This window comes from Dipteris shenzhenensis, chromosome 16 (genome assembly GCF_047967505.1).
Source record: "Dipteris shenzhenensis isolate YYH24624 ecotype China chromosome 16, Dip_SZ_1.0, whole genome shotgun sequence".
Classification (NCBI taxonomy): domain Eukaryota; kingdom Viridiplantae; phylum Streptophyta; class Polypodiopsida; order Gleicheniales; family Dipteridaceae; genus Dipteris; species Dipteris shenzhenensis.
The window spans coordinates 26,841,861-26,910,219 of NC_141611.1; the positions used below are offsets into that span (position 1 = coordinate 26,841,861).

At 40.8% G+C, this 68,359-nt stretch overlaps 1 protein-coding gene and 1 pseudogene across 1 annotated transcript; both read right to left on the reverse strand.

Annotated features, from left to right (window-relative positions):
* Nucleotides 1–44,526: 44,526 nt before the first annotated feature.
* On the reverse strand, nt 44,527–52,322 carry LOC147892761 (uncharacterized; annotated as a pseudogene).
* Nucleotides 52,323–52,395: 73 nt separating this feature from the next.
* LOC147892762 (uncharacterized) lies at nt 52,396–54,060 on the reverse strand. Its single transcript, XM_087386784.1, has one exon. It carries the CDS (start codon nt 54,058–54,060, stop codon nt 52,396–52,398), a length of 1,665 nt encoding a protein of 554 aa, XP_087242910.1.
* Nucleotides 54,061–68,359: the final 14,299 nt, after the last annotated feature.

Genomic DNA, 68,359 nt, shown 5'->3' on the forward strand with positions numbered 1-68,359 from the left:
GTGTGGTTGAGGAGGATTTTAGGGGACATGGGTGCAGTGCAGAACAAGCCTACGCAGTTATCATGTGACAATCAGAGTTGCATGGCGATTGCAAAGAACCCGATGTTCCACGCTCGCACAAAACACATTGAGATTCAATACCACTTTGTATGCGAGCTCATCATGGATGGAGAGGTTGACTTGGTGTACTGTCTGACTACAGAGAATGCTGCAGACATCTTCACGAAGGCTCTTCGAAGAGACTTGCTAGAGAGGCATCTTCATCGACTTGGCATTGGACCAAAAAAGTAAGTTCACTTGCGAGTGGACATTAAGGGGGGGTGCTAGATATCAATGCTCCACTCTCATGTAACTACGCGGGAACCAGCTAACTCTACTTGTAAGCCCCCCATATGAGGAGAAGGCATTTGAGTAGCTCGCTTATCCGGTAGGTCCTGGTTTGGACACCAGATGGGGGCCATGTGTGGCCTGATGGCTGAACGGTCAGATAGAGTTGGCACACCGCCAACTAGGCTACATGCAAGTACGAGAAGGCATCCCTTGATTGACTGCATTGGGGTAGACAGAGCATTTCCCAAGGCAGCCCACTCTCGGGTTGCGGGGCCCGTTTGGAGCCTCAGATGATCCCAGATGGCTGTGGTGCACACCAGTTCTATCATATGGTCAGTGGCCTATTTCAGAATCCACCCCCAGTCAACCGTTTTGGGCGGACTAGGTCGGCCACCCAATTGAGCCTAACCGACTATGACTGGTGGCTATATAAGAGCAAGCTCGTGAAGCCCATTTCATCACTGGCTACAGCAACCCTGATTCCTTACCATCCAGCCTCCGTCTTCAACTATTTCCGGCACGCCATCGAAGCTTCTTTCACAGGAGTGCACAGTTGGGAGGCAGCACCATCTATTGTATCAATTCTACAGTAATCAAATTTTTGATTCTCCATACTATTGTGTTTTCTCTCTTGCATACGAGATCTTGTTATCTGTTGAGCACAGACGTATTATTTTCTTACAATTAATTAATTCCTTAATTATTAATTTTGATTTTTCTTTGATTCATTCTTATTAATTTCTATTAACCAATCCTTTTTTATTACTAAATAACTTTTTATTTACTCTTTAGTTATTAATTTCTTTTATTATTAACTAGTTGTTTGATTAATTAATAAATAATTTATTTATTATTTTATTATTAATAGATATAATTCAAGTATGTTTGATATCAACATAGAGGTGGTGTACAGATAAATCATCTCATAAAATGATGTATAAGATCACTGAGAGGGGGATGCCACATCATTACATATCTTGTCTTATGTTTTGGAATCTCTTTCTTAGTCATTAAACTCTATTACTACATATTGAGGCAGATCAAGTCTACTCAAATGGTATTTGACATGTGCGGGGCTGCTCTCATGGATGGGGATAATTTCTTCCACATCGTACCCATGCTCCTTTTTAGGGTTTTGAGTCCTTGATTTCCAGCATTGGATGATGCTACTCACTTCCACTTCAACCAATTCCTCTTTATTTGGAACCCATTCCCATTTCTTTTCCAAACAACCCTCATAAAGCTGTTTCATTATATATTTTTTTGGGAGGTTTGTTAATGGATTGGGTTCATACCATAACATTGTGAATGTGCTAGGGATGCATTTCATCCCTTTCTATCCGAGCTACCTTTTTGACCCAAATTGGTCCAGTTTGGTCATCCAACTATAATTCTGGATCCGCTACACAAACGGTAACAAAATACCCTCTTGGATTTAATACCATGGTAGAAACTATAGTGATGGCCTATTGCCCTTCCTACCACAAAATTTATGAGGAAAAAGGCATTGCTCAACTTCTTCCATATCTTCATCTATAGTGGACCCTCTAGTAAATTCAAAATCTTCTCTTAACACAATTTTTTATTGCCAAAATAGATTTCGGTATTCTATGCTCATTAAATTTTCTTCTTCTTTTAGATATTTAACAAGGGATTCATTTTCCATAAGAAATACATATTTTTCTCAGATTGCTCTAGGTATTTTTGCATCATTCTCCTAACATGAGAAATGGCGCACTCCATAAGTTATCTAAATCCACTGAGTAGTGCTTCCATTTCATCACACTAGAGTTTTGTCATGCATGCTAAACCAAAAGTAGTGTGGATTTGTGTGTCCTTTTAGTCCATCATCTCCTTGTTAAAAATGTGGCTCTATTGATGCTCTCCAATATACCATCCTCTACAAGATAGCCAATTCTAGCTCTTCCGTTTGAGATCCTCAATTTTTTTCCGATTTGACATTTCATGTCATCCATTGTCAAAACATCCCTTGACTTAGACTCTCCAAAGATAGCACTAGATATTTAATGGACCATCTCTTCGTGTGTATGGCCGAAAATAAGAAAACCATCTCTTCGTGTTCAAATATTGTCAAACCAACCAACATAGATCACAAACTGAAAATATATATATTCTCAATTATCAACCTGTATAAGTAAGATGTGAGGTAAACATTTACATGCATCCTTGACCTTTTGTATTGATTTCATGATGGATGTTTCCACTTGATTACTATCATGTTCATCCAAGCTATCAATCCATAGATCACAAAAGAGTCCATATCCATGTACGAATACTCTATATTAGTATATTTTTTGTCCATGTTTACCCTCCAACAGAGGTGTTGTGCGGTTGAATCTAGGCAAAGTTGTTGTATTCTAATTATCCATGCCATCAATGGTAATGTACATAAGCTTCTTGATATCTAAAATAGCTTCCTCACTTCAAGAAGCATATAACATTTTAGCATCTTTCACATGATGTAAATGGATAGCTTTCATTTATTTTTGTCGAAGTTGCTCACACATACTTTGTTTAATGGAATTTTTTCATTCATCACATGTCTTTCATTTTGACATTCTTTGCTTTGATGAGATTTTCACATTGCAAAATTTTCCATGCCAAATTCTGTAAAAAGTAGCTTTAGAAATGTCTCTATCTTCTCTATCTTGTAATGTTCTGCTCATAGACTCTAGCAGAACCTTCTTTGTCACTCCTAGAGGAAGATGGTATTGGCACACGATACTTCCATTTGGCATTGTTTGTTGAAGATGAGGTTGTGGCAATGCATTTTCTTCAAATATTTGCTTAAATTAAGTTATGGCTACATTCAAGGTGCTTCTTTTTCCTTTTAACTTTCATATATTTCCATTATCTATATGAAGCATTTATCATTTGTGATGCATTTGTTGTGAGGGTATGCAATATGCAAGAGAGTAAGATGCAAACAAATGTATCCAACCAGCTAGAGGGAATTAATAGTATGAAGAGAAGAATTCTCAAGGATGCTAAGAGGACTTTTCGATCCGAAGGCAATGAGAATCTTGTCAACTTGGTGCAATCAGAGAGCAATGGAATGATTTGGGTTGACCATTTCATAAGAAATGTAGAGACTTGCTTAGGGAAGCATGTAATGTGGATCCCACCCTTGCCCAAGAGTGTAACATATTAAGGTTGACACAATTCACTGGTGTGTGGGATCAATACAAGCATAAGGTGCATGCACCAGATTGACGAGTGATGGTGGCTATGAGCTATAAGAAGTCTGCATTTGCTATGGTTAATCCATGTCCCTAGCTAAAGGTGAAGAGTATGCAATTTCTTGACCCTCATAGCCATTGTAGAGGGGAAATTGATTTGTAATTACGAATTGGAATTTACCAAAAACTATTCCTCTTCCTTGTTAATTCATTGCATGTGCATTGTGCATAGTGCATGTATGATATAACAACTTGCATCTTAATTAGTATATGTAACATCTCTCATCTTGCATCAACCATACTAGATGTAGCATTTGCATCGAGCATCCATGCATAGTGCATGTATGATATAACAACTTGCATCTTAATTAGTATATGTAACATATCTCATCTTGCATCAACCATACTACATGCAATATTTGCATCGAGCATTGACCATCACATGTGGGGATCTCATGAACACTAAATTTGATGCATGCAGGACTTGCATTCCACTAGGTCATGAAGCATCCAATCATGATATCACTAGAATGTTACAAGGAGAGGTATCTCGTCCCCTACCTTAGGAACCAAAAGCTTCTAGAATAGCAGGTAAGCATCCCTTGATATTGGAGGAGGCCGAAGAGGAGCCCCAATGTGCCAAGCAACAATGTGTGCATTTTTAACAACTACGTAGAGTAGCAAGTATAGCACCCAAACATGTTCCATAGATGATTGCACACACATCAAGAAAGAGGCCAAAGAGGAGCAACAATGTGCCAAGCAACAATGTGTGCACTTTGAGCGACTATGTAGAGTAGCAAGTACATCACCCAAACATGTACCACAGATGATTGCATGCACATCAAGATATGCCGATCCTGAAGTTATGGATGTTAATATTTTTGCACCTAATTTATTATTTTTGTTGGTCATTCCTAAGTAATTATCATCTATGAACTAGTAATCAACACAATATGCACTACATTTATAGGTTTGCAATGGAAGGAGGTGAATAAAGTCATCTCAAAATAAGAACTATTAGAGATCATTCCCTTAGAGGTCGATGAAGGTGAATCTAGTAGCAATCAAGCTAGGAGATGAAAAAGAACAATGGGGGAAGGTGAGACCGCCTTTACCTTGTTGTTTACTTTTATTTTATAAATTATCATAACACTTGGAGAAATTGCTAACTAAATGCAAATTAGAAATTGAAATTAAATCCTAAACATAATTCAAATTAAATTCAAAATAGACCATTTGCATCCCATCATAGTACTTAAAATGTAAACCCATGCATCAATTCGAATTTAAAACACTATCAAAACCCTAAATCCATCACATTAAATACTTAAACATGATGCAACCATTAACCCAAAATCCTAAACATTAAAAATTGAAATTAGATTTTAAAATAATACAAATTAAATTCAAGTGCACCATTTGCATCCCATCCTAATACTTAAAACCTAAACCCATGCATCAATTGGAATTTAAAACACTATGAAATACCCTAAATCCATCACATTAAATCCTAAACATTAGGGTTCCATAAAGCCTAAACATTAGGATTCCCTAAGGCCTAAACATTAGAAATTGAAATTAAACCCTAAACATTAAAAAATGAAATTAAATCCTAAACATTGGAATGAAAAGTGTTGGCATTGTGAAGGACCTGTTTCCTCATCACGGGGACGAGCATTTTCCGAGCGAAATCTTCCGAGCGTCCGAGCGAAGGAAAAAAAAAGCTTCCAACTATGCAAAAATATGATAAAAATGGATCAGAAGAAAACATAGTTTCACTTAGAAATATGAAAAGTATTATAGGAATGCCTATTTTATACACAAATATTTATGTGAATCTTTGGGAATGGTGAGAACATAATGGAATGGCTTTTGAAGAAACCCACATGTAGAGTAGACTTTTCTATGAAAATTCCCTTATGATCCTTCTTACAACTTTTTACTTAATAGGGGGTGACATTGAAAAACCTCTCTCAACCTATCTTCATGAAAAGGTTTCTCCAAAGAAAACTCATTAAAGCAAGCCATCAAGGTAGTTTCCTTGTGAAAGCCCTTTGGACAAGGTCTTTCAAGGTAGTTTCGGTGGCAAAACTACCTTGGACAGCACTTTTAAAAGTGACATAACTTTCACATCCAATGTCCAAATATAGTCATTCAGCCACTCAAATTGATTGGAAAACCCCATTTGAGCACATCCATGGGGTTATATTTTGGAAAACCTTGCATATATAGTATTAAATATTACATGTATTTTATGAGAGTGATATATGAGCCCAAGTTAATACTTATTTACAGTAATTTAAACTTCTGTGGAAACATGTCCATAAATATCTTGTTATTAATACTATAAAAACACTTGAAAGATATTGCCATATGATATTTTTAATAAGTAATTATTTATGTATAATATTATTATATTGAGAGTGATTATGAGGGACGTTTTTTAAATGAATTATTTTTCAATACTTTTTTAAGGTAATAACAACGGTACAAAGGGATGTCTATGAATAAGAACATTTATGTTATGTAAAAATGAATGAGTGACTAGTCTGTATAATTTTATGATAAAGGGATCTAGTTCTAATGAAAATAAAAGTGTAAAAACCATGTTTCCTAAAGAAATACTATTTTTAAAATCTCTTGAAAAACACGCTCGTATAAACCTGCTCATAGGTTTTTGCTCGTAAAATTGACGCATCCCCTCATCACCATTGAATATGCCTCACACAAATCCATAAAGATCCCATTGATCATCATCTTTCATTTGATATCAGCACCTTCATCAGTCTAAACCCTAGTGCACGATGAGAAAACACCATGCTACCAACCATTGGTAGCATGGTGTTGTTTGCTCGTGATGCATGTGTGTTGTGCTTGACATGGTGCTAAGAGCAAGGAGAAGGTGATGGTGCTCCAAAATTTGCTAATCTTAATTCAAAATTCTCATCCTACACTAAGCGTGCAACCCTAAATCAAAAAACAACAAGACATTCAGAATGAAATGAGACATTCAAAATCCATTATCATCATCATTTGCCATCATCAAGTTTTGATATCCTAAAGCCACAATTCATGAGTCACTATCCTCATCATATTCATCATCAATATCATTTCCTTCCTCTTCATCCCATTTCATCCTCCTGATCACTATCCTTCTCAGATGTCGCACCATGAGTCCCCTCCTCATCCTCTTCTTGAGGTTATAGGATTTGCAATGATGGGATTTCTTCAAGTTGGATAACATTAGGTGGGATATTATAGGCCCATTTTGGAACTTTCTCCTCATATCCAACATCTCCTAATGTTTCCAACATTTTGTGATTCAATTTGTCCTAGATGTACACTAACTTCTTAGCCCAATCCTTTAGAAGTCTATTTTATAAAGTACTATGAATGTACTTATAATGACTCCAGTTTCTTTTTGAGACGGACGAGTTTGAGCATGTCTAAGAAACCATAATTGCAATCGAGCATAGAATCTCACATGTGCCACCATTCATCATCCACCATTTCTAAGTAGATGTAGTTTTTGCCAAGGCCTAAATATTGCTTGATGCAACCAACCCCTACTTACATCGATACTTAGCTAACTCATTATTACAACACTTACAAACTCATGGTTTTGGGGATAACATTGTCACACAACCTTATGGAAGTCATGTTGAGATATCGTGCTCCCCACTCGCGATATGCCAAGATGACCGTTGTGCATTTATGTCACCGACTTGTTAGCTGCAGATGCGGTTGGTACACCACCCATGAATAATAGCTGGATGACAGCTATCCTTATGTACTCTAGTTCGTGGCTCAGTTAGTATGCCACCTTAGTTAGCTGAGTTTGGTTTGAGACCCACATATAGGGTTCTCCTATTTCTTTGTACTAGAGTTCTTTTGGTTTTCACAACTAAGAAGAGGAAAACTGTTTTCAGCCCCCACCTTTGTGTGTATTCCCCCATTGTGTATGTGAGAAAGCCGCAAGTGAGACTCCTTCCTTCTCTCCCACTATCTTCACATGGTATCAGAGCCTGGTTCACGGTAAGGAGCTCAAGAAAGAAAACCAAGTTCGTGGTGTCCTGGTAAGAGGACCAATGTTGCTTTCCTTTTTCAAGTTTGGGAGCAAATCTCTGCAGGTAGCACAGCCAGAAAGTGCAAGAGTGCATTGTCTCAGATTGAGAGCCCTTCGTGGTGTGGCAAGAGGGCAATATATGCTACGGGTGAGGGAAAAGGCCACAATGACTTTATTTTTCTGATTTGAGGTCATTTTGGGGCCTATTTTGGAGGCGGAAGTTCTCCACAAGCACTGAGAAAAAGGCCCTGTTTTTTGTTGTGCGACCACTGCTCTACAGGTCGGTGAAAAGTTGCCACAGAAATTGCATCATATGCCTGTGCACAGAGATACTGGGAGTTACAGAATCATCCTTGTTGCTTGTTGATGCAAAATCGTCACTAGAAGTGACTGTGTGGTCAAATACCACTTTCATCAATTTTGCAGATTTGCCCGTGTGAGGCAAAAGCTGTGTTTTTTTTGTAGTGACAGAATATTTTGCAGTGTTCTGTAATGGCGTCTGATTCTCTTTCACAAATTGTCACTAAAAAGCTTGACAAGAACAACTTCCAAGCATGGAAGTTTAGAATGACGAATTTCCTTATGGGAAAAGGCTATTGGGGGTTCATTACAGGAAATGAAGAAGAACCAGTTCTTCCTAATGTTCCCAATCAACAGGAAATGCAAGCATTTAAAGGATGGTATGAGAGAGCCAAAAAAGTTATGTACTGGCTGTCTATCAGTATTTTGAACTCTATGATTGTGCATATTCAGGATGCAAGTACGCCAAAGGAGGCATGGGATACTTTGGCAAAAATGTACAGCACAAATATGCAAGCCAGGAAAATGCAGCTCAAGCAGGAGTTGCACAATGTGTAGAGAGAAAATATGAGCATCAATGACTACCACATGAAGGTGAAGAAAATTGTAGATGCTTTTGCTTCCATTGGGTCACCAATGGAAGATGATGATTTAGTTTCTGTGACCTTGAATGGTCTAGGAAAGGATTATGCACAGTTTCAGACATCCATTACCGTCCATGAAAAATTTCCTAATTTTGAGGAGTTGTTTGCTCTTCTAATTTCTGAAGAGCAAAGAAATGGTGGTGCATCTTCTTCAGGAGGAACTTCAAAAGAAAATATCTTCTACTCAAATGCTGGAAGAGGTAGAGGCAGAGGTAGAGGAGGCCGATCTGGAGGCCATGGTAGAAATCAGAATATGCAGCAAACTCAAGAAAACTAGTCCTTTGAAGGAGGACATGGTAACTCTAGAGGCAGGGGGAACCAAAGAGGTCGTGGTGGATGGCAGAGAGGCCAAAATACAAACAGCAATGTTGAATGCTACTATTGTGGTAAAATGGGTCATATGGCTAAAGACTGCTACAAAAAGCAGAATGACATTATGAATGGAAAATTGCAGCAAGGCAATTATGCATCCTCTAGCAGATAGGGCGATGACAGAAATGAGCATTTTTTTATGGTGCAACACATGACCAATTCTGTGACAAGTGCAGAAGAAAGTAATGATGTGTGGTATGTTGACTCAAGTGTGTCAAACCACATGACAGGTCATGCAGAATGGATGCAAGATGTAAGGAAAATAGAAAGACCAGGATTTGTGGAGACTGGTGATGATACTGCACATCCTATTGTGCAAATTGGTAAAATTCCTTTGTCTATGCAGGATGGTAAAAAGAAATACCTATCTGATGTATTTCATGTCCCGAATATCACCAAGAACCTAGTTTTTGTTGGTCAAATGGTTGAGTAGGGCTTGCAGGTCAGATTTAATCCTCATGGATGCTTTGTTGAGGATATGAAAAATAACAGTCGCTTGATAGCAAAAGGAAAGAAGAAGGGCAGGATGTTTACATTGGATACGGACATGCCTGAATTGAGTGCAGTAATGTTTGCACATGGGACCGGTGTAGTTGCAGATATTGATATCTGGCGTAAACACATTGGTCATGTTAATGTATAGCGACTTAAGTCAATGCAGGCCCAAAACATTGTTGCAGGATTGCCTAAATTCAAGGTTGCAGAAATGCATAAGTTATGTGAAGCTTGTCAATTTGGAAAACAAGCAAGGAAACCATTTCCTAGACATGTTCAAGAGAGTAAGAGGCCATTGGAATTAATCCACTCTGATGTGTGGACTACTAAAGCTGTATCTATTGGAGGATGTCATTATTTTGTCACTTTTACTGATGACTACAGCAGAAAAGTTTGGGTGTATTTTATGAAAAAGAAAAGTGAAGTGTTTGGGCATTTCAAAGCTTTTAAAGCTATGGTTGAAAAAGAAACAGGCCTACAATTAAAATGCCTAAGGTCAAATGGAGGGGGAGAGTACCTCTCAAATGAGTTTGCAAGGTTCCTGCAGGAGCATGGCATAAAGTAGCAATATTCATGCAGTCATACCCCACAGCAAAATGGACTTGCAGAAAGGAAAAATAGGCATATTGGAGAGGTATCTTAGGCCATGCTAAATGAAAAAGACCTACTAGATTATTATTGGGCTGAAGTAGTTGCTACAGTAGCTTACATAATGAACAGGACTCCCACTGTAGCAATACATGGCATGATGTCAGAGGAGATGTATACTGGTAGGAAACCAGATATTTCTCATTTGAAAATTTTTGGTTGCATTGCCTATGTTCATGTGCCAGATCAGTTGAGGTCCAAGTTGGATCCAAAAGCTGAGAACCCGGGGGATTCAGAAGGGGAACCTTACGATATCACGTGAGTGTACACTAGGGGGGTTTTTTGCAGATGATGCATAAGCTTATACATTAGGGGTGGGGGCCCTTTTATGTTTTGGCTAATCTTAAATTTAAGTTAGGGGGGTGGGAGGGGGGGGAGGGAACTAATCTTTACCCTAGATGTAGACCCAATGTAGAAATGACACACAAATACTCATTTGATAAGTCAGTCACTGGGTGTTCATGAACTAAGCCCAAAACTAACACTAGGTCTCCTTCATTGATGGTGATTCTTATTGTTAATTATGGTAATCAAAGAACTAATCATGGCTAATTAAAGGGGCTAATGTTTAGAGAAAATAAGAGAAAAGGCTATGGAAAAAGGTGTAAGAAATGTTCCATAGTAATGCATTCCTACAAGCAAATTAAGCATAACATGACCACATGAACACCACCACACCCACACCTATACCATCTCACTCTTTCACTCTTTGATTTTGACCAAAGCTGGTTCTCCTAAGTTGTCCTTATTCTCTTTTGGCATTTGTAAATATTCACTCTATCTTTCTAGTACACTTTGCTTTGCACACTTTGCAAAATTACCCAATCACCCAAAGACAAAGAGACTATCTATCAGAGGATTAAATAAAAAATGGAGTCATGGAAGGCTACATGGAGTGGGCATGGAGTCCCAATGTTGTAGATCCAAGAAATGGGCTTTAAGGGTGATTCAAATCAAGGAACTTGAGATCCAACCTTGTAAGTCATGATATAAACAGTCTTTCATAATATAAAACAAATATATCATTAAATCATTCTCTCTTTAATATAGGTTTACTATTTTATTCTAGTGTCTATAGTAGTGTAATATACATGTGCCTTTTCAATATTACGACTGTGTGACCACTATTTGAATAGTGAATTTCCTACCCTTCATTCAGAATTTGTGATAGGAAGGAAGTCATGTGACTGCTATGTGTAAGTCTTGCGACAATCTATGAGAGACGATGACCCTAGAACTATCAAAGCAAAGATGGGCATTGAAGGACACCATTACAAATGCCTTAATACACAATGGATCAGTGGCGGTGAACCTAATAACTAAGGAAACCATGATAGATTTGGGCTTGGAAAAGATGTTATAAAGTAATTAGGTTAGTTGGCTTGCCAACAAAAGTAGAAATTAATTGCCCTCCCAAGTATGTGTACGTCACCTAATTATAGTATGGAGATGAAAACTCAAGCAATCTGAGATTTTGGAGATGGAGACTGAAGATGATGGAGACAGTGCGAACAGAGGCCATTAGGGTGATGCTAGATCCCTCTGTCCATATGCCTCCACTCCCATAAACCCTCTCAACATCGCTTTTGACTTACCTCATCAACCTTTTGAGTCTGATTTCTCAGACGTCGACACCGCTTACCTCAATTGCCGGAACACTTCAACTTAGCTGATGATACCTGCTTCCCTGCTCTTGTATTCAAACAGATGCCAGAATGTGAAATGCCATCTATGAGACAGGGATCTCGCTTAGCTTCCCATGGCAAAAGAGGAGTACGAGGAGGAGCTATGCACCCCTCTTATGCACATGCAGCTCAGAAGCCACAGGGTGGCTTCTTCAGCCTCCCCTCAAGAACGCGTACTTCTGCTAGCCCTTCCAGTGCAGATGGGTCTATGGTGGCCAGAGGCTTACACAACGAGCATCTCATGCAGTCCCTCTAGTGAGGAGAAGCTAGTGACAATAGTGAAGGAGGAGCTGCAGGCACCGGTGCCAACTCTCCCTCCAAGCTTTCACGTGAAGGTGGAACCATGCGCAATGATAAAACAGGAGACCATGGACCTCGACCAAGGACAACAGACAGAACTCCCTCATTCAGTGGAGACTCCTCAAGCAAGGACCCAAGAGGAGATAGAGAGGATATTAGACAGATTACGGGAGACAAGAGGCCACCCTCAATCGATGTGAAAGAAATTAAAGACCACCCGCCATCGGGCATCTTAGAACCCCGACATGCTTCACAACTAGATGAGAACGGAGCACAACATGCTAATGGAGAGGATCCAACAGATGGAGAAGGTAAGTCAATAAATGCTTTCTTGGATGACAATCTTCTTCAAGACTCTCTAGTCTGGCTTAGGACTCATGTTTTAGTAGGCTTTCTGCCTCGAGTAAGACCTCTCTCACTTTCATTGAGTCCTAGATCAACAAGATGAGCTGGATTAGGAAAGGTATAAGTGTCTTAAATGTAAGATTTATTAAGAAAGGCTTTTTTGTCTTTCTTTTTGAGAAACCAGAAATGGCTTCCAGAGCCATCCAAAATAGTCTCTAGACTATTAGGAATCAGCCCTTATATCTTGAGTGGTGGTCCAAAGATTTTTCTCTTGATTCTCCAAGACCAACTAAGATTCTTGTATGAGTAGAACTCCCAAACTTACCTTTGTACTTATGTAACCAGCTTCCCTTCTTATGTAGTGGGCTAGGAGAAGTTGCGCCCAAGACAATAGTAACCAATTCCAACACCCCCTTATGCTCCAGTTGTGGCATAGACCATCTATACAACGATTGTCCCCCCTGATTGAATCTTGACACAAAGGCCCACATTAACTCAATGAGTATTGAGAGAGGCCGGGTGTCCTTAGTATCATTGAATGTGATCATGAGGGCCAATCTAAGGCCATGAGTAAGTAGCTCCATAAACAAGTTAATAGGGAAAGAGAAACCACCACTAAGTCTAAGGGTAGAGGCTAGGTGAATGCAGTTAAAGGGCTTATATTGACTCATCATCTAGGCAGTTATAGCTCCAAAGGGCAACAGACCTATCACAGCTACATTGAGCACACAAAAAGGCAAGAACTTCTATTGGCTTCCCAAGGATACAATCCTGGCATCAACCTCTAAGACTATGCCAAGTTCAAGTACCAATGCAGCTTTGCCTCTCCACTCCCATGCTAGATCCACGAAGGTTAAAGTTGCAAGACCAAAGAAAGTCAATTCTCAAAGATGCAAGCTGGCAAAAGGTTAGCGTAATCACCACTACAAAAGGATACCCAAGTGATTGTTGGAGGATCAAGGATTTTACCATGGTCACAACCTCATATGGGTGCTTAAGGCACACAGGTCCCCTATTGGTGCCACTCAACCCCCTATATTGTCTACAGAAAAGGCAATTATAGTAGTACCACAAGAACCTACCTCTAAAGATGAGGTAGACAATAAGAACTCACTGCTGGAATCTCATAGGCAATTATGGCCAAAATATGATCAGTGGAAACTCCCTTGTACCCTTGTGTGATCATGCTACCGGAATCAAATACACGATCAGTTGCATCAATTACACAAGAACATATCCCTAAAAAGAGGGCAACACAAGGACCTGCTGTGCTCAAAGGGAAGAGTGAGACCTACTAGATTTTGAAGTATGCTCCCTCCAACTCTGCCTCGACTTCTTCTTTGGCATTGGCAATAAACACGGTAGACCCACAAGAACCTATCCCTAAAAAAGGGATAGACCTACAAGAACTTACCATTGACACTATGCCACAAACATCAAAGAAAGTGCCAACCCCCTCACAAGGCCCTTAGGGACTTGATGGATTCCACAAGTTTATGCTAAGCTTCAGGAAGTTCTTCTGTTGGTTTTGAGGAGGGTGCTCAATTGAAGCAATATGATACCACAACGAACTTACGACACCATTTATGCATGCTTCAAGGATGCTCTGTACAAGTGCATTGAGCAAGAACGCTACTTGGAGAGATGCTCGGTACTATGATTCTTAAGGTTTTTAGTCCATCATCCATGCACTTGGTCTAGGTGAGAATAGGGAGATGACATCGTAAGTGTGAATTGGGTATTGTGACATGAAGTTGGGGGTAATGAAACTTCACACACCTCTTAGCTTCTTGCTCTTCCCAATCTTAATAATAGAGACCCTTATCACTTGCAAAGAGAGATGAAGAAAATATTTTTATGCAAAGAAAACCACAAGATATATCTTAACATAGAAGAAAACAATACCACTACCAAATAACAAATATCAATTTTTGGCGTCAAATCTTTCCCCCCCTAGCAGATCCTCTCTAGTGACAAAGAGGATCTGCTGGCCCTCAAGGTGGTCAAGCATAAAAGAATTTAAGGTGATACTCATTGGTGCGTCCGGGTATCACCATGCCATCAACATCCTCAAGCTGATAGGTTCCATTCATGAACTGCTTTTTGACTCGATGTGTTCCCTTCCATCGGCTGATAAACCTTTTGTCTAGCCGCTTGTCCAGACGGCTATCAAATCTCATGACCAAATCTCCTTCTGCAATATTTTTCTTCTTCCGTAATTTGGTCTCAAAATGGGCCTTGTGCCTTTTTTGAGAAGCTTCCAAGTTTTATAAGGCCTATAATCTGCATTCATCCGAGGCTTCTACCTATACCAAGCATTGAGCATAGGCATCCTCCTGTCCTTCTTTTCTTGCAACAGTAGTGCGAAGACTATGTATCTCCAATTCAATGTGCAAAATGGCTTCTATTCCATACACTAGTTGGAATGGTGTAAACCCAATAGCTAGCTTGTGTGTGGTTCTATAAGCCCATAATACTTCTGCCAAGTGCCTATCCCAATGCCTTTTCTTGGTGTCTACAAGCTTTCCCATTGAATTGCACAACAATCCATTTGTTTTCTCAACCAAGCCATTACATTGGGGATAGTATGGCGTGGACATGCTATGATTTATCTTTAGCTTATGCACCACATCTTCAATTAGTTAAATTCTAAAAGAGGTTCCTCCATCAATGAGAATTTCCAAAGGGACAACCAAAGCGTGAACAAATTTGATCAAAGATAAATTTTGCAACTATGCTTGCCTTACTACTATTGATTGTGGCTTTGGCTTCTACCCACCGAGTTGCATATTCTGTGGCCACCAATAAATAATGCTTGCCCTGAGATGAGCAAGGGAGTGGTCCCACAAAGTCCAAACCCCACCTCTCAAATGGTCCATATGCTGGAATAAGCTTCGAGGGCCCAGGAATCAACTGTCGCCTTCCAAACTTTTGGCATACTTTACAACTTTAACACCATTCATATACATCCTTATGGAGGCATGGCCAAAAGTAACCTGCATTAAGAATTCTCCTAGTTGTGCTCACTGAAGCAAAATGACCGGAGCATTCATGACACATTTCTAGGATTCTCCTAGTCTCCATGGGATGGACCACCTGACGGAGCACCTTATATTTTCCCAATTTATAAAGAATGTCATCAACGATAGTATAGGGACAAGCCTTCCTTACTAATCTCTGCTTCTATTGTGGAGTTAACCCTCGAGGAAACATGCTTTCTTCCACATATTGCTGAACATCTTGCAGTTCTGGCCATCCAGTGTCTACCAAAGAAACAACCCCCTGGTCTTGTACTACAATGGCTTGAGTAGCTAACTCATCTGCCCTTTGATTTTCTTTTTTGTTTATATGAACAAACTTGCAAAAATCAAACCGACTACATAGTGCCATAGCCTTCTAATTAAGCTCCTTCAAATGAGGACTTCTTGTCTTGTAATGCCCTTGCATTTGCTTTATAATAAGCTGAAAATCTCCTCTTACTTCCAATTCTTTAACTTGACTTTGAAGACAACCCTCCAAACCAAGAATCAAAGCATTATACTCAGCTGTATTGTTAGTTGTGATACCTTAAAGCTCTTGTCCTCTTGCCATACTTCTTGACCTTCAGAATTCACCAAGACTATCCCCCCAGCTTCTTGTTGGTGTGAAGGACTAAAAGCCCCATCAAAATACAAAACAAGAGCTGTTGGTGGTGTATCCCTTTCATCTTTAATGTTCTCCTTACATTTCTTTTCTTCTCCTAGATCCTCCCATCTAGTGAGCAATCTACCATAGTGGACTTAGTGGTATTTTCACTGACAAAAGAGAAAGAGAAATCTTGAAGCTTTGACAACCATTTTGCAAAACTCCCCCCAGGATTAGGCTTGTGAACTAGATATGCTAATACAGACTTAGAGGTAAGGAAGAAAAATGGCCGAGGTAATAAATAGGAGCGAAACTTTCTAACTAAAAACACCAAGGAGAGGGCTTGTTGCTCCATTTCTTCGTACCTTGTTTCCACCTCTGTAAGTTGCCAACTGGCATAATAGATGGTTTGCATTCTACCTGCCTCTCCTTTTTGTAGCAATACAACACCAACTGAATGCAAAAATACACTTGGATTTACATAAAAGTCTTGAGACCAATCAGGGGGCTTCATATATGGGCGCTTACTCATGGCCTCCTTAAGTTGTTGAAAAGACTCTTGTTGCTCCACACCCCATTGGAAAGAAACTCCGTTTCTTGTCAACAAGTTCATGGGATGCACTATCTCTTAGAAATCATCACAAAAGTGTTGATAATATTTGCTCTTTCCTAGAATTTTGCGAACACCAGTGACACTCTCAAGACTTGGCAATGCCATGATTGCTTGAACCTTGTCAGTATCCATTTGTAGGCCTTCTTCAGACACAATATGCCCCAACAAGACTACTTTTGTTTGAGCCAAATGACACTTGCTAGGATTTAGACACCCTTTTACTTCATCAATCCTAGTTAAGGCCATCTTTAACTTCTCCATGTGATCTATGCGCCAAGAATAAATGCAAAAATCATCCAAAAACACCCTTATGAACTTTCCCAAGTAAGGCTCGAGCACTTGACTCATGAACCTTTGAAATGTAGATGGTGCATTGGTCAACCCAAAAGGCATCACTCTGTAAGCAAAAACTCCCCAAGGTGTGACAAATTATGTTTTCTTTTGATCTTCCTCCCGAATACAAATTTGAAAGTACCCAGAATACCCATCACATACAGAATACATCTCATGCCCTGCTACTTGGTCTAGTATTTTATCTTGGAATGGCAAAGGAAAATGATCTCTCTTAGTGCATGCATTCAAAGGACGAACATCCACACAAACGCGCCACTTATTTCCTTTCTTCTGTGTGACAACTATAGGAGATATCCATTCTGAATCATCAACAGGAAAGATGAATCCCACCTCAAGTAGTTGTGTTATCTCTTTCTTTAGTGCCTCAGCTTGGATCACCCCCAATCGCCTTAAGCGTTGCACAATTGGCTTGCTTTCTGGCTTCAACTCAATCTTGTGCTCCACAAGAGAGACTGGTCAAACCTGTGAATAGCTTGTTGCAAAGAGACATGGAAAATCATCTAACATATCCAAGTATTGGAGCTTCTCTCACTACTTGATAGAGAATCACCAAGAAGCTCTTCATTGCATTGGTGTCATTTAGTGTGCTCCACATCCTCCACATGAAGTGTCTCTATAGGATCTTCTTGCACCACCACCTTGTTCCTTCCTGACTCATCTCGATCAACACCAAGACAAAGACCAAAGGCCACTCCTTCCACCTCACCCTCTGAGTTGGACTCCTTGGAGCTACACCCTGTCTCTTCTTCTTCATCGGTTAAGTTAGAGCTCGAACTCTCTGATGTTGAAGACTCCTCCTTGACAACTTCCTTTTTGTGGCTTCTCATGTTGTAGCGCACCTTCTTATCATTTCCCTGCAAAATCAATTCTCCAGTATCCCACTTTTGAACAGCCTTCACCTTGCGTAGCCAAGGCCTTTCCAAAATCAATGGATAGGCACTTGCATCTGGCTTGGCAGGGATCACCTGAAAAGTAGTTGGCATAGGAATTCCACATACATCCACTTCTAGATTCTTCACAACTCCCAAGGTCTTAACCCTAGTGTTGTCAGCCAATTTGATGCGATAAGGAGAGGTACTACTAGAGTATTTTAAATCAGCATCTATCAATGGTTTTCTCATTCATGACATTAATCGATGCACCTCCATCAATGTACACATTAGAAATCACTTGACCATTAATGATCACATCAACCATAGTACATCATCACCAACATCTATATCTACCTTTTTAACAACAAGAATGGCACTTTTCTTCTTTTTCTTCTTTGACACTCTTGTGTTTGCTAGCTTTCTCCATTCCTTCTGTAGTTTTGGAGACAAAGCAAGTAATTGACCAAAGGTGATATGAGCTTCCTTTTCTTTAAGGTCGGACAACAAGTCATAGCTTCCAATGCCTTGTCCTAAAGGAAAGTCTGACTGGCTAATTCTCCTTCTAGATGCCCTCTTTTTCTTAATACGGTATTCCTCTTCCTGATGTTCCTCATCTACTTTGAAGACACAAAAGAGGATTCGATCTTTAGAGAAGCTCCTTTCTTGGTCACAATGCAAGGTGCCTCCACATATGTTGTTGGATCTTTAGTCACTTTTAAGCGAAGACGAGGCTCCAAAAACATAACAAATTTGCTCATCTTTAAGTGCTCCATCCCTGAGAGACTTTGAGGGCCGATGATGCAGATGCCACAGCTTGCAAAACTACCCTTTCATACTTTGTCCATAAAGTTTCATATCAGATTGCCAATGCAGAGACCATCTCACCCTCTCCTTGATAGAACCGGTCCAATTGCAACATCAAAGCATTTTGCGACTCCACTGCCCCAAATCTCTGCTTTATTGCTGCCACATCGAAACTTATTGATCGATGACCCCAAGTCGGGCAGAAAGAGATGGCCTTCATGGAGCTCATCATCACTACCTTAATAGTCATCGCCACACGAAACATTCTTCAAAGATGGCAAGGAGTTTTTATGGGACAAAATATGGCGTTGTTCCAGATCAACAACAACCTCCACCAAACAGAAGTGGCCCTCCAAAAGGAGAAGGCAGAGCACCTAGTGGTGGTCAAGGCCAATGGACTCTAGGCTATCAAGAGCAACAAAAAGTTGGAGCAGGAGCTGAAACAAACCCAAGAGGCCCTGGCCATGGAGCGCTCCAGAAACGACACCCTCCAGATGGACTATGAGGCCTTACAGTCGGCAAGTGACTCTAGATCGAGAGCAACATGCCCATGTCCAAAAGGAGAAAAAGGACTTAGAACTTCAAGTGTAGCAACATGCCATGCTCATTTACTAGCTACATGCAATGATCCAACAAAATCCAATAGCAAATAATCCCACTCTAGATGGATTTGCATGTAGCCCATGTGTCAACCCCTCCACAACAAGAACCATGTCTCATCAACAAGAGGCTACTTGAGGCATCATCCGGTGCCTCAACACTTTGCTTCACCTCATGCATAGTCCATGAAAATTTTCACTACTTTTTGCACACAATCTTTAATGCAATTCTCCTCCACAACATCCTTTTTGACAACACACTCACTTTGCACGACCTCAAAGAGGTTTCTCGCCATACCACCACCCAAGACCATCCATTAATTGCAATGGCATATTTCCATGAGAGGTCATCCTAGACGATGATATGGACATCCTAACACTATTTTACCACCCCATTGTATACAATTTTATGATGTGGACTAGAGTGTTACAGGATTCCATAGACTTCACAATTTCTACTCCCCTACTAGAAATTATTAAGCCATTTTCCTTAGAAGACCAACCTTGCAATCTAGATACCCTATGCAAAAGTCTCAAATGGATGCAAGTGTTTGGTTGTGATGATGCCAAATATATTTTCCACTGCCTATTTTGAGCTAGTACAGAAAGGTATCCCCCTACGGGCATTATCATTTTGTACAATAATATCCTCCAAGCCCTGCAAAATATGATTCAAACTGGCATAAGTCATTTTGATTATTCTCATGTGGCATACCCAATAGAAGTACAGCCAGAAGACATGGATGCGGCTTGGAACCTATTCAACTCTACCCCCCAACCACCACCGTGATCACAGCCTGACACAACATCTGGCACAGGCCCTACCTCAACCATCATAGGCACTCACATAGCACAGGACCAATCTCACAGCCCTCCACATCATATCATGGCACCATAGATATGCAGCAACATCCTCTTAAATGGGATGGACCCGAAGACTAGTACAAAAGAGGGCAATGTTGTTACTAATGTGGAAGTACATTGGTATAGAAGTCATTCAATTGATGCACTTAAGGGAAAGTATGATCTAGAGATGATTAAACAAAGAAAAAAAGGAAAGAAAAGTGATACCCATCGCCATGTGGACATTTTTAATTTACAAGATGTAGAAATTCTTGTGTATGGATTTGAGTTAAAAAGTTCTAGACATTCACACTAAAAAACCATTGATATTTTAACGCAAAAGGTGGAAGGACTCTCCTAGTTTAATGGAAGAGATTCTTATTCTTTGTAATTTGTCATGTTTTCCAATTTGAATAATAGAACTCTTTTTGTAGTTCAAAATTTGAGACATTTTTGGGTTATAGAGTCAAACAAAAGTACTATTTTATTCATTATTTTCTCATGAAAGCAATGGTTCTAAAAAAATGTTACACATGGAAGTCTAGTTTTTGGTTGTTTTCCCCAAAAATGGAGTTGAGTTGTCGTTTGCATGATTTTGTTGTCGTTTTTTATAACTCGTTGTTATTGGTTTAGGGAGATGGAGAAAGCAAGATATGAAATCAATTGGCAGAAGGTGATAAAGTGTCATGTGAGTATACTCTAATCCTCATCATTGTCATTTGACTATCATCCTTGTCTTACAATCGAGGCTCTTATATTATTTTCTAACTTGTTTTGTTATTAGGGATTCAAATTCGAGCCATCTTGCCCCGTATTTCTACACTTAGAAATCTTTGGTGGAGAAAATGAATTTTCTTATAGATACATAACACCTATTTTATTAATTTTGGACTAGTGCACTGTCCAAATTCGTTTTGTGAGATAATTTTGGATAAAGCATTTCAAAAAAAGAGGCTCTTATAAAACAAAACTTTGAGTCAAAAAGTAAGATTTTAAAAAAGCAAATTAGAAAAAATGACGTGACACGTAATTAAAACTAGTGTACATTAAAAAAAGAGGACTTCATGTTGTTAAAAGAGACAAAAAGTAAGATTTTAAAAAATCAAATTAGAAAAAAAACTAGAGTACATTTAAAAAACTAGAGTACATTTAAAAAAAAGCATGACACATTTGTACAAGAAGTAGATCATATAATTCAATGCCATATGGTGTTAAAAAACACCTTCCATTAGCTCAGCCTAGAAGATGTCATCTTTGTCTCTCTTGTCAAAGATGTCATGGAAAGAAGAGTATATATAAGACAAACTAGCCCACTCCTCCTACACATAAATTTGAATTTTCAAAAAAGAGAGGGAAATTTGAATTCATTATAAATTTGAATTCAAATTTATGTTCAACATTCTTCTCATACTTTCTTCTCATATGTTCCTTTTGAATTCAAATTTGTGTTCAACATTCTTCTTGATAGTTTCTTCTCGTAAGTCCCTTTCATTCTTCTCGTAAGTCAAATCTTATTTGTCAAGTCCCTTTCATTCTTCTCGTAAGTCAAATCTTATTTGTCGCTCTTGCTCGTGATAGTAAGTCAAATCTTATTTGTCGCTCTTGCTTGTGATAGTAATCTTATTTGAGCAAGAATCTTATTTGTCGCTCTTGCTCATGATAGTAAGTCAAATCTTATTTGAGCAAGGATCTTATGTGTCGCTCTTGCTCGTGATAGTTCTACTCTTAGTTGTAAGAATTCAAATTTGTGTTCAACATTCTTCTTGATACTTTCTTCTAGTAAGTCCCTTTCATTCTCTTCCTAAGTCAAATCTTATTTGTCGCTCTTGTAAGAATTCGACCTCTCTCCCTCTACTCCCTTGTTTCTCTCACCCTCACTCTCTCTCTCTCTCCCATACCTTCCCCCCTCACTCTCTCTCTCTCTCTTTCTCTCTCCCTCCCCTCACTCTCTCTCTCACTCCCCTCCCTCCTCTCCCCTCTCTCTCCTTCGGCTCCCTCCTCTCCTCTCCCTCTCTCTCTCTCCCTCTCTCCTTCCTCTCCCCTCCCTCCCTCCCTCCCTCCCTCGACCCCGCCCTCCCCTCCTCCCCTCCCCTCCCCTCCCTCCACCGCCAGAACCCCTCCCCCCCTCTGCGCCCCCCCTCCCTCCCGCCCGCCCCCCCTTCCCTCCCTCCCCCCTCCCCCCTCCCCCCCCCGCCCCCCTTCCCCCCCTTCGCCCCTCCCCCCTTCCCCCCTCGACCGTCAGCCCCCGCCCCCCTTCCCTCCCTTCCCCCCCCTCCCCCCCGCCAGCCCCTTGCCCCCCCTCCCCCCTTCCCCCTGCTGGCGGCCATGGCCAGCCAGCCCCCCCTTCCCCTTGTTGGCGGCCGCGACTACCAGCCCCCCCTTCCCCCTCTTCCCCCCCACCCCCCTTCCCCCTGTTGGTGGCCGCGGCCGCCAGCCCCCCCTTCCCGCCCTTCCCCCCCGCCCCCCTTCCCCCCCACCCGCCCTTCCCCCTGCTGGCGGCCGCGGCCGCCAGCCCCCCCTTCCCCCCCTTTTTGCCCTACTGGCAGTCACGACCACCAGCCCCCCCCTTCCCCCTACTGGCGGCCGCGGCCGCCAGCCCCCCTTCCCCCTGCTGGTGGCCGCGGCCGCCAACCACCCCTTCCCCCCCTTCCCCCTTCCCCCTACCCTCCACCCCCCCTTCCCCCTGCCCCCCTTCCCCCCCACCCGCCCTTCCCCCTGCTAGCGGCCGCGGCCGCCAGCCCCCCCCTTCCCCCTGCTGGCGACCGCGGCCGCCAACCCCCCCCCTTTCCCCCTTCTTGTGACTGCGGTCGCCAGCCCCCCCTTCCCCCTGCCTTCCACCCCCCCCTTCCCCTTCCCCCCCCTTCCCCCCTGCTGGCGGCCACGGCCGCAGCCCTCCCTTCCCCCCCTTCCCCCTTCCCCTTGCCCTCCACCCCCCCTTCCCCCCCCCTTCCCCTGCTGGCGGCCGTGCCCCCCCTTCCCCCCCCCTTCCCCTGCTGGCGGCCGCGGCTGCCAGCCCCCCCTTCCCTTGCTGGCGGCCGCGGCTGCCAGCCCCCCCTTCCCCCTGCCTTCCACCCCCCCCTTCCCCTTCCCCCCCCTTCCCCCCTGCTGGCAGCCGTGGCCGCCAGCCCCCCCTTCCCCCCCTTCCCCCTTCCCCTTGCCCTCCACCCCCCCTTCCCCTACTGGCGGCCGCAGCCGCCAGCCCCCCCTTCCCCCTTCTCCCTGCCTTCCCCCCCCCCCTTCCCCCCCACCCACCCTTTCCCCTGTTGGCGGCCATGGCCGCCAGCCCCCCCTTCCCCCCCACCTGCCCTTCCCCCTGCTGGCGGCCGCGGCCGCCAGCCCTTCCCCCTTCCCCCCCCCCCTTTTCGCCCCCCCTTCCCCTTCCCCCCCTCCAAGGGATGCTGCCCCAGCCCCGCCCCTTCCCCCCCTGCCCCCCTTTCCCCCTCCTTTCCCCCCTCCCCCTCTCGACCCCGCCCCCGCCTCTCCCTCCCCTCCTCCTCCCTTCCCTCCTGCCCCTCCATCCTCTCCTTCTCCTCCCCTCCTGGCAGGAACCTTTCTCTCTCTAGTTCCTCTCTCTTCAAATTTTTTTAATCCTCTCCTTCTCCTCCCCTCCTGGCAGGAACCTTTCTCTCTCTAGTTCCTCGCTCTTCAAATTTTTTTTAAAAAATCTAGATAAAGAATTAATCAAAAAATTTTGCTCTTTTTTGCTTTCTTGCTCTTCCTTCCTTGCTTTCTTGATCGTCCCTGCTTTCTTGCTTCAATGAATGAAATGAGGGGAGAATGAATGAAGAAGGAAGACTATATATAAGAAAAATTAGGTTTTCCTCCTCCTCTCCTATTGGCTTTCCATTCCTCCCCTCTCTCCTATTGGCTTTTCATTTATCCCCTCTCCCATTGGCTCCCATTACTCCCCCTCTCCCATTGGACCCCCATTTCTCATCCCAATCTTCCATTAGCCCTCCCCCCATCCATTTCTTCTTCCTCCCCCATTGCCACCACTCCCATCCCACATTTCCACCACGTCCCATACTCCTCCCATTTCCCAAAATCCCATATTTCCCCATCTCACCCTCCTCTTTTTCATCCCCTATTAACTCCCCTCACTCATTTCACTCCCTTATTATCCTACTCCCCTATTACCTTCCCCTCTCCCATTCCATTCTTCCCTCCCCACTCTCACTTCCACTTCCCATTACTCACTTGCCATTTGAAAACTATTAATATATTATTATACTATTTTTTATACTTATTATCATACACCCCTATTACTTCCCTCTCCCATTCCACTCCTCCCTCCTCACTCCCACTTCCACTTCCCATTACTCACTTGCTATACACATTTGCAAACTATTAATATATTATTATATGATTTTTTATACTATTTGCAAACTTACATGTGGGCAAAATCACAAGTGTCAAAGCGATCCTATTGTGGTCATACAACAACTGTGCTTTTATTCAAGGGCATATTTATCCTCATCAACAAGCTTATTTACTCAAGGTATGAAGTGCATAATTTGTGCACTAGGTGTTTACTTTGTTGTATCAAAATTGTTTGCCACACACACACACATATACACATACCGAGAATTTTTTAATATCATCGAATCTACATTTCTTTGATGGGCACAAAACTTTGTACATGCCTCAACCTAGGTCGTATTGACTTGCATACAAAGTGGTGCACCCATCCCATAAGTACTTGTTCGGATAACACACCTCCAAACGTATTTTATGATGATTGTGCATAACACTAGGAACAAAATGGTATATAATGTGAGATCGACTATGCAAAGCATATCCAATGGACACAAGACTTTGCACGTTCCTCAACCTAGGCAGTATTGACTTGTGTGCAAAGTGGCATCCCCATCCGATAAGTACTTGTTTGAAAAATACACCTACGATCGTGTTTTTTGACAGTTGTACATGACACCAAGGCTAAAAACGGTATTTAATACTCAATCTACCATGTAAAGCATATCCGATGGGCACAATACTTTGCACGTGCCTCAAAATCGGTGGTATGGTATTCCATGCAAAGTGGAACGCCCATTCAATAAGTACTTTTTAGAATATCACACCTAGGACCATGTTTTTTATTGGCTGTTGTCCATGACACTAAGGCAAAAATGCTGATTTATGCTTAATCGACAATGCAACGCATATGCAATCATCACAATACTTTGCACACATCTCAACCTAGATATTATTGTCTTACATGCAAAGTGGCGTGCCCATCCCATAAGTACTTAGTCAAATAACACATCTAGGATTGCGTTTTCTGACGGTTGTGCATGACACTAAGGCCAAAACAGTGTTTAATGCTTGTTCGACAATGCAAAGCATATCTGATGGGCATGATACTTTGCACACACCTTCAAGCAGGTGGAATTGACTTACATGCAAAGTGGCATGCCCATCCCATAAGTGCTTGATCGGATAACATACCTAGTAGCGTGTTTTTTTACGGATGTGCATGACATGACCAAAAATAGTATTTAATGCTCGATTGACCATGCAAAGGATATCCGATGGGCACAACACTTTTTTTATGCCTCAACCTAGGTGTTATTGAAATGTTCTCAATGAGGCACAACCATCCGATAAGTACTTTGTCAGATAACATACCTAAGGGCGTGTTTTTTTGCGGATGTCCATATCACTAGGGAAAAATGGTGTATAATGCGTGATCGACAATGCAAAGCATATCCGATGGTGACAATACTTTGCACGCACCTCAACGTAGTTGAAACAGACTTGCGTGCAAAGTGGAGCCCCCATCCGATAAGTACTTAATTGAATAACACGCCTACGGTCGTGTTTTTATATGGTTGTGCATGACACAAAGGCAAAAACGGTGTTTTATGCTTGATCGACAATGCAAAGCATATCCGATGGGCACAATACTTTGCACACACCTTCAACTAGTGGAATTGACTTACATGCAAAGTGGCACGCCCATCCCATAAGTGCTTGATCGGATAACATACCTAGCAGCATGTATTTTTACGGATGTGCATGACACGAGCAAAAATAGTATTTAATGCTCGATTGACCATGCAAAGGATATCCGATGAGCACAACACTTTTTTTACACCTCAACCTAGGTGGTATTGAAATGTTCTCAAAGAGGCACACCCATCCGATAAGTACTTGGTCAGATAACACACCTAAGGGCGTGTTTTTTTGCGGATGTGCATATCACTAGAGAAAAAATGGTGTATAAGGCGTGATCGACCATGCACAGCATATCCGATGGTGAAAATACTTTTCACGCACCTCAACGTAGTTGAAACGGACTTGCGTGAAAAGTGGAGCCCCCATCCGATAAGTACTTGTTTGAATAACACACCTAGGACCGTGTTTTTTCATGGTTGTGCATGACACTAAGGCAAAAACGGTGTTTTATGCTTGATCGACAATGCAAAGCATATCCGATGGGCACAATACTTTGCACACACCTTCAACTAGGTGGAATTGACTTACATGCAAAGTGGCACACCCATCCCATAAGTGCTTGATCGGATAACATACCTAGCAGCGTGTTTTTTTTACGGATGTGCATGACACTAGAGCAAAAATAGTATTTAATGCTCGATCGACCATGCAAAGGATATCCGATGGGCACAACACTTTTCCTACACTGCAAGCTACGTGGTATTGAAATCTTCTCAAAGAGGCACACCCATCTGATAAGTACTTGGTCAGATAACACACCTAACGGCGTGTTTTTTTGCGGATGTGCATATCACTCGGGAAGAAACGGTGTATAATGCGTGATCAACCATGCAAATCATATCCGATGGTGACAATACTTTGTGTGCACATCAATGTAGTTGAAAGGGACTTTTGTGCGAAGTGGAGCCCCCATCCCATAAGAACTTGTTTAATTAACACACATAGGACCGTGTTTTTTCATGGTTGTGCATGACACTAAGGCAAAAATGGCGTTTTATGCTTGATCGACAATGCAAGGCATATCCGATGGGCACAACACTTTGCACACACCTTCAACTAGGTGGAATTGACTTACATGCAAAGTGGCACTCCCATCCCATAAGAGCTTGATCAGATAACATACCTAGCAGCGTGTTTTTTTACGGAAGTGCATGACACTAGAGCTAAAATAGTATTTATTGCTCAATCGATCATGATATCCGATGGGCACAACACTTTTCGTACGCCTCAACCTAGGTGCTATTGGAATGTTCTCAAAGAGGCACACCCATCCGATAAGTACTTGGTTAGATAACACACCTAAGGGCGTGTTTTTTTGCGGATGTGCATATCACTCGGGAAAAAATGGTGTATAATGCGTGATCGACCATGCAAAGCATATCCGATGGTGACAATACTTTGCACGCATCTCAACATAGTTTAAACAAACTTGCGTGCAAAGTGGAGCCCCCATCCGATAAGTACTTGTTTGAATAACACACCTAGGGCCATGTTTTTTCATGGTTGTGCATGACACTAGGGCAAAAACGGTGTTTTATGCTTGCTCGACAATGCAAAGCATATCCGATGGGCACAATACTTTGCACACACCTTCAACTAGGTGGAATTGACTTACATGCAAAGTGGCACGCCCATCCCATAAGTGCTTGATCAGATAACAGACCTAGCAGCATGTTTTTTTATGGATGTGCATGACACTTGACCAAAAATAGTATTTAATGCTCGATCGACATGCAAAGGATATCTGATGGGCACAACACTTTTTGTACGCCTCAACCTAGGTGGTATTGAAATGTTCTAAATGAGGCACACCCATCCGATAAGTACTTGGTCAGATAACACACCTAATGGCATGTTTTTTTGCGGATGTCCATATCACTAGGGAAAAAATGATGTATAATGCATGATCGACCATGCAAAGCATATCCGATGGTGACAATACTTTGCATGCACCTCAACTTAGTTGAAAAAATCTTGCGTGCAACGTGGAGCCCCCATCTGCTAAGTACTTATTTGAATAACACACCTACGGCCGTGTTTTTATATGGTTGTACATAAAACAAAGGCAAAAACGGTGTTTTATGCTTGATCGACAATGCAAAGCATATCCGATGGGCACAATACTTTGCACAGACCTTCAACTAGGTGGAACTGACTTATGTGCAAAGTGGCATTCCCATCGCATAAGTACTTTATCGGATAACACACCTAGCAGCGTGGTTTTTTACGGATATGCATGACACTAAGGCAAAACTGGTATTTAATGCTCCATCGACCATGCAAAGCATATCCGATGGGCACAATACTTTTCCTACACCTTAACCTAGGTGGTATTGAAATGTTTTCAAAGAGGTCCACCCATCCGATAAGTACTTGGTCTGATAACATACCTAAGGGCATGTTTTTTTGCGGATGTGCATATCACTACGGGAAAAATGTTGTATAATGTGTAATCGACCATGCAGAGCATATCCGATGGTGACAATACTTTGCAAGCATCTCAACCTAGTTGAAACGGACTTGCGTGCAAACTAGAGCCCCTATCCGATAAGTACTTGTTTGATTAACACACTTAGGACCGTGTTTTTCCATGGTTGTGCATGACACTAAGGCAAAAACGGTGTTTTATGCTTGATCGACAATGCAAAGCATATCCGATGGGCACAATACTTTGCACACACCTTCAAATAGGTTTAATTGACTTACATGCAAAGTGGCACTCCCATCCCATAAGTGCTTGATCGGATAACATACCTAGCAGCCTCGTGTTTTTTTACGGATGTGCATGACACTAGAGCAAAAATAGTATTTAATGCTCGATCGACCATGCAAAGGATATCCGATGGGCACAACACTTTTTGTACGCCTCAACCTAGGTGGTATTGAAATTTTCTCAAAGAGGCACACCCATCTAATAAGTACTTGGTCAGATAACACACCTAAGGGCGTGTTTTTTTGCGGTTGTGCATATCACTCGGGAAAAAATGGTATATAAGGCGTGATCGACCATGCAAAGCATATCCGATGGTGACAATACTTTGCACGCACCTCAACGTAGTTTAAACAAACTTGCATGCAAAGTGGAGCCCCCATCCGGTAAGTACTTGTTTGAATAACACACCTAGGACCATGTTTTTTCATGGTTGTGCATGACACTAAGGCAAAAACGGTGTTTTATGCTTGATCGACAATGCAAAGCATATCCGATGGGCACAATACTTTGCACACACCTTCAACTAGGTTGAATTGACTTACATGCAAAGTGGCACGCCCATCCCATAAGTGCTTGATCGGATAACAGACCTAGCAGCGTGTTTTTTTACGGATGTGCATGACACTAAAGCAGAAATAGTATTTAATGCTCGATCGACCATGCAAAGGATATCCGATTGGCACAACACTTTTCATATGCCTCAACCTAGGTGCTATTGGAATGTTCTCAAAGAGGCACACCCATCTGATAAGTATGTGGTCAGATAACACACATAAGGGCGTGTTTTTTTGCAGATGTGCATATCACTCGGGAAAAAATGGTGTATAATGCGTGATCGACCATGCAAAGCATATCTAGATGTGACAATACTTTGCACACACCTCAACATAGTTGAAACGGACTTGCGTGCAAAGTGGAGCCCCCATTCGATAAGTACTTGTTTGAATAACACACCTAGGACCGTGTTTTTTCATGGTTGTGCATGACACTAGGGCAAAAACGGTGTTTTATGCTTGATCGACAATGCCAAGCATATCCGATGGGCACAATACTTTGCACACACCTTCAACTAGGTGGAATTTACTTACATGCAAAGTGGCACGCCCATACCATAAGTGCTTGATCGGATAATATACCTAGCAGCGTGTTTTTTTACGGATGTGCATGACACTAGAGCAAAAATAGTATTTAATGCTCGATCGACCATGCAAAGGATATCCAATGGGCACAACACTTTTTGTATGCCTCAACCTAGGCGGTATTGAAATGTTCTCAAAGAGGCACACCCATCCGATAAGTACTTGGTCAGATAACACACCTAAGGGCGTGTTTTTTTGCGGATGTGCATATCACTAGAGAAAAAATATGTATAAGGCATGATCGACCATGCAAAGCATATCCGATGGTGACAATACTTTGCATGCACCTCAACATAGTTGAAACAGACTTGCGTGCAAAGTGGAGCCCCCATCCGATAAGTACTTGTTTGAATAACACACCTAGGACCATGTTTTTTCATGGTTGTGCATGACACTAAGGCAAAAACGGTGTTTTAAGCTTGATCGACAATGCAAAGCAGATCCAATGGGCACAATACTTTGCACACACCTTCAACTAGGTGGAATTGACTTACATGCAAAGTGGCACGCCCATCCCATAAGTGCTTGATCGGATAACATACCTAGCAGCGTGTTTTTTTACGGATGTGCATGACACAAGCAAAAATAGTATTTAATGCTCGATCAACCATGCAAAGGATATTTGATGGGCACAACAATTTTCATATGCCTCAACCTAGGTGCTATTGGAATGTTCTCAAAGAGTCACACCCATCCGATAAGTACGTGGTCAGATAACACACCTAAGGGCATGTTTTTTTGCGGATGTGCATATCACTCGGGAAAAAATGGTGTATAATGCGTGATCGACCATGCAAAGCATATCTGATGGTGACAATACTTTGCACGCACCTCAATGTAGTTGAAACAGATTTGCGTGCAAAGTGGATCCCCCATCCGATAAGTACTTGTTTGAATAACACACCTAGGACCGTGTTTTTTCATGGTTGTGCATGACACTAGGGCAAAAACGGTGTTTTATGCTTGATCGACAATGCGAAGCATATCCGATGGGCACAATACTTTGCACACACCTTCAACTAGGCGGAATTGACTTACATGCAAAGTGGCACGCCCATCCCATAAGTGCTTGATCAGATAACATACCTAGCAGCATGTTTTTTTACAGATGTGCATGACAGTAGACAAAAAATAGTATTTAATGCTCGATCGACCATGCAAAGGATATCCGATGGGCACAACACTTTTTGTACACCTCAACCTAGGTGGTATTGAAATGTTCTCAATGAGTCACACCCATCGGATAAGTAGTTGGTTGGATAACACACCTAATGGTGTGTTTTTTTACGGATGTCCATATCACTAGGGAAAAAATGATGTATAATGCGTGATCGACCATGCAAAGCATATCCGATGGTGAAAATACTTTGCACGCACCTTAACGTAGTTGAAATGGACTTGTGTGCAATGTGGAGCCCCCATCCGATAAGTACTTATTGGAATAACACACCTAAAGCCGTGTTTTTATATGGTTGTGCATGACACAAAGGCAAAAATGGGGTTTTATGCTTGATCGACAATGCAAAGCATATCCGATGGGCACAATACTTTGCACACACCTTCAACTAGGTGGAATTGACTTACGTGCAAAGTGTCATTCCCATCGCGTAAGTACTTGATCGGATAACACACCTAGCAACGTGGTTTTTTACGAATGTGCATGACACTAAGGCAAAAATGGTATTTAATGCTCGATCGACCATGCAAAGCATATCCAATGGGCACAATACTTTTTATACACCTTAACCTAGGTGGTATTGAAATGTTCTCAAAGAGGCACACCCATCCGATAAGTACTTGGTCAGATAACATACCTAAGGGCATGTTTTTTCATGGATGTGCATATCACTACGGGAAAAACGTTGTATAATGCGTAATCGACCATGCAGAGCATATCTGATGGTGATAATACTTTGCACGTGTCTCAACCTAGTTGAAATGGACTTGCGTGCAAACTGGATCCCCCATCCGATAAGTACTTGTTTGATTAACACACTTAGGACCGTGTTTTTTCATGGTTGTGCATGACACTAAGGCGAAAACGGTGTTTTATGCTTGATCGACAATGCAAAGCATATCCAATGGGAACAATACTTTGCACACACCTTCAAATAAGTGGAATTGACTTACATGTAAAGTGGCAGTCCCATCCCATAAGTGCTTGATCGGATAACATACCTAGCAGCGTGTTTTTTTACGGATGTGCATAACACTAGAGCAAAAATAGTATTTAATGCTCGATCGACCATGCAAAGGATATCTGATGGGCACAACACTTTTCATACACCTCAACCTAGGTGGTATTGAAATGTTCTCAATGAGGCACGCCCATCCGATAAGTACTTGGTCAGATAACACACCTAAGGGCGTGTTTTTTTGCGGATATGCATATCACTAGAGAAAAAATGGTGTATAATGCGTGATCGACCATGCAAAGCATATCCGATGGTGACAATACTTTGGATGCACCTCAACATAGTTGAAACGGACTTGCATGCAAAGTGGAGCCCCAATCCGATAAGTAATTATTTGAATAACACACCTATGGCCGTGTTTTTATATGGTTGTGCATGACAAAAAGGCAAAAACAGTATTTTATGCTTGAACGACAATGCAAAGCATATCCGATGGGCACAATGCTTTGCACACACCTTCCACTAGGTGGAATTGACTTACCTGCAAAGTGGCATTCCCGTCGCATAAGTATTTGATCGGATAACACACCTAGCAACGTGGTTTTTTATGGATGTGCATGACACTAAGGCAAAAATGGTATTTAATGCTGGATCGACCATCCAAAGCATATCTGATGGGCAGAATACTTTTCCTACACCTTAACCTAGGTGGTATTGAGATGTTCTCAAAGAGGCACACCCATCCGATAAGTACTTGGTCAGATTACATACCTAAGGGCATGTTTTTTTGCGGATGTGCATATCACTACGGGAAAAACGTTGTATAATGCATAATCGACCATGCAGAGCATATCCGATGGTGACAATACTTTGCAAACATCTCAAACTAGTTGAAATGGACTTGCGTGCAAACTGGAGCCCCCATCCGATAAGTACTTGTTTGATTAACACACTTAGGCCGTGTTTTTCCATGGTTGTGCATGATACTAAGGCAAAAACGGTGTTTTATGCTTGATCGACAATGCAAAGAATATCCGATGGGCACAATACTTTGAACACACCTTCAAATAGTTGGAATTGACTTACATGCAAAGTGGCACTCCCATCCCATAAGTGCTTGATTGGATAACATACCTAGTAGCGTGTTTTTTTACGGATGTGCATGACACTAGAGCAAAAATAGTATTTAATGCTCGATCGACCATGCAAAGGATATCCGATGGGCACAACACTTTTCTTATGCCTCAACCTAGGTGGTATTGAAATGATCTCAAAGAGGCACACCCATCCGATAAGTACTTGGTTAGATAACACACCTAAGGGCGTGCTTTTTTGCGGATGTACATATCACTAGAGAAAAAATGGTGTATAAGGCATGATCGACCATGCAAAGCATATCTGATGGTGACAATACTTTGCTTGCACCTCAATGTAGTTGAAACGGACTTGTGTTCAAAGTGGAGCCCCAATCCGATAAGTACTTGTTTGAATAACACACCTAGGACCGTGTTTTTTCATGGTGGTGCATGACACTAAGGCAAAAACGGTGTTTTATGCTTGATCGACAATGCAATGCATATCCGATGGGCACAATACTTTGCACACACCTTCAACTAGGTGGAATTGACTTACATGCAAATTGGCACGCCCATCCCATAAGTGCTTGATCGGATAACATACCTAGCAGCGTGTTTTTTTACGGATGTGCATGACACTAGAGCAAAAATAGTATTTAATGCTCGATCAACCATGCAAAGGATATCCGATGGGCACAACAATTTTTGTAGTTGAAACGGACTTGCGTGCAAAGTGGAGCCCCCATCCGATAAGTACTTGTTTGATTAACACACCTAGGACCGTGTTTTTTCATGGTTGTGCATGACACTAAGGAAAAAACGTTGTTTTATGCTTGATTAACAATGCAAAGCATCCGATGGGCACAATACTTTGCAAACACCTTCAACTATGTGGAATTCACTTACATGCAAAGTGGCACTCCGATCCCATAAGTGCTTGATCGGATAACATACCTAGCAGCGTGTTTTTTTACGGATGTGCATGACACTAGAGCAAAAATAGTATTTATTGCTCGATCGATCATGCAAAGGATATCCGATGGGCACAAAGCTTTTTGTATGCCTCAACCTAGGTAGTATTGGAATGTTCTCAAGGAGGCACACCCATCCGATAAGTACTTGGTCAGATAACACACCTAAGGGCATGTTTTTTTTGCAGATGTGCATCACTCGGGAAAAAATGGTGTATAATGCATGATCGACCATGCAAAGCATATCCGATGGTGACAATACTTCTCACGCACCTCAACATAGTTGAAACGGAGTTGCATGCAAAGTGGAGCCCCCATCCGATAAGTAAAGTGTTTGAATAACACACCTAGGGCTGTGTTTTTATATGGTTGTGCATGACACTGAGGCTGAAACGGTGTTTTATGCTTGATCCACAATGCAAAGCATATCCGATGGGCACAATACTTTGCACACACCTTCAACCAGGTGGAATTGACTTACATGCAAAGTGGCATTCCCATCGCATAAGTACTTGATCGGATAACACACCTAGCAGTGTGTTTTTTTTACGGATGTGCATGACACTAGAGCAAAAATAGTATTTAATGCTCGATCAACCATGCAAAGCATATCCGATGGGAATAATACTTTTCCTATGCCTTAACCTAGGTGGTATTGAAATTTTGTCAAAGAGGCACACCCATCCGATAAGTACTTGGTCAGATAACATACCTAAGGGCATGTTTTTTTGCAGATGTGCATATCACTACGGGAAGAACGTTGTATAATGCATAATCGACCATGCAAAGCATATCCGATGGTGACAATACTTTGCACGCATCTCAACCTAGTTGAAACGGACTTGCGTGAAAAGTGGAGCCCCATCCAATAAGTACTTGTTTGATTAACACACTTAGGGCCGTGTTTTTTCATGGTCGTGCATGACACTAAGAATTAACTTACATGCAAAGTGGCACACCCATCCCATAGGTGCTTGATTGGATAACATACCTAGCAAGCTCGTGTTTTTTTACGGATGTGCATGACACTAGAGCAAAAATAGTATTTAATGCTCAATCAACCATGCAAAGGATAACTTGGCATGTCCATCTGATGAGTACTTGATCGGATAACTTCTCCCACCAATAAATTAAGTACTAATCAAAAATTATAATAAATGAGTAGATTATTAAAAAGAGACTAATATTTATGTAATTGTTGCTACTGCAGCTTGCTTGTGAATGCTTGTGAAGGACTCTCACAAAGCGGATGGCTATAGATTTTGTTCCAGGGATGGATGTGATTTTATGTAGCAAAAGAGAAGTAGTTGCATTTGCTACAATCCATGATAGTGATCCCAATTCAGTTTGCCACTTTCGAAGACTTGGCGAAGATAAGGTGGCAGTTACTGTTTCAAAGATTCTTAGCGCTGGCATGTTGAGCTAAAGTATAAATGTGGAGATATGGAAACACTTGGAGATGTTATGCCCTATAATATGTCCAACAAGTCATTTATAGCATGGGACAAAGATGAGACTTATGCAACAAACATTATCAAGAATACAAAGTGCACCACCTTGGATTTTACTATAGGGGACATTTTACAAATGAGATCATTTGCAAATAAGACTGTAGTAGAAGGTGAAGTATTGGGATTTGAACAAGTGGAGCAATGGTCATTTGCATAGATGAGGATTCTAAAAGTCACTGATGATGGTATGGTTGATACTCGGTTGATAACATAACATCCTTATGTGATCCCTACTATGAGGTAGGCAAGAATATGAGATGAAGCATGCAATTTTTAAACATGAGAAAGAGGCACATGATTTTCAATAATAAAGACAAGGTATACTACAATATCAAAGGACCTAAAAAGCGTGCCCATGTGCCAGGCTCTATCACTTCAAATGTGGATGATTTCAATATACTCAATTATAGAAGTGACATCTTATCTGGAGTGGATGAGTTCATTGGTTTCGAGAAACAAAATGATTTTAGAAGCGAAGCCTTATCTGGGGTGGATGAATTCTTGCACAGTGAGAAGGGAAAAGGTTTCAATAGCGATGTCTTGTCAAGTGTGGATGAGTTCATGCATATTAACAAACCTGGTGTCAATCAAGCTTGTGGATTTGTGAAAGCCATGCAAGATGTCCCAATGAGTGATGTTCTCTCAGGAGTGGAAGAGTTTCAATGTTCTCAATACTCTCGTAGACTATTGAATTCATTGAATGGTCCTAAGAGTATGTTAAAAACGAGGATGAGATCAACAGAGGATTATTCAATATTTAACTTTGATTGTGATATGGACAAGGATGCAATGACCAATCATGGATGCTTGGTTACAAACAAATGTGAGGAGAAGAAGTGCATAAGTACAAATAACAATGTGCACGCGGAACGAAAATGGTCATACATATGCATGAAGAGAAAGCGAATCTAGGTAGATCCACAAAAGCAACCAAACAAGAAGAGAGTAATGAAGGAGGAGAACATGTTAAATGCCTTGGGATATCTATGTTGCAAGCGAAGATGTATGCGCTTCATTGATCTTGCAGACATCAGGGAATGTAGAGGACACATGTGGCAAAGAAGAGGAAGCGAAAGAAATGAATACCTTCTCACAAGTCTCTCTTGCTTTCTTCAAAATGGCAATAAAAGGCTAAGTTCAAGACAAAAGGTAAAACCTCTCGTAAATGGAAAAAGGATTTGCAATAAGGCATATCGTAATATTACTGGATTATCCCATGGTACATATTGGGATTTAGTCACCAAGGCAAAGGGCAGCAACAAATTTAGCATTCACGGTAATAGAGGAAGGTCCAAATCAAGAATCTCAACTGTCAGGGCAGCAGCAATTTTGCAAGACTTCATACATGAAAATGCTTTACCTCAACCCCATATATCTACCAAACTCCCTAACGGTGACGCGATCACTGAAATGCACCTTCCAATGGGCTTGACAAAGCTCGAAGTATTTGATTCTATTGCAAAAAAGCAAAGGCAAAGAGGGGATGCCATAGCTTCTTCTCATACTTTGTATACTCTTTGGAAGAAGAACTTTGGATATGTTAAAATCCCAAGGAGGCAAAAAATGTCAAAGTGCAATGTCTGTGATGATTTAAAGCGAGCAATTGAGAGTGCAACATGTCCAAATCAAAGGGAATTATACAAAAAAAACCGAAAATCTCATCATGACCTTATTCGACATTCCAGACAAAAATATGCATTTTGGAAGGAGCAAGCTATTTCGCATCCCGATGACTACATGTGCCTTATTGTAGATGGCATGGATCAGAATACAACAACATTGCCTCGTTTTGTTGCCACTCCACCTAGATTACAAGGAAAGAACTTTTTAAAGACACATCTATGTGGAGTGTTAGTGCATGGAATTAAGTTCTTTGCAGATATATGGATTGATTCCTTGCATCTACATGATAGCAATCAAGTTGTAACATCTATTATGAAGGCAATTCGCAATATACATGGAGAAAAAGGTCGCCGACCATCGACTTTGAGAATACAAGCTAATAATTGCTAGCGAGAAAATAAGAATGTACTCATGTTTGCATTTTGCTCCATGCTAGTTACTCATCGAATCTTCAATGAGGTCGAATATGGATTTTTGTATGTTGGGCATACACATGAGGATATCGATCAGGTTTTTAGCACAGTCTCAAGGGAGCTTAAATGCAAGGATGTGGAGACACTAGATGACTTGGTAAGAAGATGTGGCAGGCAAGTTGGTGGTCGTAAGGAAAGTACAGTATGTGAGAGGCTCGAAAGAATGTATGATTGGAAGAGCTTCATTTTACCTTTCATACAAACGGGTGGTGATGCATTGACAGGTCATACCAATCCACACTACTTTCATTTTTTTTTTAAAGATGAAAAACCTATAATGCAATGGCAACAGTATTCTCATGATACAAAATGGGAACCTGAAGAACCTTACAGTCTCAAACCTTACAGTCTCTTAACTTCAATTCCCAGCAAGGAAAGGTATCCAACATGGGCTCCTATACAAGAATTCAATGAGAGGTCTAACTGTGAAATAGAAGGATTAAAAGCATTTATTACATACAAAGAGGAAATGCTCCGGAGATATCCTGATTCGAAGCCTACTTGGAGAGAACACACTACCACTGTAATTAACAAGACACGAAATTTAATAAAGGACCTTGAGGGAATGCGAGGCTCAAAGGATGTCAAGGAAGAATGCAATATGTTTTGGCCAAATGTTCATAACGATTTGCGCCCAGCTCCAGTCTTTGAAAATGAATTTGTATCATTACTCCCACGTCCATATTGTGGACCGAAGAAGAGAGAGTTTATGCCACAAGTAGATATAGAGGTCGATTGTTTTGTTGTGGTTCGGCCATCGGATGATGAATATGAGAATGTGAAGTTTTGGGTTGCAAAAGTAGTTGATGTGCAAAGAGATGACCAAGGGAGAGCTACAACATTTACAGCGATATGGCATGAGCCAAAGGGCAGGAAGGAGAATATGGATAACAACACATTGTATACTAATTGTATAATGAAGGAGTGGGTCCCAAATGATGAAGCGGTCTCTCAAGTTTCCACGGAGACAATCATAGTGTCTTGGCATTCAAGGGCAAAGAAATCAAATAAGCGCATGGGATATGAGGTAGAAGGAAAAATAAAAAGACCACAGCAAACTATTTTGCATATACACGAATTTTTAAGGATGCTCGCCATGGAGGAAGTAGAAGGAGACAGCGCAAATGAAGAATGTCCATGATTAAAGCTTTGTATTGAAGTCCATTGAAGGATTTTATTTGGGTACTAGGCAAGAAGCCAATCCAAGACAATTATAATCAGAGTCATCACTTCCTATGTCAAATGAGAGTCAAAATATGCACTGGATGTCACCCAAGGGTCAAGGCTTGCCAAGACAATAGGGAGTTAATGCAGATGGCACCTGGCAAGGGACTATCACATTGAGCAATAAGACAATGGGGAGTCAATGCACCCAAGGGGCAAGGCTTGGCAAGACAACTTGTGGGAGTTAATGCAGATGGCACCTGTATTTTGCACTGGATGTCACCCAAGGGTCAAGGCTTGGCAAGACAATAGGGAGTTAATGCAGAGGGCACCTGGCAAGGGACTATCGCATTGAGCAATAAGACAATGGGGAGTTAATGCACCCAAGGGGCAAGGCTTGGCAAGACAAGTGGGAGTCAAATTATGCAGATGGCACCTGGTAAGGGACTGTCGTGACATTGAGCAATAAGAAAATGGGGAGTCAAATTATGCAGATGGCACGAATTGAGGCTCTTTAAGAGCAACAATTTAAATTGTAAACATATGTTCAATCTATATCATTTTGGATATAAAGACTCTAGCTGAGAGCAACGTCTCTCAATGTAATCATATAATAATAGCTATAATTGCTATTATACCTCTTTGGTTCAATACAAAACTTGGGCCTTATGGCATCATGTCTTTTTTCTATTTATTAAAAGTTTTAAAAATTTTGTGCATATTGCGAGTGACAATGCTATTTTCATGAAATATTGAAAACTCCTTTCATGGATTTATAAATTTATCATGTTAAGGAAAAACGTCAAGGAAAAATATTAAAAATAATTAAATTAACAAATAACTTAAATATAGCTAGAATTTCTAATACAGGATTATTTCAAATTCTTGCATGTTGGTGCAAAAGTATAGATTGAAAAAACAATATTTTTATGTGAATATGATAGTGCCACAAAGTGAACTTTTGATTTGGGAAGAATATTTTCAGAAAGTAAAATTTTGATTTGGGAAGGATATTTTCACAAAGTAGTGTTTTCATTTGGGAAGGATTTTTGGGCTTCGTCCAAAAACAACAGAAAAAGTCCAAAATTAATGAAATAGGTGTTACATTTCATTGCGATGCATTTAAATGATGGATGTCAGACTTGACAGATAGGGAAATACAGGAGAAGATGCATGACCTAAAAGAAAAATTAGGATCCCCTACATTATGAAGCTGTTTTGAGGATGTTTCTAATGTTATCAAACCTATATTATATGTGCTTAGGGTTTTGGTCTCAAAGGATCCAACAATCGAAAAAGCACAGTTACACTTTTACAGTATTTAGCAAGCTCCTATTGTGAGGAATCCCCCAACTCACCCACACCAAGAGAATGAGAGAAGACCTTTTAATGCTACAAAATGCAAACAATTCTGGCAATTATTTAGGCCTCAATGGGAGCTAGTGCACTATCCCTTGCACAATGTTGGGTACCTTTAGAACCTAAGTGGTAGAATATGAATCTTGACGTGATTCCAATTGTCATGCATGACTTGTGAAGATAGTGGGAGAGAAGGAAGGAGTCTCACTTGCAGCTTTCTCACATACACAATGGGGGAATACACACAAAGGTGGAGGCTGAAAATCATTTTCCTCTTCTTAGTTGTGAAAGCCAAAAGAACTCTAGTACAAAGAAATAGGAGAACCCTATATGTGGGTCTCAAACCAAACTCAACTAACTAAGGAGGCATACTAACTGAGCCACAAACTAGAGTACATAAGGATAGCTGTCATCTAGCTATTATTTATGGGTGGTGTACCAACCGCATCTGCAGCTAACAAGTCGGTGACATAAATGCACAACGGTCACCCTGGCATATCGCGAGTGGAGCTCGATATCTCAACACTCCCTGTCGAGCTCAATCTCAATTCCTGCACACCAAGTAGGTCTCTGAACTTGCACAGCTTCTCTACGTTCAATGCCTTCGTGAATATGCCAGCTACCTGATCCTCTGTGCTAACTTAAACTAGATCAATAAGACCTAGTAAAGCCTTCTCCCGCACATAATGATAATGCACCTCAATGTGCTTTGTTTTGGCATGATAGACTGGGTTATTTGCCAAGTGTATACCGCTCATCTTGTCACAATAAATGACAACTGGCCCATCTGTAGACTGATGCATATCATAAAGTAGCTTATGCAACCAAGATACCTCACATGTAGCCATTGCTGCACCCCTGTACTCAGCCTCTGTGCTCGATAAGGAAACTGTAGGCTGTTTCTTGCTGCTCCAAGTGACTGCAGCACTCCCAAAAGAGAACACATATCCACTGGTAGATCGTCTATCAGAAATACTACCAGCCCAATCAGCATCAGTGTATCCATGCAACTGTATCTAAACCCGAGCCTCATAAAGTAGTCCATACTGCAATGTATGCATCTAGCCGCATCCAAATGCAGTTTCCTTGGAGCCTGCATAAACTGACTTACCAATCCAATAGCATAGCTCAAATTTGGCCTGGTAATAGTCATATAAATCAAGCTTCCTACTATGCGTCTGTGCATAGTAGAGTCTTCCAAAAGCTCACCTGCATCTACGCTCAGCTTCACATTCTGCTCCAAAGGAACTAAAATAGGCTTATAGCCTGTCATCCCATATTTGGATAGCATGTCCAATCCATACTGCCTCTGCAAGAGCCGTATCCCACTTGGTGATCTAATCACCTCAATGCCCAAGAAATAACGCAGCTCTCCCAAATCCTTCATCTCAAACTTGTGCTGCAATAGCATTTTCACATGAAGGATATCTTCATCACTATCACCTGTGATGATCAAATCATCAACATAAATGACAAGCAGCATAATACCTTTCTCTGTTTTTCTCACATAAAGTGAGAAATATACCTTGGAAATCTGAAAGCCAATAGTGACAAGATACTGTCCTATTTTGTTAGACCATGATCTAGGTGCTTGCTTCAAGCCATACAAGGCTTTCTTCAACCTGCAAACAAACTCAGGATGAACAGCATGAACATAACCTGGTGGCTGCTCCATAAAGACCTCTTCCTGCAAATCACCATGCAAGAAGGCATTCTTTACATCCATATGATGTAAAGACCATCCCTTTGATGCAGCCATAGCAATGACTGCTCTTACGGTTGCCATCCTTGCAGCTGGACTGAATGTTTCTTCATAATCAATGCCATATGTTTGTGCATACCCCTTGACAACTAATCTTGCCTTGTATCTGTTCACAGAACCATCTGCATTGTGCTTCACCTTATAAACCCACTTACAGCTAATTGCATTCTTGTCTTTAGGCAAAGGCACCAATTCCCATGTAGCATTTGCTTCCAAGGCATCCATTTCTTCATCCATGGCTTTCTCCCAATTTTCTTTTCCCATGGCTTGCTCAAAAGAAGTGGGTTCTGGTTCTTGTATCACTTTGACCATATAGGCATAGTGAATGGCTATAAATCCATCACATTTTAGCATATCCATAGGATACTTGACTCTGGTAGACCTGCGCAAAATAGGCTCACTACCAAGTGCTCTCAAAACATCCTTGGTCTTCCTTACTCCAGGTGTAACAATAGAAGGAATACCCAACTCATCATCAATGCTCTGCTATGAGCCACTGGATTCACCATCCACATAAGAGTGACCTGCATTCACATCAAACATGGGCTGATCTACCTTCTCTTTTCCTTTTCATGATACCTGCATACCACTATCTGCATTGCTTTGAGGAGATTCTCCTGATCTCAATCTACCTGTCCATGGCGAAGTATGTGAACCACTACTAGAGGACACTGCAGGTCCACTAATATTTTGTGATTGCTACTGTGAATTCTATCCAGCATTACCATTTTGTGCATCTACATCATCAATCACATTTACTGGTTTATACCAGCTGCTCATCTCATAAAAAACGACATCTCTGCTCACTGTAAACTTACAAGTAGAAGGGTTATAGCATCTATACCCTTTTTGCTAGAATAACCAATAAAGATGCACTTCTCAGCCTCGGGGGATTCACTCTTCATTAAAGGGGGACGTAACCTGCGTGCATGAACTTCAAGAAAACCCCCTATTTAAGATCCATGTAGGATTATAAAACACCCAAATTTAAGCTTATAAGGTACAAGAAAAAGTCTAGTGTGCTCCCCCCCTTTCCTTAAACCTACGTCAAGACGGCTATCCTATTTTGTCAAACAACAAGACTATAAGACGGCTATCATATTTTGTCAAACATCCATCTGTCATCCACACACCCTTCGCACAGTTGTTACCATACATGGTTAACATGGTAATTCTTGATTCAAGCCTAATAATGATGATACCAGCATTTGTTAAAGTTACATCTATCAAAATAGATGTTCTTGATTCATGCCTAATAGTGATGATAAGAGCACTCATTTGTTGGCATTACATCCATTACATGCTAATCACCTACATCGTCATGCTAACCAAGGCAACATTATACCATTTTGCATACGTATTGACTGTACATCTACAAAGAGTATACATATCCACCAATGTATTTCCATACGTAAAGCTCTTGAAATACTATCAAGATGTCTTTTCAAGTAAGCCTAGCCTCCTTCCTTGCCCAATACATATTCTCCAAGTATGTTGGAGGAACAGATACGAGGTATGATGATCCTTTTAATGGACAAGGCTATAAGTGGCATAGCCTGGGCATCCCTTAATCCCATCTCCTTTAATCCTCAATGGGAGCAACAGGTGTAGCTGGCCTTATCAAAGCTAGCTACATATCATATGCATTACCTCCTTACAAAGGTGTAGCAGAAGCAATAACTAGATCTACAAGACAAGCCTCATCACCTCTAACATAGCCCCATATACTCTTACCAACTAACACATTATTCACCATAAAACTCCACATGGAATACTTGGTTCCATCCAATTTATCCTCCCAAGCCTAAACTTCAAGCACGTCTCCCGAATTTAGATTCATATTTTGATTCTGAACCATCTTAGATGTATGCATAAACTGCCCACTGATTCACATGCTGTGAATGGTATTGCACCAACAAAATCACATTAACCCACTAGCCAATGCTTAACAATGCACAAACCTCACCGAACTTACAATGCAGACCTGTACTTGCAAAACATGAACTAATTTGAATGTTGTATTGCCAAATAAAGAGGTAAACAGCTCCAAATCCTTTCCCATAATTGGCAACAGTCTCAAAACCTACTCAGAATAGTGTAGACAGCAACTACATTCACTGTTATTGGGGCAGACAAGCTAGAAAGCTGTAGTAGACCCAATATATAGCGTATAAGAATGATTACACACTAACATAAACAAGTTTCTTCTCCCTTAAAAAACAAACACTAGAATGAGAAAGCTGAAAAGCATCTTGGATGTTTAATAGGCCAAACTTCAAACACGTCTCCCGAATTTAGATTCAGATTTTGATTCTGAACCATCTTAGATGTATGCATAAACTGCCCACTGATTCACATGCTGTGAATGGTATTGCACCAACAAAATCACATTAACCCACTAGCCAATGCTTGGCTAAACAATGCACAAACCTCACTGAACTTCCAATGCAGACCTGTACTTGCAAAACATGAACTAATTTGAATGTTGTATTGCCAAATACAGAGGTAAACAGCTCCAAATCCTTTCCCATAATTGGCAACAGTCTCAAAACTTGCTCAGAATAGTGTAAACAGCAACTACATTCACTGTTATTGGGGCAGACAAGCTAGAAAACTGTAGTAGACCCAATATATAGCGTATAAGAATGATTACACACTAACATAAACAAGTTTCTTCTCCCTTAAAAAACAAACACTAGAATGAGAAAGCTGAAAAGCATCTTGGATGTTTAATAGGCCAAAACTTCAAACAGGTCTCCCGAATTTAAATTCAGATTTTGATTGTGAACCATCTTAGATGTATGCATAAACTGCCCACTGATTCACATGCTGTGAATGGTATTGCACCAACAAAATCACATTAACCCACTAGCCAATGCTTGGCTAAACAATGCACAAACCTCACTGAACTTCCAATGCAGACCTGTACTTGCAAAACATGAACCAATTTAATGTTGTATTGCCAAATACAGAGGTAAACAGCTCCAAATCCTTTCCCATAATTGGCAACGGTCTCAAAACCTGCTTAGAATAGTGTAGACAGCAACTACATTCACTGTTATTGGGGCAGACAAGCTAGAAAGCTGTAGTAGACCCAATATATAGCGTATAAGAATGATTACACACTAACATAAACAAGTTTCTTCTCCCTTAAAAAACAAACACTAGAATGAGAAAGCTGAAAAGTATCTTGGATGTTTAATAGAAACAAATATGAAGTTACACAAGAGTAACACCTGAACAATCCATGAATCTAAACCAAAATTTGATAGAGTAGAAAACATAAAATGCATCTTGAATGTTTACTAGAAAAACTAAAAATTAAACAAGAGTAACACCCAAACAATCCATGTCTACAATCCATGTCTATAATCCATAAGTTTAGCATTGACACATCTATGGGCATCTTCTCATAAATGTTGCATCATGCCACATAGCTTGCCAACAAATTTATCCTGCAAAACAAACATAAGCTCCCTGTCAAGTTACATGCTGCAAACCTAGGATCCCTATGTGATAAGAAGGATTGAAAGCACATTAACAAAAACATATGTTACCTTCATCTACATCAGAGATTGAAGCAGTAGGGCTGCAAATGGACTAGGAAGGAGGGAAGGGAAGGGACAACTTCAAAATGGATAAAATTTACAAAAATTAAAAAATAGAAAATGTACCTTTTCTGCCCTGAACATATTCATTGAAAAGTTTGTAGTCATTCTTATCAAGATGGTATTTCTTTGTTTGTTGATCATAGTTGAGATTGGCCAAGGCTATTATAGATTCCAAATCCACACATTGGTTGTCAACAAGGTCATATGTGTAGGTCCTAGTTCCCTTTGCTTGTTGATACCATGACAAATGAATTTGAACATTCAAAGGCCTATCCAATAGATCAAAGGGGCCTCTTGTCTCTTTTAGACAATTTCCAACCTTTCTCCTCATGCTTACCACCCTTCCAAGGTACCACATGCCGTTTACAGCACCCTTACTAGTATTCCCAGCTTTTCCTTTTCCTCTTGTCTTTTTGTTTGCATTTATTGATGTGCTTTCAAACAATACCTGCACAATCAGATCCTATACCAAGACATGTTCCTGTATGAATCATTGCCTTCTTCTCCAAAGAAAAATACACTCCACTTTTCACCCTTGTTAATCTATCTTTAGATAGTGTGGGATTTCCATTCAATTGGCTAACAAGTGTGCTTTTAGAAATGGCTTTCCCATCCACTTCAACAAATGGCGATATTTCACTAGCCACCTTCTCCTCCTCATCAATTAGACAATCAATCACATGACGAAGCTCACTTTCACTAGTAATTTCCTCATCCAGATCACCTCGAACACCATTATCAAAGTGATTATCTTCATCTATAAGTAGAACATCATCCAATGATTCATCTTCATCCACATATTCAAGATTAGGGTCGAAGAGTTCTAAGAGATCTCCCTCCTCCCATGAGTCATTCCAAAAAGTTTCATCGCGCATACCAAGTTGTAAAGAAAGAGGGAGAGAGATAGGAGACTCAAGTTCAGCTTTCTTCACAACACACAAAAGAGAGAGGACACAAGGTTGGAGGGTGAAGCCTTTCTTCACTTTTGCACACAACAACAATACAATAGAAGAGGGAAATACCCTATATGTCGAAACCTAGAATACGTGGTTCATATGTGAACCCAAACCAAAAACATACGTGGTAGTTTAACTACACCACGAGTACAACTAACATAGGCGGTAACATAAATGATAGTCATCCAAGAGATGTATCGGGGGTAGAGCTTGATATTTCAACACTCCCCCTCAAGCTCAAATCCATCTCACGTACACCAAGCAAGCTCCTAAATCTGCGAAGCTTCTCGGTACCCAATGCCTTCGTAAAAATATCAGCCACCTGCTCCTCAGTGCTGACATAGACAAGATCAATCTCACCAGCTAGAACCTTCTCTCTCACAAAGTGATAATGCACCTCAATGTGCTTCGTTCTAGCATGATAAACTGGGTTATTAGCAAGCATGATGCTGCTAATGTTGTCACAATGAATGACAACTGCTGCATGAACTGACTGTCCCATATCTGCAAGTAGCTTCCGTAACCAAGCTACCTCACATGCAGCCATTGCTGCACCCCTGTACTCAGCCTCTGTGCTCGACAAGGCAATTGTTGGCTGCTTCTTGCTGCTCCAACTGATGGCACCACTCCCAAGAGAAAACATAAAACCACTAGTAGATCTCCTGTCTGAGACACTACCAACCCAGTCAGCATCTGTGTATCCATGTACCTGTAATGCACACCCAGCTTCATAAAACAGTCCATAATGCAATGTGGACTTCACATACCGCAGTATGCGCCTAGCCGCATCCAAATGTGGCTTCCTCGGTGCCTGCATAAACTGACTCACCAGCCCCACAGCATAGCTCAAATCTGGTCTGGTTATAGTCATGTAAATCAAGCTACCTACTATGCGCCTATACATAGTAATATCTTCAAGAAGCTCACCTGACTCTGCATTGAGCTTCACATTCTGCTCCAATGGAACAGAGATAGGCTTACAGCCTGTCATCCCATATTTGGACAGCATGTCCAAACCGTATTGCCTTTGCAACAGCCATATCCCACTCGGGGATCTAATAACCTCAATGCCCAAGAAGTAACGCAGCTCTCCCAAATCCTTCATCTCAAATTTCTGCTTCAACAGCAGCTTCACTTCATTAATGTCTGCATCACTATCACCTGTAATAATCAAGTCATCAACATAGATGACTATAAGCACAATCCCTCTGTTTGTCCTTTTCACATAAAGTGAAAAATCTGAATTGGAAATCTGAAATCCAATAGTGACAAGATATTGCCCTATCTTGTCTGACCATGCCCTCGGCGCCTGTTTTAAGCCATACAAGGCTTTGCGCAACCTGCATACAAAATCGGGGTGTGCTTTATCCTCATAACCTTCTGGCTGCATCATATAAACCTCTTCCTGCAAGTCACCATGCAAGAAGGCATTTTTCACATCCATCTGATGCAAAGACCATCCCTTTGCAGCAGCCATAGCAATTACTGCTCTCACGGTTGCCATCCTTGCAACTGGGCTGAAAGTTTCCTCATAGTCAATTCCATATGTCTGCGCAAAACCTTTGGCAACCAATCTTGCCTTGTACCTGCTAACAGACCCATTAGCATTGTGCTTTACTTTGTAAACCCACTTGCAGCCAATAGCCTTCTTATCATGAGGCAAAGGCATCAAATCCCAAGTGTGGTTTGCATCCAAGGCAGCCATCTCTTCATCCATAGCTGCTTCCCAATTTTTATGCCCTGCTGCATCCTCAAAACATGTGGGCTCTGGCTCCTCTAGAACCTTGACCATATAAGCATAGTGATGTGCTGTATACCCATCATATCTCAGCCTGTCAACTGGATACTTAATACGAGTGGACCTCCGTACAACTGGATCAGTTGCAGGCGTCTTTAAATCATGCCTGCTTTTCCTTGCACCAGGTGTAACAACAGAAGGAATCCCAAGTTCCTCATCAAGGCTCATTTCAGAGCCGCTTGACTCTCCATCAACATGAGAGCTACCAGCAGACACATCAAATACTGGAGCATGGTCCACTTTTTCTTTTCCCTTATGTGATACCTGCACAACACTATCAGGACTGCCATGTGACGATTCACTAGATCTCAATCTCCCTGTCCATGCATTAGATCCACTAGTAGAGGACTCTCTGGGTCCACTCAAGGCTTGAGATTGCTGCTCTGCATTTATTGCAGCATTCCCATTTCCTGCATCTGCATCTCCTACCATAACAGTTGGTGCATACCAGCTGCTCATTTCATCAAAAACAACATCTCTGCTCACTTGCATTTTGCGGGTGGAAGGGTTATAACAGCGGTACCCTTTCTGGTGCTGAGCATATCCAATAAAGATGCATTTTTCTGCCTTTGGATCCAGCTTTGTTCTCTTCTCATCAGGAACATGAACATAAGCTATGCAACCAAATACCTTCAAGTGAGAAATATCTGGTTTTTGGCCTGTATACATTTCTTCAGGCGTCATGCCATGGACAGCTGCAGTGGGGGTTCTGTTCATAATATAAACAGCAGTTGCTACTGCTTCAGCCCAAAAATAATCAGGCATGTTTTTCTCATTTAGGATCGCCCGTCCTACTTTTGCAATATGCCTGTTCTTCCTTTCTGCAACCCCATTCTGCTGAGGGGTAGACCTGCATGAGTACTTCCTTTGAATTCCCTGTCCTTACAGATATTCACAAAATTCTTCTGAAAAGTACTCTCCCCCTCCATCAGATCTTAGCACTTTAATATGCACACCTTTCTCTTTTTCAACCATGGCCTTAAAAGCCTTGAAATGGCTGAACACTTCACTTTTGTGCTTCGTAAAATAAATCCACACCTTCCTAGTGTAGTCATCAATAAACGTCACATAATAATGGCATCCACCAATAGAAGCAGCTTTGGTTGTCCAAACATCTGAATGGGTCACTTCCAAAGGTCTTCTGCTCACCTTAGCATTTTTGGGAAATGCATGTCTGGCCTGCTTACCCATTTGGCATGCTTCACATACCTTTTGCATTCCCTCAACTCTGAATTTAGGCAAACCTGCAACAATGTTTTTCGTTTGCATAGATTTCAGCCTTTGTATATTCACGTGCCCAATGCGCTTGTGCCATATCTCAATATCTGCAATGACACCTCTCCCATGCGCAAACATAGCAGCTTTCACCTCAGGCATATCAACATCCAAGGTGAACATTCTTCCATTTTTGTTGCCTTTCGCAACCAAGCGGCATTTATTTTTCAAGTCCTCAACAAAGCATCCATCAGGATTAAATCTAACCTGCAGACCTTGCTCAACCATCTGGCCAACTGAAACCAGGTTCTTAGTGATTTTTGGAACATGAAGTACATCTGCCAAGTACTTTGTTTTGCCATCTTGCATAGCCAATGGCACTTTACCAACCTGCGTAATTGGGTGCGCAGTATCATCACCTGTTTCAACATAACCTGGCTTATCCAAATTTCTGACATCATGAAACCACTCACCATGACTGGTCATGTGGTTAGAGGCACCTGAATCAACATACCAAACATCATTGCAAGCTGCAGCATCTCCTGACATGGAGTTAACCATATGCTGCATCACAAAAAGGTGCTCATTTCTGTCGTCACCATGCCCACTTGATGATGCATAGTTGCTTTGCTGCAACTTCCCACTTTTGATGTCATTCTGCTTTTTATAGCATGTATTCTCCTTGTGTCCAGGCTTTCCACAATAATAGCATTCTGTGCTGCTATTTACTTGCTGGTTCCTTTGCCATGAACCACGGCCTCTTTGGCTCCCCCTGCCTCTAGAACTACCACGTCCTCCTCCATAGGACTGGTTTTCCTGTTGTTGCTGTTGGTTCTGATTTCCTGCACGGCCACCAGAACGGCCTCTTCCTCTACCCCTGCCTCTACCTATATTCGAGTAGAAAGCAGTCTCTTGAGAAGTTGAGGTGGCTGAACCACCATTCCTTTGCTCTTCACTCAGCAAGAGAGCAATAAGTTCCTGAAAATCAGGAAATGTTTCACGGACTCCAATGGATGTCCGAAATTGTGCATAATCTTTCCCAAGACCATTCAAGGTCACGGACACTAAGTCCTCATCATCAACAGGTGCTCCAATGGAGGCAAGAGAATCTGCAAGGCCTTTCACCTTCAAGGAATACTCATTTATATTCATATTTTTCCTTTGCACATTGTGCAACTCCTGCTTTAGCTGCATCTTTCGTGCTTTGGTATTTGTGCTATACAGCTTCACCAATGTATCCCATGCCTCCTTAGGCGTCTCTAGATCCTGTATATGCACAATCATAGAATCTGAAATGCTAACGGACAGCCAATACAGGCATTTTCTGGCTTTTTCATGCCATTCTTTAAAGGCCTTCAATTCAGCAGGAGTGGGAGCAGCACCCAAAACTGGTTCTGCAGTTTCACCACTGATGTAATCCCAAACTCCCTTTCCCATAAAGAAGTTTGTCATCCTGAACTTCCATGCTTGGAAGTTGTTCTTGTCAAGCTTCTCACTGACAATGGTAGACAGATTCTCAGACATTTTACAAATCACGAATTGCAACAGCAACCTGTAAACACAGCAAATGCCTCAGAAGGGCAAATAGCAAAACTTCTGCAAAGAGCCTCACAGGGGCAGATCTGCAACACTGACGAAAGTGGTATTTCACCACACAGTCACTTCCTCGTGACGATTTTGCATCAACAGGCAACAGGCATGAATCTGCAACTCCCAATATCTCTGCACATAGGCATACGATGCAATTTCTGTGGCACCTTTCCACCGACTAGCCGCACGGTGGTCGCACAGCAAAAACAGGGCCTTTTTCTGAGTGCCTGCGAAGAAATTCCGCCTTCAAAACGGGCCCCGAAACGGCCCCAAATCAGAAAAATAAAGTCACCAAGGGCTTCGCCCTCTCCCGCAGCATATACTGTGCACTCGCCGCACCGCGAAGGGCCTCTCAATCTGAAGCAGTGCACCCCTGCACTTCTAGCTGTGCTACCTGCAGAGATTTGCTCCCAAACTCGAAATAGGAAAGCTACACTGGTCCTCTTACCAGGACAACACACAAAAGAGAGAGGACACAAGGTTGGAGGGTGAAGCCTTTCTTCACTTTTGCACACAACAACAATACAATAGAAGAGGGAAATACCCTATATGTCGAAACCTAGAATACGTGGTTCATATGTGAACCCAAACCAAAAACATACGTGGTAGTCTAACTACACCACGAGTACAACTAACATAGGCGGTAACATAAATGATAGTCATCCAGGAGATGTATCGGGGGTAGAGCTTGATATCTCAACACAAGTGTCTCACTTATGGCCTTTGCTTCTAATAATCCCTCTTTCAATGCAGATACCATATGGTTGTCACTACTCACACAAGCATAGTCTCCCAGGTTGGCCAAAGGAGTGTCATTCTCCTTTTCCAAAGTAGCCCATATATTTTCTTGTTTAGAATGAGCTGCTGGAAATTTAAGAATTGAACCTGCTTGAAACTCTGCTATTCTATTAAGTGCTCCTGTACTACTCAGCAAATCAAAGCCATCATAGCATCTTTCATTCCGAACCATTCCATCCACCTTGCTGAAAAAATTCTCACATGCATCCGATCCCGTGCAAGAAAGGGGTACGTGCAAGTGAGGATGCTTTTCCCTAAAGGTCTTTATCAAGAGAACCACAAAGTGACATGACAATTGAATATCAATGAATGTTTCTCTACTGATAAAGTTTTGCTTTAGGGAGTATGCATCATGTTTAGTGATCCACATGCGCCAAATCCTACATATAGAAAGAACCATGAGTATTAGCCACATAAACCTTGGAAATATGTTCAAAATCCTTTATTCATATATCACTAATAGCAATGGTAGCAACTTCTACATACCTAAAAACGAAAGACACCTTTCCTGCAGCTTTCACACAACCATACAAGTCTAAGGTAGGTGATAAGAAAATATCAATGTAAGATGCTACTATTGATAAGTACATATGTGTGCCCAATGTCCACTCTTGGTGAGCACCATAGCCTTCTTGTAATAACTTCAAACACTTTTGTACTTTCTTTGCAGCAATCCTTTGTGCAGCTCTCCAATTTTGTGTATCCTTCCTCTCAATATCCCCTTCTTGCAAGCCATGTTCATCAAACTTGAATAATTGATATACAATTGCTACATGATTCAAAGTCACAAGCTCTCTACCAAGTACCAACCTCCTAGATGCACTATCCAAAGGATTGATAAGTTTCTTTCCATTATGGATATAGTCTTGATCATGCAAACCACTGATACTCCCATCAAATGTGATGTGTGCTGTAAAGGGCCAACCCTTCCAAGGAATGCACAACCTGGGACATTGACAAGAAGAGTAATCTTGCAACATCAACTTTCTGTGCCTACTATCCCCATCTGAAGCATGTCCTATCAATGGACCTACCACGTCCCTTAGAAAAATGTTCCAAGAAAGCTGAATGCTCTCCCACTGTTCTCTGACAAACATGGAATCAAACCTATTACATGTCAATTGCACCAATAGAACTAGCTTTGGCAAGCATTCAAGAAGAGGATTCACTATCAATACCCTTGCATAATGAGCAATCACATTATGTTGAAAAGCATCCACAACTCTAAGATATCCATCTTGACCATCACCAACTTGCATGACAAAGTCTTGAATGCAAGTGTGTTCCAGCTTTTTACCACAAAAGCCAACCAAATTATCATCACGTGCCACCCATCTCACCATTCTTTTCACAACTGTTTCATCCTCAGCTAGAAGAACTGGCACACTACCCAAGGGTATACCTTTCTTCATCATGTGACAAGTGTAAACTTCTCTTGCATGTTGAAATATATCCTCTTGTAAACCAGTTCGAAAGAAAAGTGCTTTTCTTGTGGACCTCATTGTGGTGGACATGTGTGGACCTCCAAGGTTAAGTGATAAGAAATTATGCAACCTTGTCCCTCCCCATATCTTGACAATCTCAAATAATTCCTTTGTTGTATTGGAATATCTCTTCCCTTGACCTACTCTTGAAATGTTTTGTGAAATGTCAACAAAGAAGTTCCACAATGCCTTCTTTCCCTCAAACAGACCTAGCTCATGAGCATTGATTATATCTTGACAAAATTTTCTAACATCTTTCCTCACCATGGCTTCCATAGTGCTCTCTGGAAGACTTCTAACCTTCATGCTCAATGCAACAACTTTAGTTCTTGTGAATGCTATCTCCTTCTTCAATACCGGAACCATTGTGGACTTTGTTTTTGCTACTCTCAATAACTCTAAATGAGTCAAATAATCTAACCGTCTACCACCTCCTGTGTCTCTTGATCCACGAGTGTCTGAAGATCGAATTTGTCGATACACTCGCATGCAAAAGTCTCGTTCTTTAGGAATAGTAGCACATGCACCACATTGCAAATTATTAAAGTATGTTCCCTCCAAACATATCCGCTTGCAATCCTTATGACAGAAAGTGCCATTAATTTCAATGAACTCTGTTGTCCCCATCATAATTGTTGCCTTAGTTGCTGGCTTATTGTGCCATTTGCCACCTCCCTTACTATCATCGAAAAAGGGCTTCAAGTCAACCACATTCCCATCATAGTTATATGACCCTTGCCAAAAACCCCAACACAAGGTTGCAAGCAAGCTACTCTCTGTGAGTAAAGGAGGAATCTGTTAAGTTCCCAATAGACTTGATGGAGAGAGATCCAAAAGCCATATGACTAGCTACACCTAACATCTCTATAAAAAAACAGAAATAGTGATTGAAAATAGAAGCTTGAAAATTTGCCTAATGGAGAGAGAGCCAAAAGCCATATGACTAGCTACACCTAACATCTCTATAAAAAATCAGAAATAATGATTGAAAATAGAAGCATATGAGAAATACCTGATGGCTTTCATGATGCATTGGCAGTTTGCAAGCTGTCATTATCTATAAGAAAACATTACAATAGAGCATAAGAAAAAATGTTCACTTGGAAAATACAAAGCTGATGGAAAACACAGCTAGAACATGTGAGTTTTACCTTTAGCAGAACATTTCTTGAAAAAACCACTTAGATCTCTTTGATTCTTATCTATAATTGTCACCTTGGATGGGCAACCACCAGCGCTCTTCAATTGATTACTAGAATCAATGCCACTAGCCTTTGTGATATGTAGCTTGGATTTCATATGCTCAATCATGCATTGTCGTAGAGATCCTGTCTTTGGAAATAGTGGTATCCACTTGTTATCTAGCATGCAGCTTATATAGACTTTTGATAGAGTACTATAATCTCCAATAGTCTCTGTTACTAGTTGAAACACCACATTACTCTCACTTGCAAAGGTTGAAACCTCCAACATTGCTTCATTTACTTTTTCTTTTCCTAATTCCATAATGTCATCCAAATATAAATTACGTTACTTAGGTTACTTGGGTTAAATGTGTTTAAAGGGTTAAGTAGGTTTAAAAAAAAGGTTACGTAGGTTAAAAAAGCAAAAATACAAGGGGTCTAAATTAAGGGACAAAAAAATTTAGGGGAAATTATATTTAACTATAAAGATACAAAAGATCATACAATTGGGGAATTAGGGCAAATGGAAAAAAAACTAGCGACCAAGGAGTAAAAAGACAAAATTAATGAAGAGGGGTGAAAATTTTACTTAGGGCAACATTAATGGGAGTTTAAAAGGCTAAATGTTGTTTGAATGAGGTTATTTCTACTAAAAAAGGGGTTTAAAATGTATATGTGTTAGAGCAAATAAAAAGTCCAATATTATAAGTATAATAGAATTTTTAAAGATGGGGGTATTGTCAATGTATGTAGAGGTTTTAATTACTATTAATAACAAGAAGAGCTACATTAGAAAAAGGGGAAAAGAAAAAAGAAAAAGTAAATTGATGTTAAATACAAGATACTGGCATTAAGTAACCAACACTATATTATGGTGAAGTTCATGAAATTCCAAAAAAGGAGCCGTTACAAGATTAAGACCAAATCTTAGAAGAAGCTACAAAAATTGAATGAAAACCTGAACATCAAAATTCAAGGAACTATAAAATTGATAACCATCAAATGTCATTCTTCCATCAAAGAGATAGTTCCCCAAAAATTGCGGAACTAAGCATATGCTAGCCATCAGATGTCAATCTTCCATCAAAGAGAACGTTCCCAGAAAACACCAAAAAACGTAGAACCATGAACTTGATAACCATCAGATGTCAATCATCCATCAAAGAGATAGTTCCCTGCAATTATAACCATTCAAGGTTGATAAAAATGAATGTTAATAGGTTTTCAAATGTATGTGTGATCGATGTCGAGGGAACATGTATCGTGCACATGCAGCAAAACATGCTACCTTGTACTTAGCCTCGGTAGAGGACAATGCCACTGTTGGTTGTTTCTTACTGATCCAAGAGAAGATACCTAAACCTAAAGAGAAACAATATCGAGAAACTGATTTCCTCGAATCAACATCTCCAGCCCAATCTGAGTCACAATGACCAACCAAGGAAGTGCCCGTACCATAGGTGATGCCATAATCAAGAGTGCCCTTCACATACCTGAGCACCCACATCCCTACATTCCAATGATTCTCCCAGGGCTTATTGGAGAACCTGCTCAAAACACCAACAACAAAACTAATGTCCGGCCCGGTACCTCTCGATGTCTGTTGGTGGTGAGGCATCCTCCATAGACAACCTCGCATTTACCTCCATAGGTGTAGCTATCTCCTTGCACTCGGACATACCAAATGCCTTTAAGATCTCCCTTGCATATTTCTGTTGAGCGATGAAGATCTTGCTTGGCTCTTGCCAAACTTCAATCCCCAAACAGTAGTGCATCAAGCCTAAGTCTGTCATCGCAAACTCAATGCTCAACACCTTTCTTGTCTGTTGGATCATGTCTTCATAGTCACCTATAATAAGGAGATCATCCACATATAGAACAATAATAGCAGATTTTCCACCTTTCCTGTACACATAGAAGTTAGCATCTGAGGCAAATCTTTTGAAGTTTAATTTATGAAAGAATTTGTCTATTCATTGGTACCATGCTCTTGGGGCCTGTTTCAGCCCGTATAGAGCCTTCTTTAGCTTACATACCTTGTTCTCAGAATGGGGGGCCTCAAACCTAGGTCGCTGAGTCATGTACACTTCCTCCTTAAGGTCACCATTCAAGAATGCTGATTTAACATCCATTTGATAAACTGGCCACTTTTTATGAGCAGCCACTGATAGTACTGTGCGAATAGTGGTCATTTTGGTAGTCGGAGCGAAGATTCCTGAAAATCAAACCCTTCAACCTGCAAAAATCCTTGTGCAACCAATCTGGCTTTATACTTTTCCAAAGTCCCATCGGCCTTGTACTTTACCTTCCAAACCCACTTGGTGCCAATAACCTTTCTGTTAGGTGGTCAATCTACCAGCTCCCAAGTTTCATTCTTCATGATGTTGTCATATTCTACTTGCATAGCGTTTTTCCAATCTCGGTCTACAAGTGCTTCCTCCACTCGCAGGCTCCTTTACTTCTGCAACAATCTCAGCCATCAAGGCCATATTGACTTTGTGAGCAAAAGCCCTCCTTTGCTCCTCGATTCTCTGAGACCGCCTTGGTCCATCTGCATGCTGCTCAATAGATATAGGCATCTGATTATCATGGTCATAGAGCTGCCTTACCAATCATGGCAATGGCATTTCCGGTGGTATAACAATAGGTTGGTGACTTATACCTTCATCATCTGATATTTCCTCCTCCTTTATAGCTCTTGGGACAGGTCCATAGTGAAATACCTCTTCACTTGATGATAAAGTGGAAGAGCTCTTCTCTACCTCCACTACATGTGGCTGCTTCCTGAACACCACATCGTGGCTTGCTATGATCTTCTTTTCCTCTTGGTCATACAACTTATAGGCTTTCTTCTCATCACAATAGCCTAAGAAGATACATTTGGTGTTTTTTGGTTGTAGCTTGTTTCCCTCTTTGTCTAGTACATGCGCATAGCATTCACACCCAAATGTTTTGAAGTGGGAGACAGATGGCTTCTTACTGCTATAAGCCTCATGTGGTGTTTTACCTTTGAGTGCCTTTGTATAGCTGCGATTAAGGATATAAACCGTAGTATTGACAGCGTCAGCCCAAAAGTGGTTTGGCAGTCTAACACCTTTCAACATACACCTCCCCATCTCCATGGTGGTCTGCATTCGGCATTCAACAACCGAATTTTGTTGAGGCATATGTGGTGTCGTCATTTGTCGCTTGATCCCTTTGCTCTTGCAAAAATCTCCAAACTCTGTAGCAACAAACTCACCACCACCATCCGATCTGATTTTCTTCACTTTTCTCCCTGTTTCATTTTCAACAAGCTGTACCCATTCTTTAAATTTACCAAAAGCTTGAGCCTTTTCACGAAGAAAGTGCACCCACATCTTCCTACTATAGTCGTCGACAATCAATAAAAAATAGGAAGATCCCCCCAAGGCCTGTATAGGTATCTTACTGCACAAGTCAACATGCACCAACTCTAGAGGAGTGTTTGCTCTATTCTTGCTTTCTTGTGGGAATGCCTTTCCCTGTTGCTTGCCCATCATGCAAGCTTCACACGGTTCTTTGATTTCTATGACTGCATGTACAACCATACCTTGCTTCTGCATCTCCTTCAGCATTGCAAATCCGATGTGACCGAATCTTCCATGCCAAAGTCTGCTTGTGCCCACTCTAGTGGTGGCTGTAAGAGCACTTAGCTCATACAAGTTGTTCCTCCTTACTCCTGTGCCAACAAGGTTGCCTGCACTATCTAGAATTTTTGCTCCCATCTTGTTGAACCTCACCTCATGGTCAAGGTGAGTTATGGAAGCCACTGATAGCAAATTTCTCTTGATTTGTGGAACATACAACACATTAGATAGTTTCTTAACATCTCCATTTATAGAAATAAATGAAACCGTACCTGTACCCTCAATAGGGCATTTTGCATTATTACCAACCGTCATGGTGATGGGTTCCTGAAGAGGCTACATGGAACAATATAGACCCTTCTTGTAGGTCATGTGATGGGAGGCACCACTATCCAACACCCATGAATCAGTGGTTGAAGCTTCTTGAACTAAGGAACACTCTTCCTCAGTGGCTAGAAATAGATCCAACTCTGCTTCTGCTATGTTAGTTGTCTCTTTTCCCTTATCTATCTTCTTCAGGGTACCATTCTTTTCATCTACTTTCTTGACCAAGCAATCTGCATCATATGGCCCTTCCTCTTGCAGTAGAAGCATTCTCCTTGAAACTTCTTCTTGCCGTCCTTCTTCTTTTTGTCACCACTAGTAGAGGACTCATCTTTGGTGGAGGAACCACCTTTGCCTTTCGCAGTGGCAGAGAACGTAGCATCCCCATTGCCCCCTCCATCTCGAGCTTTAAGCCTCAATTCCTCCTCCATAAGTAAAGCACAGAACTCCTCAAATGACAATGGTTGGGGTCTCACCTGAGTGTTAAGCGCTATTACCAGTCCGTCGGTGGAGCCGACTAGTCAACCTAGTCGGTGGAACCTACTAGTCATCCATGGAATATTCAAGGAATATTCCCTATACTGTCGCCTCGGGGGCTCTTGCCCCTGAACCCTCACCAGGGGGCGGACCCCCCAACTGGGGGCCAAATGGCCCCTAGTCCCCAACAAGAATAAGGAGCTCCCACACAATCACCTTTCTACCATCAACGGTCTCATTGATAGACCTCATCTGACATGCAAGTCAGGATCCATCCAGTGTCTCGGGCTCACACATGGCTTCTCCTCATATGGGGGCCTTACAACTTGAGCACCTTGGACCACTAGTGGTTACCAAGAGGGTAGGGCATTGAGCATATCTAATAGGTGAAACTCTCACCTTGCATTGGTCTAACTAGGGTTATGAATAGAGCTTTCTCTGCAAGTTCATCATGGTCTCTTCCTACAATCATGTACGAGAACTTATATTTTAGTACTAGAAATAATTCTCTCTCTCTCTCTCTCTATGCATGTGTGTGTGTGTGTGTGTGTGTGAGGGAGAGAGAGAGAGCGAGAGAGAGAGAGAGAGAGAGAGAGAGAGAGAGAGAGGAGATTTTAGAATGTGATGGTGAATCCTCCTCAATGGGAAACTTTAGAGGAGTTTCATGAATGTGTTTATGATGTTAAAAATGTTCAATGTCTATGGCTACAACAATCATGATTTGAGGGATTTGAATAGCTTTAGGACTTGCAATTTATTGCCTTAACACTCACTACCTGCATACCCTTTACACCATGTTCAATAGTTCAATCAAAATGATGTAGGAAAATATATATGCACCCTTACTTTAGGTTTGTTGTGTGTGTATGTGTGTTTAAAACACACACACACACCCACACACATTCACAAGTATACTTTTTCTCACATAAACATACTCACACACATTAGCATTTTGTAAACTTATGCACACACAGTTTTCACAACCACATTTCTCCATTGTGGAGATGGAGGGATTCATCCTCACTGGAGGTGCTTGTTGAAGATGAAGACATCTTATAAATAATAACAGCTCAAAATGTTAATCCAAAATGTTAAGACATGCTAATAGATGTGTTTTTAAACGTGCTACCTGGTTTTGAACCTACATGAACACAACATTTTCCTCACTTTGCTACGCTTGCATTCCTCTCTCTCAAGCGTACAAGAGAAGAGGGTGAAGAAGGAAGCCACAAGAGAAGGAGAAGAATCTTTTGAGAAGAAGGAGAAGAAGATTTTCATACCTCTATCCGAGGTAAGTCTCTTGTCAGTTGCTCTTCTCTCTCAATCTATGATGCTTCTTGTACTTGTGGAAAGATGTTTTCTTCAAATTCATCCTCTGTCACATGCAAGGAAGCTGTTTTTTGGGCACTTTTGTTTATGTGGGGTCGGTCGGTTTGTTGTTGTCAAATTTTTTTCAAGATTTGGTGTCGAAGCGCATCTAACAACGTGTCTAACAGTGCGTCAAGCTAATTTTTGAACTGTGCATCCGCACCTATAGACGTGTTGGTTGCATGTATAGACGCACTACGATAGTCTAATCTCCTTTTCATTCCCATTCCATTCTCCCTTCTCCTTCCCATCCCATTCTCCCTTCTCCTTCTCCTTCCCATTCCATTTTCCTTTCTCCATTTTCCCCTTTTCCTTCTCCTTCTGCTTCTCCTTCCCTTTTCCTTTTCCTTCTCCTTCTCACTCTCATCCCTCTTCTAATGGCTTAATTTTCCCATACTCATTCCTTCTTCTTCTCCTTCTCCTTCTTTTCTCTTTCTCGATCCTTTCCTTCTCCTTTCCCTTGCATGCATGTTTAAGTTGAATTTTCAATGCCTTAAGAATTCACAAATGAGATGGGGTAGGTTGTATGCATTGTTATTTCCTTCTAGTTGATGGTCATGCATAAAGCGTTATGCATTGAATATTCATGCATGAGCTTTAAAAATTCAAAGCAATAAGCATATGCTCAATTCATTTGAATAAAGATTTGATGCATATGTTTCATACGCATAACTCTTTTATGCATATGCATAGGCATAACTCTTTTATGCATGTGCATAAATCTTTTATGCATATGCATATGCATAACTCTTTAAAGCTTTATGGATATGCATATGCATATGTATACGGGTAAAGCATGACTTTTTATGCTTGTGGAAAGAAGGCATGGATGATGGAAATAAGGGATTGCATGAGGGAAATTGGGATAAAGCATGGGGGCAAGATAGGGAAAGAGGGCATGCATTGTTCTTTCTTTCTTCTCTTTTCTTCTTTTCTCTTCTTATCTTCTTTGCTTCTCTTCTAATCTTCTTCTCTTCTCTTCTCTTGTTCTCTTCTTTTCTCTCTTCTTCTCCTCTTCTCTTCCTTTGTTTTCTTCTTTCTTTTCTGCTCTTCTATTCTTTTTTGTTCTGCTTCTTTCTCTTATTATTCTTATTCTCTTCTCTTTCTCTTTTCTCTTTTCTCTTTTCTCTTTTCTCTTTTCTTCTCTGCTCTTCTTATCTCCCTTTATTTCTTCTCTTTTCTTCTCTGCTCTTCTTATCTTCTTCTATTCTTCTTTGCAGTTCATCATGTGGCTAGGAAGCTCTTCAGGAGGTCCACCTGATCCTCGAGATGCCTTCTTGCAGCAATTATATAAAATTTTGGGGCACCCTGCCACTCCACAAGAGTTATATACATACATGACAAGCACTCAAAACACCCCGCATGAGTCGAGAGTATAGACTCCAAACCACCCCACACCCACACCACTTGAGATTACGTGTGGAGTTGAGATAGCCCAATAGAAGGCAGAACCGCCAACCTTCTCCCATGTAGTCAGGAGTCCCTTCTTGATCACACAACTGCCAACCTACTCCCATGCAGTCAAGAGCCCCTTCTAGATTGCAAAGCTACAAACCTACTTCTGTGCGATCAAGAACCCCTTCTCCAGAGGCATCCATAGCAGTAGCTTGTCACTCACAACATAGCAGCAGGTATAGTAGCAGGGATAGTTATGGCATATGATGCATGGCACAAATCTTTGGGGGCAGGGATGATTCAGATTCAGATGTGCCAGAGGTTGAAGATACGCATTGATACGAGCGGCATCTTGTAGGATGCATGGGAGAAGGATGTCATGTCCATGCGCTTTGTAGTTCATAAGAACTACAGAAATTGCTTTATTCCATTCAAAGAGTAGAAGGAAATTTTGGCTGAGGATATCATCAAGACTTTACACAGGAGGTATCCCAATCTAGAACGTCATGAGTTCACCTAACAAATGGGCAAAGACAAAGGTTACCACAGTATCCTCGCCAATAAGAGGTCTTTGCTTAAGAGGTAGGCATTGGCCGAGATTGCCAGGAGAGAGGGAGGACAACCACCAAGGGACTAGCCACACACCATTCATAAGCGTGAGTGGAAGAAATCCATGAAGCTAGCAAAACAGGACCCGAGTTTGTAGCAGGTGGAGGCACGATGGATCCAGATGGAGCGATATGGATCCTTGCATTTTGGATCAGGGGGGGTATTGTGTCATGGGAGGCCCAATTTATAAGTATCAATCTCAAATTATATTGTGTTTATGGTTTATTAGGAGGTTGTTCCTTTGTTCTAACTCCTCTGCAAATTGTGTCATCTTGCAGCTTGATCTTGTGGGCAAATACCCTACTCATACTGAGATAGCCTACCATCATAGACATGGTAGGGGACCTACTTGGAGGTACTTCTATGATGAGGGGTTGATTATTGAGGAGCAGTATAGCCGGGCTATTGGAATGCCCTTATAGGTATTTAAAAGTACTTTAAAAATGTCAATGTTGTAATTAAATAAAGATTTGACTTTTCATACATTCATACATGTTGTCCCTCATTTACAAGCTCCTAGGGTATTGAGGAGGAAGAAGGCGAGGATATTGAGGAGGAAGAAGGCAACGAAGAAGGCTTCAAGGGTGGTGGGAGAGACGACAGGAGCGATGTGATGAGGATGCCTTCGATTAGTCATAGAAGTAGTGCTAGCTAGCTTGTATTCTTTTTTGTACTTAAAGCCATAGGTGGCTTGGCTTCATGCTATATGTATATACAAACACTTTTTGGGCTATGAATTAATATACACTCCTCTTATGATTTCTGCAACCACACAGGATTCTGTTTTTTTTTTAATCTACAGAGCATTCATAAGTGCATCTATTAGCGTTGTTATAAGCATGTCTAGCTACTTTATTAAATTTCCATAGAGCATCTATTAGCATGTCTATTAGCATGTCTATAAGCATATCCCATTGTTATATAGACGTGGGTCTATGGATGTGCTAATAGACATGCCCATCACCTCTTATTTTAATTCCAAAAACGGGCTTATGGTCCTTTTTCCTTGTTGTGTTACCTTCAATGATAGGAAGAGGACTAAAATAAACATGAACAGGGAAGGGTGGAATCTCTATTCTCCTCATAAGAACATATCTCTTGACATAACTCATACAATCTAACTATACCCTTTTCCAACTAAGGCCTTGTTTGACATTTCATATGTTTTGTTTAAACTAATATGACTTCCAGAGGTTGTGAATACAACAGACACTATATCTTGTGGGAAATATCATACTAAAGTAGGGATTTGTATTGACCATAGGTCAACACAATAACAATAGAGGACTTTAGTTTAGTTAGTTTGATAGTGGACCCCATGTAATTTTTAAAAAGGGCCACAGTAATAAGGATGGTTGATTGTAGTATCCTTGTATTTAGTAGTTCTAGTAGACATTAATGAGAGCATGGCATGTTACACCCTTGTCCACCATGAATGTCTTGTACTTGGCCCACCTCCCTTCCACCTCTCTAGGAAAAATAAAAAGGGATTTAGCTGTACTTGCTAGAAACTTATGATTTGCAATCATTTATGCTTGCATTTTCAAAGTGGGTGGGGGCATAGAAGTATTATTAATTTTTCCAAGCTCATGCTAATATTCATGAGCTATTGATCAATTTATAAAAGATTATAAAAAAGAGGAGTTAGATTATAGCTAAGGGTGAGAAATAAGATGTGTGTGTGGGGGGGGGCGGGGATGGGGGGTTTGACATGAGTAAAGTTAAATTAATTCAAGGAAGGGGGTACTCCACACCCTTGTGAAAGAATTATAAATAGAAAAATCCCCTTGAGTCTAATCAAAGGAAATTATGTGAAGTCACCAACTAGCGGGGTAATCCATGCCCATGTAAGAAAATTCAAAAGGCAAAAAACTTAGGGGGGGTATTTCACACCCTTGTTTGTGACAAAATAATTATGGCAATAGAGGGCATTCCGCATTCATGCACTAAGAAAGATAAAGTAAAAAAAGAAACTAACTTATAAATATTTTACACAAGGTAATTAGCAATTAAAAAATGTTAAAAGATCATCCCGTAAATCTTTTATTTTATCTATTTTTATTTTTAAAAACCTAAAAGGGATCATTAAAGCACAATTGGGGACACATCTAAGTAAGTACAGAAGTGTGTTTGAAATAAGAAATTAATAAATTTGTTTGAAAACAGGCAATTAATAAAAAACTTTGAACCTTAGGAGGAACAATTCCCCATTTATTACATTTAACAAGTGAGAATTGAAACATTACTAAAAAAAAGTGCAAGGAAGTACATTTAAAATAGTTACAAACTAAAATAGTAAGTAATTGTGAGTTTGAATCAATAGAAATTCATGCACATCGAGGCAGGCCATCTATGTATGGGAAGCCAATTAAGGGAGGTCATTTGAGGGAGGCTTTTTATGTAAGTATATCAATTTTATATATGTGTGTGTGTACATATATATATATATGCAAGTCAATATATATATTAGCGTCTCTAAAAAGTTAATAATAGCACACTAATAACAACAAGTGAATATCTATATATGTACACATATAAAAGATATCGAGTGATATACAATAGTGAGGCTAACAAAGGAATTAACTTTATTATACAAAAAAAAGGGGGTTTGTGAAAGGGCATAATTAAAAGGAGGAAGTAGCAATAGAAAGTCTAAAACAATCAAATGCTAAAAATTTAAAATTGGGGGGTTTAATAAACATAAATAAGCTTATTTAACTAGAGGCCTTTAAAAAGAACAAAGGGTTAAGATGTTATATATATATATATATATATATCGATAATGAAAATTAAGAAAATCAATAAGTATGTAAATATAAAGCAATCTAAGCAAGCAACGAAGGGAGTCAAGCTAGTAAGTAGGATCACTAGAACGAGAGAAGCGTGATACCTAAGAGACAAAAGGGGAGCTGAGTTCTCAACAGGCTCAGGGGAGGAAAGACAAGACAGGAGGCGAGCGCCAAGACGGGATCCCGTGTGTAAGTAGAAGCAGCCAAAACAAGTGAGCCAAGAAACGAGAGCATCACTGAGATGAGAACTTTAGTAGACGATGGCAAGCATGAAACAAAAATGGAGATAAAGTGGACACAGTTGTGCTATCATCTGTGAAATAGGGAATGGTCGAGAGCAAGCAAACCATCTAAAAGTAGACGTGGAATCAGACTAAGGGGGGGGGAAAACTCTGCAATAAAAGGCACGGCTAGCTAATTTTTGTAGGAGGATCCAAGAGAGAGTACATGGAAAAAAAACATGCATCCTAGTAGAGAGTTGAGTTGTTAAAGAGAGTCGATGCCATGAATGAACTACTCAAAGCACATATAACTCCAAGTCATGAGAGCCGCCTAAGTTTAGGTAATCCCAGTGCAAGCACTTCGCTCACCTACGTAATTAGTCTTTGCTAAGTAATAAGTCGGTGCCTTCAGGTCTCCACCATGCACTAAAACAAAGTCCCAGTGCCATAAGAACTCAAAAAGAGCTACGGAGGTAGCTATGGATGCAAGCCCAAAAGGAGCTAAGGAGGCACTATCATAAGAAGAGGTTATGTCACCCCTGAAAACATGGAGTTGTGTTGCCGAGCATAATCTTTCAAAAATGGGACCTTGAGACGAGCGAGGTGGTAAAAAACAACGGTGGAAGAGATCCTGAGCAACAACCAGAAGATACAAGAGTTCCCTTAAATGGGGAGCTTCTCACGTGCGTGGTGGTGAAAGAATGGCGGTGCAAAATGGCTAACGCAATGTGCTTTAGGTTATACACAATTGAGAGTTCTTGGAATCGACAATAACCATGAAATTCATGCAATATCGATCATGAGAGTGGTCTATATGGTCTCGTGTATTTAGAAGAGAGCAAGCCCATCTTGCTAGCATCCTTAGAGAGTCAAAAAGTCACTAGTCTATGTAAAGTCTACAACGAACATCGGAGCAATGAGCAGATAGTCATTAGTTGATAAAAATAGTAATAATAATAAAAGAGGGAGGGGGTGATATAAAATTTCCAAAATATTCAAGGTTTAGGATAATTAAGATAAATGAGCAAATTCTATTAAATTCTTCAATTAATTTAGTAAAGGACAAATAAGCAAATAATTCAATAAAGTAAAAAGAAAATTAAGTAGGGAGTAGGGGATTTTTTGTAACTCTAAAGCACAGAAAGAAAATTTAGAGTTTCCCCCTCAAGTAAGATTTAGGGGGGTTACGTGTGTGAGTGTGTACACGAGTGTTTGTGTGTGTGTGTTAACAAAATTGGGATAGGGGTACATTAGGCTAGGGGGGAATATTTTTAAAAAAAGATGCTAATAAAGACCACGAACCACATAAAAAGAGGGGGGGTGTAAAATTGTGTAGGGAAAGAGAAAAGTGTGCATGTTAGTATGGGGAAATTTGCATAAATCATAAGGGGGGTGAATTTTTATAATTTGTAAGGGGGGAAGGGTTTTAAAAATCAAGATAAGTGGGTAGAACAAAATGCTGTGTGTGTGTGTGTGTGTGTGTGTGTGTGTGTGTGTGTGTGTGTGTGTGTGTGTGTGTGCGCGCGCGCGCGTGTGTGTGGTGTGTGTGTGTGTGTGTGTGTGTGTGTGTGTTTAGATTGAATAATCCCATCAATAAATGAACCATATAATTAACTCAATCATTTGGATAAATAAGTACCAGTTGGAAAATATAAATAAATAAAACAAAATTGAAGTACCTTTTGACAATATTGCAATCCAAAGCTTTTATAAAAAAGAAAATAGGCGATCTAGCAAAAGAATTTTTCTTTATATTGAGTTTGCTGGACTAGAATTATTACAAAAATGTCAAATCCGTTAGGTAGTCTAGGCTCGAAGGTCAAGGTCCACTTACCCACCACCATCCAAACCAACCATTTGTTAAAACAATGAAGTTGAATTTGGGTAGATAGGTAATGCTTGTATCCCCTAGCTTGTTATCACTTTACCAAGGAACAAGGACACACCTTTTGGAATTCTAAGAAAGAAAGGAGCTTTGTAAGAAAATGGCAGGGCTTTACATTCTAAATAAAAAATGAGAGAGTAAAAAATCCCTAAGGGAGGTAATCCTCGACCCTGAGTGGTAATTAAGGGCCAAATAAATAAATGGTTTAAAGCTAACCAAGGTGAAAACATCAGTGAAAAAATTGTCTTAAAGCTGACCACACTCATTAGTGAAAACCAAAATTAATTATTAGAGCATTCCAAGAGAATCTAGCTCTTTATGTGAAAATTTTCCAAGGGGGGTAGTCCTCACCCTTGTGGGAAAGAAAACTAATAATTAACAAGGTTGAATGTGGGTAGAAATAGATTAGAGTAATAAAATGTACATTAGCTGCTTGAATGGGAATTTTTAATTTAGAGAAAGAATCCAATGGGGGTAGTCCACACCCTTAACAAAGGTGAAAAGTTAAACAAAGAAACAATTAATGGGGGCATTACACACTCTTAGACACATAGACTAACAAATTGAAAATAAGTAAATGCAATGCAATGCATGAATAAATGTTAATGACTACAAGCAAATGGATTAATGCCTTTTTTTAAAAAAATCAATGCACCTCTACAAAAATTTAATAGAATGAAAGGAGACAAATATAAATTTAATCAAACGTAAGTATGTATATATATAAATTCAAAGAAAATTAATATACATTCTAGTAAAGCATCTAAATGAGTCATTATGTCTGAAAGAAAAGCATAAAATTAGCCTACCATTTTAGTGGATGCAAGCAAAAATATCTTCTTAACTATAATTATTAGGAAAGGCATAAGCCACAAAAGAAGAAAAGCAAAATTAAGAAGAAAAATATCTTCTTAACTATAATTATTAGGAAAGGCATAAGCCACAAAAGAAGAAAAGCAAAATTTTTTAATAAAGTAATAGAAAAACTACATAGAAATAAAGTGTTAAGAAAATAAATTAACAAAAGTTAAAAAGAACTGCATAAAATGTTGCATAAAACATAATA

What these genes read in the sequence shown, in the direction of transcription:
- LOC147892762 (XM_087386784.1), bottom strand. Translation starts at nt 54,060, where the DNA reads ATGGGGACAACAGAGTTCATTGAAATTAATGGCACTTTCTGTCATAAG.